The sequence below is a fragment of the Coffea eugenioides genome, chromosome 3 (assembly GCF_003713205.1).
Source record: "Coffea eugenioides isolate CCC68of chromosome 3, Ceug_1.0, whole genome shotgun sequence".
Classification (NCBI taxonomy): domain Eukaryota; kingdom Viridiplantae; phylum Streptophyta; class Magnoliopsida; order Gentianales; family Rubiaceae; genus Coffea; species Coffea eugenioides.
The window spans coordinates 43,858,424-43,911,913 of NC_040037.1; the positions used below are offsets into that span (position 1 = coordinate 43,858,424).

The 53,490-nt window shown below is 32.4% G+C and overlaps 3 protein-coding genes across 3 annotated transcripts; 2 read left to right on the forward strand and 1 right to left on the reverse strand.

Moving 5' to 3' along the window:
• Window positions 1-6,400: 6,400 nt before the first annotated feature.
• On the reverse strand, window positions 6,401-8,055 carry LOC113767056 (peroxidase 44-like). The gene is made up of 2 exons (XM_027311224.1): window positions 7,858-8,055; window positions 6,401-7,214 (listed from the first exon to the last, which is right to left on the reverse strand). Exons 1-2 carry the CDS (start codon window positions 8,053-8,055, stop codon window positions 6,432-6,434), a joined length of 981 nt encoding a protein of 326 aa, XP_027167025.1. The 3' UTR covers window positions 6,401-6,431.
• A 22,289-nt stretch (window positions 8,056-30,344) lies between these two features.
• LOC113766711 (peroxidase 44-like) lies at window positions 30,345-31,973 on the forward strand. The gene is made up of 2 exons (XM_027310875.1): window positions 30,345-30,542; window positions 31,191-31,973. The coding sequence occupies exons 1-2, from the start codon at window positions 30,345-30,347 to the stop codon at window positions 31,971-31,973; spliced, it is 981 nt and encodes a 326-aa protein (XP_027166676.1).
• A 6,649-nt stretch (window positions 31,974-38,622) lies between these two features.
• LOC113766712 (peroxidase 44-like) lies at window positions 38,623-40,108 on the forward strand. The gene is made up of 2 exons (XM_027310876.1): window positions 38,623-38,817; window positions 39,317-40,108. Exons 1-2 carry the CDS (start codon window positions 38,623-38,625, stop codon window positions 40,106-40,108), a joined length of 987 nt encoding a protein of 328 aa, XP_027166677.1.
• The last annotated feature ends 13,382 nt before the right edge of the window (window positions 40,109-53,490 follow it).

The following is a 53,490-nucleotide window of genomic DNA, read 5'->3' on the forward strand; positions in this document are numbered from 1 at the left end:
ATCAGTCGAGTGCCAGAAGTAGTGATTAATACTGATGATTGTAAGAGGAATCCAAGTAGTGGAAACTTTACCAGTAGGGGTGAAACTGACTCCACTCGACAAACAGGGATTGTAGTTTTACCTTAGTATAGACTAGAACTTTTGTAAGACAGTAATCGTTTGTGTAGGGGATGCTATCCTTTTGTTGGGTATTGCGACTTTGCATATCTTGATCTTGTTGCTTCCCATTTTCTTTTGAAACGATTTGATGAACTTATTATAACTTAGTGTAACTATTATGATCTTTTATGGCATATGAAAATTTACCTTACTTTTAATTGATTTTATAGTTTATATGTATATGTAATCTATTGCTACAAACCCCTAGACCTGTAATAAGGTCATGAATGGCACATGAGAATAGTTAAGTTCAATAAGCGTGAGTTTTGAAAGGGAGAATTAAAAGTGGTGAAAATTGGTCACGGGAGGAGAAAGTATTTGGGATTATTTATAAATCAAGATATGAATTTCGAGGACGAAATTCTTTTTAAGGAGGGGAGGATGTGAGGACTCGTAAAATTCTTATTTTAAAACCCTATTTCTGGATCATTTAATTATTTATTTGGATATTTGCCCCGAATATTATTTTCTATCCTTATTAGACCTAAATATATGGAATTATAGTTTCATTATATTTTTAAAGTGACTTGTTTCAAAAATTAATTTTTGGAAACTCGTTTAATGAAAATAGTGAAAACGTGTTTGAAAATTTTAACCGATTGAGGGTATAATAAGTTTGGAAAAATTAGAGACTTGTATAATGGTCCTAAATTAGGTAATTTTATGTTTAAATACTCAAGTGATAGTTATTAGTATTATCGTTATAAGAATTTCTTGAAAGTTTCGCGTTATCGAGCTTAAATTGGAAATACGCGTTTTCACACGCGCGATTTAATTAAGAGACTTTAGACCCTTATTTTGGGACAATAAAGAGTGGATAATATTTATATGAATATAAGTGTATTAGAGGTTTAGTGCACTAGCGAAATAAACTCGAGAGAAATCGAGCACGAAACGCGCGCGTACGCGCATTATTGGAGAGTTGACTTTTGCTTCATTTTGCACCACACATTTAAGCTTCCTTGAAAAGCTTTATTAGCAGCAAAAACTCCTTCTTTCAGCTTCATTTCCAGCGTGCAACCCACAAGGAAGAACACCCAAGAGTTCTTCAATTTTCATCACCAAAATCTCACTCAAATCTCCTCTAATTCACTTCAAATTTCACACACACGTAGCTTAGCACTTGGAGATCACATTAAGCTACAAAGGAGAGCTGCAATCCACAGTTTTCTTGGACAAGGAGAGGGCCGAAATTCTGCCTTTGATTCATCACACAAGTAGGTGATGATTAACCTCTCAATTCTTGGCTTATGGAAGTAATATAGCATTTATAAACCCTTGCATGCTTATGGGTAGCTTGTTTATGATGGAAATTTGGTTGTGTGGGCTCTATGAACTCCCACTTTGGTTGATGGACTGATTTGGTGGTTGATGATGATAATTATATTGGTTTAGTGCTTAAATTAGTGGTATAATGTTGGGTTATTGTTAGAAACTCCAAGATGGTGCAATGGCCAAAAGTGACCATTTTACCCCTGCCTTGTCCGACCACTTTTGTGCAAAATTTTAATGGCTTGTTTATATTGTTTACATGTTATATTGGTTGTGTAAAAAGTTTCATTGAAAAATAACTTGATTTGGTCACTCAAATGTTACATGTTATATTGGTTGTGTAAAAAGTTTCTTGAAAAATAACTTGATTTGGTCACTCAAATGTTAGACTTTCGAAAGGTTAGAAAACTGGAATTTTAATCCCGTCACTGCCCAGGCAGTCTTCTTGTTTCGGCCATAACTCATTGCTCCGATGTCGGAATCGAGTGCCGTTTATGGCACTGGAAACTAGACATTCCTATATTTCCGTTGGTATAAAATGCATGTCCTGGTTCCACTTGAGCTAGCCAAACCATTCATTTGAAATCCACTGTCCTGTTTCGTTGCTTCCTGGAAGGCAGCTCATGAGCTGCAACTTAATGCTCACGAACGAGCTGGTTATGGACAGATTTTAAAAATGGTTTCTTCTGAGAAAATGTAGCCTTATGAGTCTATTTTCCAAATCCACCAACCACGCTCAATTCCGAGTTGAATTGAGTGATTTATGATCAAAACTCGAATCTGGTCTGGTGAAGGAATACCTTACATTTGGACAGATTTGAACTAGCAATGATTTGGGACTTGTTATCCGAAATTTCTTGGTGTAAATCACCTATCAAATGTACCTTGGACATATTTTAGACATTACCTACTGGAATGAATCATGTTTGAGTCGTTTCTTGGCCAAATGTTTGGAAAACGGCAAACCGGAAGCTCAAAGGCAGCTTAGCCTTAGAACTTCTTGCGATTTCAACGGTTTTGATAACCGACTTCCCGTTCATATTTTTCTATGAAATTTGGCAAGGGAGTGGCCCTTATATGGTAGTATATTCATACCAAATTTGGTGCCGTTCCGAGTCCATTTTGCTACCAAACTAAAGTCCCAAAGTTTGGAACTCAAATCTGGAAACTAGCTTAACAGTTTCGTTTTTCCTCCAACTTTGAGCGATCGTATCTCGGTGCTCAAAACTCCGATTCTTGATCCGCTTGTTCTGTCCTAAACTTTACTTGCAACTCTAATTGAGTTATAAATTTTGGAGGCTGGTTTGCAACGTATGAATTTTACCGAATTTCCAAATTTAGCGAAAAACCAACCCGGCTCAACCCTAAGTAACCTGAAACTGTAACTTTAAGCCCATTTTTGAATGCCTTCCACTTAGATTCATGGAAAAATGTCTTCTAAGAACTTTTAGTACTTTCAAAGAGGTTTCCAACGGTACCAAGTTTTCCAATTTTGGACTTGCAAAGAGTGAGATACGATTTTTCAAAGATTCGTATCAAAACAGAAATTTCCGAATCTTAAGGAAATGGAGTTTTTCAAATTCTCCTTATTCCTTCGATATTACTTGAACGTTTTATACTTGATTTCAAAGACGAAAACTCGATTACTCTTGTGTTTTGAAACCTCGTCTTTGAACCTCGATTTACGAGTGATTGGGGTTCGTTTTTATGAGATTTTCTTAGATTGTGCACTAAGTACAATCTTCTCAATATTTGGGAATTTTTGAGTGATAAATCATTGTTAATTGCTCAGGCACATAAGGGGAACTTCAAGAGGATCCCACGGTGGACACTTGAACTTCGAGTGCTATCTCTTCTTGTCTACTTGGTGAGTGTCAAGTGCATGACTAGTTGCTAAATACTTGAAAAGTATCTAATTCAATACTTGAATTTAACTTGTCGAGACGAGTGTGTGCACTTTATCCCACTCGCTCTCTTTACTTGACGTGTTACTCTACTTACTTGACTTGTTATTCGATTTACTTGACTAGTACTCGACTTACTCATGATTGAAACTATACTTGTACATGACTTGACGTCGATTGGAGCGTTGTCTCATCGACCAATCCTACTCGTTGGGACGTCCTAGTTCCCTCTCTTCTAATTACGTGATACTTGTTACATGAATACATATGATTAGTAATTGTATATGAACATGTTTAACTTGTGAGCCCTGAGCGGAAGCATGTACCACACCGATTTGGGTGGGAGGTGCCTCTCATACCGTCTCAGTGCTAAAATCGATTCCCTGAGCGATAGCATGTACCACACCGATTTGGGTGGGAGGTACCTCTCATGTCGACTCCGAATCATAAACAAAGCCTAAGTCGATTGGAGCGATGTCTTATCGACCACTGAGCGATAGTATGTACCACACCAATTTGGGTGGAAGGTACCTCTCATTCGACTCAGAACTATAAGCAAAGCATAAGTCGATTGGAGCGATGTCTCATCGACCACTGAGCGATAGTATGTACCACACCGATTCGGGTGGGAGGTACCTCTCATGTCAACTCAGAACTATAAACGTACAATCGACCACTGAGCGATAGTATGTACCACACCGATTCGGGTGGGAGGTACCTCTCATTCGACTCAGACTCATAAATGGAATAAGTAAAGTTCTACGGACTATTAGATGGAACTTTGGTAAAACAAATGGAAGTGAGCTCCTAAGAGCTCCCGTATCCTTCTGGAATGTGTCTTGTGAATATTCGAGATTTACTTGAATGTTATTGCTTTATCTCTCATGTCAGCTTTATTGTTACTTGAATTACTTGCTTGCATGATTTTTTTTTCTTTTTTTCTTGGCCTCACGAGCATCCGCTCACCCCGTTAGACTTGCTTTCTTTAACAGGAACTGAAATGGAAGGAATTATGGAGAGGTCAACTTGATGGCCTCTGATTAGAAGTTTGAATGTATTCATTTAGATAATTTTTGGAAGCTGTATATTTTGGGATGGTACAATATTTTGGTAACTTATGATGTAAGACTTGAACAATTATTAAGGAATTGACCTTCCTTTGTATCTTTGATTTTTAGTATCGATTGGTTATTCATAAGTTTGAATTGAAATCGCACCGAGTCCTGGGGAGAGCTGGGCAGGCGTCCCACAGATACCCTCGGGTTCGCCCTTGGGAGAAATGAGGGTGTCACAGTTAGTGTATACACTATCATCATTAGATATATGACACATGTGTAAATTTGAAATTCAAAATTTGCTAATGTGTCATCCATCCAACCGTGATAGTGTATATATTGACAGTGTATATAAAATTTACTCATAAAAAAAGCTTATCATAGCAAAATATTTATTGTTATAGTTGATTATTAAATAACAAATATTGGCATGAAAAACTTGAGAATCCTTTTTTTAATAATTGTGTCAAATTACTTTACAATTGTTTAGAAGAATGAATTGAACATTATAAGATAAGGGCATTTTAGGGTATTCATTAAATTTTTGACCTTATTTTAAGATTTGGTTACCAAAGTGTCAAATCAAGGGAAGTAGGTGTAACTTTTAAAATTTCAAGAGAACTAAATGAAATAGTCAAAAACCTTAGGGGAGGTTTCTGAAATTATCCCTTATTACATTCTAGCACATACGAATGATGACTAATATTTACACCATCAAATTGTTAAATCAATGCTTGAATTACTTGTAGTATACATACATACTACATACACCATATGTTTTTGTTTTTTTTCTAATAACCTTTATTAGAAGCAAACCAAAAATGTTAAGTAAAGAAGGGTTACAACAAACAAAATTATATAGACATATACATACACAGAGATATATATGTGTGTATGTGCGCGCGCGCGTGTGTGTATGTAAATATATGTATGTATGTATGCATGTATGTATATATCTATATAATTTTGTTTTTTGTAACCCTTATTTACTTAACTTTTTGTTTTGCTTCTAATAAAGGTTATTAGAAACAAAACAAAAACATATGGTGTTTGGCTAGATTCCATCATAAAAAGGATAAATGATTATTTACCCCCTGTGATTTTGCATTTTACCACTTCATCCCCTTATTTTTCACTATTATCCACTAAATCACCCTATAATAGATGAAAAGCACAACCAATTACATTGTTAGTTGATATGCTAGTTATGCTTTCTTTAGTACTAAATAGAACAAAAAATCTAAATACTTTACATGCACTACAAATAGATTATATAGTCGAAAGCAAAATTACAATGAAGGTAAGTAGATATTATGATTTTAACATATGCTACATTTCATAATGCAACATATTTTCATCATATTTATAACTTATTTATACCATATTCTAACTTATATTCTAACTCAATTATACCCAAGAGTAAACTTGTTTAAAACGGAACTTGTGAGGAGGTGCCATGCACCTCTTTACTAGTTTCCATGTGCTCCTGTCTGATGACTACTTTTGCACAAGTGGAGTGTCCGTTGGATACTTCAATTTTAGCACTAGGGTATGTTCGTTCAAACCCATGATTTACTATAAGCGGATGTTTTTCACTCCAAACTATTAACACTCAAAGCAAAGTGACCTTGGCAATATATTAACATGCATGGATAGCAATAAAATTCAATTTACATATTGACTTTCAGAAAGCAAAGTACTTCCTTCTATTTATTCATTTCTTTTTGCCCTATTAACCCTGACTCGCGTAAGACGTATATAATTTCTGCAAAATGATTGTCGTAGATTATGTACGAGATCGATAATTTTCTGGAACAGAGGCAGGATGATAACCATAATCAATTAGGCAATGAGATTACACAGCAAGGAAGATGAACTTTTTATTGCAAAAATTAAATTTGCATTTTTTTTGTACACAAAAGAATTAATAATTATTCATCATTCAAACATCAAGTGTGTCAAAATCTATGGAAGAGCAAGAATTTAAGAGAAAAGGGGTAAATATATTCCAATATACCCTACTTTAGGGAGATTGGAACTATTAGGCTCGACCAACAGGTTTGTTAAAGACTCTACAATTTTTCCTAATTTCTCCAGCATTTCCGACAAGAACTTCCACGCTTCCCATTTTCATCATAGCATTGGCAAAACCCTGCTGAAAGAGGTTATTGTTGGCAGCCAACCTTGAGGCTAGAGGAGCACTCAAGCTGTCCAAAGCTAGTTCCTGATCAATCTGCAAGATCCCTCTTTTAGACCTTATCTGATTGTAGAACTGATTATCAAGTATGAAGGATGTGTTTTGATCCAAAAACACAGTTGGGTCTCTACTCAACGGCCTGGATTGTGTACCACAGGTTTTCAAGAGTGTAGCAGCCAATGCTGGTTCCATTGTGGGATCAGGCTTCCCGGTGCCCTGAAAGTTAGAAAGCCGATCCTGGAAGAAACCACAATGTGCAACTCCAACAGTGTGTGCACCCAAAAGGACCACCATGTCATTCAGTGTTAGCCCTTTGGCAGTGAAGAATCGAGCTGCATCCGATATGGAAAGACTTGGTCCTGGCAAATTTACTTCGGAAGAGTCCGAAACCAGCCCATCTCGCCTACCTGTCGATACATTATATCCAGGTCCGCCGGCTAATGCTACCGCATCACGGGTTGCCAATGCTATTATATCAGCACAGGAGACAGTAGATGGACAAGCAGCCTCAAGATTTCTCTTGGCATCATCAATTAGCTCAAATCCTCTTACTGTTAAGTTTGGTCCGGCATCTTTCTCCGATGACTTGGACTTGGTGGAGTCTATCAATATTGATGCATCACAACCCTGAAAATTTTTGCCATGTATGTCAAATTTTGTTAACAGAACTTGATAAATCCCTCCCAAGTATATAATAAATCCAGGTTTTGTATTTTTTTAATGTAACTTCTCAATATGTTGGACCACATGTACTGCATGCATCTGATATAATTTTTTAGATATCTTCACGGTACTAATTTTTTATAATTTTTTTGATGCAATTAATAAATTTTTACACAGACCAAAATTTGTAACCACTTCTGTAGGACAAAACAAATACAAACCACAAAAGTGACTCTATTATATTATATTATAGGTCCCATTTAATTCGATTAGCCCGTGAACCTTACATCATCCAAGAATTTTTTGGATCACTAACGTCACAAGTTTCATTTTAAACTAGTTGAGTTTTGAACGATCATTTTCAATTTCTACAATACATTCTCACTCTTTTTTTTTTTTTTTTGGTAAGAACAGTCTCCCTCGTTTACACCTTACCTCCACTTAATTATACTGGACCTTCACTTGTACGTGCCAGCGATCAACTAGTTTAAATTGGAACTTGTGAGACTCTGCTCCAATTTTTTGATACTACAAGTCTTATAGTTTCTTTAACTGCTTAACCACTTAAACAAGTATAAATTAGTTAAGAACAAGATTAATTACTTACTCGGACAAAGCAGTCGTGAAAATGCATGCGAAGCAAAGCAGCTGTTATTGAGCGATCAGTGCTGAATTTCTTTTGTACAACTTGTTGAACAATTGATTCAGCTTGTGGACATGAATTGCTGTAAAACCCACTCCGAAGTTGAGCTGAGGCAAGGTGGAGGATGCAACAAAGGAAAATGACTTTTAGCTTCACTTCCATTTTGCTTAAGCTTTTCTAGGCTTTCGGGTAATCGAGGTTAAGTATGTGAATAGTTCAGCTTCTTATGTTATGAAGAATCACAATCCAATTGTGGGTATATATAGGTGAAAAAAGTCGTGCAGGAAAGGATGGAAATTTGCATGGTCAAAATTTGTTGACCAAAACGTGTTTATTGACAAATCTTTTGGCTGCTTTCCCTTATAATAGTATGACAAACACATGGACGCGTTAGGGAACTCAGGACGTGAATACAAATCCTTTCAGACCGAATTCTTTAAGCAATGGAATCAATTTTAATCATTTTGAAGCTGTGGCATATAAGATAGTCACTATCAATCGTAGTTGGTAGGAGACCAAAAACAAAAATCGTAGTTGGGAGGAAAGAGAGTATTGTTTTATTGGGAACTAGTCATAGGAATTTTAATTAATGAACCGTCCAAACCAAAGAACCATCCACTTTTCCTTACTGGGTGCGGTTAATGAATCATTTGAAGTATGCTACCATTTTTAATTGTGTGTTTTTGCTTAGAGAGCAATTTGTGTTTTCAAATTAGGGGAAAAAAATGAAAAACAGTCGTTAAATCTCTTGTTGTAAAATTACATATATAGTTACTTTTTTGTCAAAAATTATATATATATACACACATATATGTATATATAGTTACGTAGTTGTGGTTATATACAAAGTACTGTGCACCATTGGAATTGCCCAATGGTTAGGGAAGACTCTTAGAGTCTTTTCTATTGTTAGGTCTATGACTCTAATCCTATGCTTGAAAGTTGAGGGTGAGAAGAGTGTAAGGAGTGATGGGAGGATTAAAAAAAATGTGGTTTATCTCCAAGAAAGAAAAAGAAAGAAAATCAATTTGAAATTGAGAATGAGCGCTAGTGAATTTTTTACGCAATACATAGACATATATATATATATATATATATATATATATATATATATTTGTGTGTGTGCTGAAGTTGATCAAAATCTCTCAGAATTTTTCCTTAAGGATTTATTTATGAAAAGTAGATCTCTAAGTATTCAAACTTTCAAATGCTTTTCTTCGTTTGTTTATTTTTCTTTTTCAGTGTTCAATACGGTGCTTGAAAAGAAGTGGCAAGATTTATTAGGATGCCATTCCATTTTATTTTGTATAATTCGTTCATCTTTTAGCCCAAAGTGCTATCTTGGCTTCAATAGCTCTTCATTTCAAACTAAGTTTCACAAACAAGTACTGTAGGCACTTGTTAAGACATTTAAATTACTCATAATCTGCTATATAAATACACATTCTCATATTTATTATTTTCTCCATATTTAGATACTCTTTTGAATTGATTTCACTCTTACCGAAAAATTAATACCTGAAACCCATCTTAAAGAGTGTTTCGAAGCACTCGTTTGCCAAACCCTGAAAAGGATAATTGAAAAAGAAGTATCGTTTGTCCAACTGGTTTGTGACTAAAAAAGAAAAATCCTCAAGCAATGATATCAAATTCAATCATTTTGAAGTCATGGCATATAGGACAGTGATTATGAACGTGTTTCCGAAAGTAGTGGGTTTGTTTGGATAGAGTATTATTTGATATATTAGCACTTTTCATGATGTGATGTATGTGAGATAAAAAGGTAATTGAAAATATAAAAAGGTGGATTGAAAAATGTGTTTATGATACAAGCGAAATATTATATGAAAAAATTTGATATCCAAAAACCCAGTATTATTTAAATGGCCATGAGCCATATAAGTTTTAGACTTTTAATCAATGAACCATCAATTGCAAAGAACCTTCCACTTCTTCTCACTGGGCAAAAGCAATTCACACAATTTTATATGGCACACTTATCCTAATTCCTAAATGAAACTCCTAAGTCGAGAAGGGATGATTTCTGCATAGATGAAAAATCCCTTGTCATCCATTCAGCTAATTACAAATAAGTACAACCTTAATTTCTGGCCCCACAGGAACAAGAATATCTAGACTTATTGGGTTAGTTTTAGTTATTCTCGACAAACCCTACCATGTTTCCTTTTTTGACCGAAACACTTAGCATCAAACATGCAAGACTGGGAAACTATTTCGCGTTTTGTTGAAGGCAAAGATTTGACTTCAGGGTAAAGAAACCTGTTTCCAGCTGTTTCCAGCTGAGCAAAATAGTCTTTCGAAGAATAACAAATGTTAATCCACTTGCAGGTTGACTCATATTGCCCACACACGGGTCATTACCTACTTTCCAAATACTTATAGATTACATATAAACACAATTCTCATGTGAATAGCAAAATTTGAATACAATAACCGCCAATTGTATGCTCTTATAAGTAAGTGTATGCTCTTATCAATTAAATCAACATCTTGCTATATATAAAGAGAGAGAGAAGCATGGGCTAAACTTTTTTTAATCACTTTTTGTTTTTCTTTATTTATCCTCTCACTAAAATGCTAAATAGTAGAAATCTCCAATAACCGCCAATAACTTCTTTTTCTTTATTTTTAACAACATAAAAAAAAATCACATAACATAATCTAATAAAACTCTTTAATACTTGCATATTACTTTTTATAATTTTTTCTTTTAATTTACACACACATAAGGTGTACATTTTCCGCTAGTGTGTTGTAATGCCTCATATGTACTCAGATAAAATAAATAAATCTCCGGATACTGAATGGCTCACTAGTGGATGGTGGACCCCGCTTGTAAAGCTGAATCCACAGTTTCTCGTGCAAGTACGCGGTTTATGTTGTATTCCCTGCTTACCTACATCGCGTGGGTGTCAATGTTTTAAAAATCAGACCGTTAATTGAACTGGTGAAGTGAAAGGGTCGAGATTCAATCGGTCGGACCGGTTTAATCTCGGTTCAATGAATTTTTTTAAAAATAATTTATATAAATATATATATGTGCAAAATAAGACATGTAATGGACTAATTTAATATTTTATATGATTAAAAGTTTACTATTTTTTAATAACTTGGATTTTTAAAAATAAATTTTTTAAATTATAAGTTAAAACAAATAAATTTCATCTCAATTTCAATTATATCTAAATCCAACCCCAAAATATCACAATATTTTGAAATTATACAAAATTCATGTCTCTGAGAATTTAGATATTATGAACTTAAATTTTAATTTACGTTTTGGGATTTAGAGATTGCAATTTAAAAAAGAAAATTTGGAGTTCGAAGGAAGTCAAGAAAATCGAAAATAGAAATGTAAACTTGATAAGAAACAAAAAATAAGATAAAAGTGAGTGGTTGTGGCATTAAATAATTTGGGTTAAAAAAAATTCTTTTTTAACTTTTTTCAATTTAATGGACAAAAACAAAATTAAAAGATGGAAGAAAATATCAATAAATTAAAAATAAAGAGGTTTGATTAAAAAGGGAGTGACAAAAGAAAAGAGGATAGAGAGAGAGAGAGAGTTGAAAATTAAAAAGAAAGAGCCATGAAGGGATGAGATTTTGTAAGAAAAATGGAAAAAAGAAATATGAGTGTTTGCTTTATATAAATAAGTTATAAAAAAAAACTAATAAGATGTGATGGTGCAACGGTTAATACATTGGTCTTTTATTACAAAGGTCGAATCTTGATAGCTGCATTTTACAAAACTTAAAAAAAAAAAAAGGCTGAAAACCGAAAAACCGCCGATTCAATCCGGTTCGACGGTTTTCACGGTTCAACCGGTCACCGGTTGAACCGGAACCGGTGCCATGGCCGGTTTGCGGTTCAACCGGTCGAACCGGCCGTCCGGTCCGGTTTTCAAAACATTGGTGGGTGTCCGAAACAAACATACAGAACCACTGGGCCAATGGCTCTGTAGCCACCAGGGAGGGGTTTAAGTCCCTCGTTGGGCTGTAGGTGAGGGTTCAAATCTCACCTGCAACGAAAAAAAATTTAAGAGTTGTGACAAAATATTCCCTTGATCTAGTTGGGTCTGTATACCCACTAGTCTCCTACCACAGCCTTCTTATGCTCCCCCTCCTCCTAAATTAGGATAGAGTAGATTATACAAATATGTCGTTGCTGAGAAAAAAAAAAAAGAAACAAACATAAATTGAAATATGCAAATTGAAAATTATATATATTATATATTATATAAATATTTATATACATTAATATTATACATTAATAATGTATCTATTATAATATAATGTACATAATATATTATGTATATATTATTGTGTATAATAATGTATAATAATGTTAGGTATAATATATAATATACATAATATGTAATAATGTATATTATTTATTACATATTATGTATAATATATTATATTATGTATATTATATTATATATATACAATATTATGTATATTATACAAATTGAAAATTATATATTACATATTTATATATTATATATTATATGAATATTTATATAATGAAATATACAATAAATATTACAAATTGAAATATTATATAAACACCATATTTATAAAATTATAATATTTATAATAATATTAATGTATATTATATAGATTATATATTTATTTATTTATTTATACATATTATAACTATTTTATTTTATTTGAAATTTTTTTATATATTTATAATATATTTATTTGAATATTAAATATTATATAAATTATATATAATATAATATATAATATATATTACATATATTATACATTTATGTTAATGTACATTTATACATGATATATATTAATGTATATTTATAATATACATTTATAATATGTATTATATATAATATAATACATTTATACATTTATATTAATATACATAATATTAATTTTACATTTATACATAATATTAATATATTTGTACATTTATATTAATTATATTAATACATTTATACATAATATTAATATATATTAATAAAATTATAATTTATACATTTATATAATATTCATTTGTAATTTATACATTTATAATAATATACACTTATACATTTATAAATATATTTATATTATGTATTATATGTAATATAATACATTTATAATACATTTATATATTTATATATACATATAATACATTTATAATACATTTATATATTTTTATATACATATAATACATTTATATATTTTTATATAAATACATAAATATATTTATTTATAAATGTATTATAAATGCATAAATGTATATTTATATAAAAATATAAAATTTATAATTTATAATTTATACATTTATACATTTATATAATATTCATTTATAATTTATAAATTTACAATAATATACACTTATACATTTATAAATATATTTGTATTATGTATTATATATAATATAATAAATTTATATATTTTTATATAAATATATTTATTTATAAATATTTATAAATGCATAAATGTATATTTATATAAAAATATAAAAATTATAACTTATAATTTATACATTTATATAATATTCATTTATAATTTATACATTTATCATAATATACACTTATACATTTATAAATATATTTATATTATGTATTATATATAATATAATACATTTATATATTTTTTAGCGAATATGTAAATATTTTTATTTATAAATATTTATAAATGTATTATAAATGCATAAATGTATATAAAAATAAAATTATATAAATTATAAATTTTAAAAATACCCAAAATATGTTTTAAAAATATCTCTAAAAATAATCCAAAAAACATCTACAGTAAAAGTTTTTCATATAGTTTTTGAAAAACAATCTCAAAGACAACTAATCCAAACGGACTTATATTTTAAAAACGAAATGCTACAGTGCTGTTTTTGAAAAACAACCCCAAAAATAGCTAATCCAAGCGGAGCTAGGTTTTTTTTTCGGTTTTTTTTTTTCGATGATAAACATGCAGGTTCAAGAAAACCTAAAGATGTAGCATTAAGAGCCTCGTAACGTTTGAGGTGATTAGCACTTTGCCACCCTCATTCAGTCCAAACCATTTTCGACTATTATAAATTATGTCTGAGTTTCTAAAATTCTAGTTTTGTCAACCTTAAGAAAACGTTAATCTGCAATTTACTCTGATGAGCTATGATTTTAGTTGCACTTTGCCCAATGTATAATTTTAAAGGCAGTTCAACTGTTGCTGTTTTAAGTATTATTGCTTTTCCTTTTTCTTCCTCTATTCTTCTCTATTATTATTTTCTCTGTTTATTTTTACTATAATTTTTATTTTTCCCGTTGCCTCTTGTCACTTCGCAGCTACTACATCACTATTTAATCAGTCATTAATCAAATTAAAAGCTCTAAATTTAATCTCTGTGTCTACATTTTTTTTAATTTCTAAATTGCATATATGTTCTGAAATAGAAGTAATAAACTAACTACAACCAACAACAAAATTATGCTTGGAGTTTGCAACCAATTATCAATAAGGAAATATGAAACAACAACCTTCAACACAATAAAAGAATGAGGCGTCGAAAATTAAAACAACCAAACGTCATATAATAATAATAAAAAATATGTTCCTAGTGTTAGAAATCATATTTAAATTATTTGGACAAATATATATAAACTAAAATTAGTGATTAATCAACTATTCATGGCAATATATTGCTCAGCCGCAAGAGGGAGTGGAAGAAAAATTAAGAGATATACTAAGAAAAGGAAAGAGAAATGAAATAAAAGGAAACAAATAAAAAATGAAAATTATTAAAATATCAAGGACAAAGTTATCCTTAAACATAGTTTAGAAGATAAATTGAGTATAAAATTCTTTGGGAGACAATGTGCAACTAAAGTCATTGTTGATTAGGTATACAATAACCTCTAACCTAGGAGAGGGGAGGGATGGATTAGTGTAAGCCCCGATGCAACCAAATACAACCAAAATACTCAACCAAACAAGTAGTCAAGTAAATACAATGACAAAGAATATAAGCAATTTTAAAGCACAAAAATAGAGTAACAATAAAGTAAAAGAAATTCAAACCAATCAAACTCCCAAGCTTCTTCAAAACTTGGAGTTGAATCCACCAAATAGTTTCTTCAATTGATGGTAGTGCTGACCAACTTGTACAAGTGAAGGCTCACTCCTTCCTCACCCCAAACATACTTTGATTGAGCAAAGGAATTTTACTACTCTCCAAGTAAACCCTCAACTAGCTACAATTGAAAGCTTACCCATTCAATTAAGAACTACTTTATACAAGTGAGGCAACCTTTATCAAGGTTTTACCACTCCAAGTGATAGGTTCACCTTCACCAAGGTTTTACTCCTCCTAGAGAGTAACCTTCACTTGAGCAACCTCACAACCCAACTTTCCCAACCCCTTATACAACCAACAAAGAATATTTCTACTCAAAGATCTTACTTGTAAGCTTGTATTTAGTGTTGGTCAAAAGTCTGTGTCTTCTTGTGCTTTGGGGTATTTATAGAAGGTGAGAAATGGCTCCAAAAGGCTCTCCAACGGTGAAATATTAAATGCTGTCGAAACTAGCCGTTGGCCTGTCGGACATTCGAACCATTTGCTCTGCGTCCGAACCATGCGTCCGATAGAAGTCAGAATGTTCAACGTTCATTCTTTTTGTGTCGGACGGCCGAAGCAATGAATGAGCGTCCGATCCAAGCGTCCGAAGAGTATCGTCGTCAGTCGGACGACCGATCCTCTATCGAGCGTCCGATCCTCTACGTCCGAACCTTCATATTTCTTAACTTCTCTTTGATTCAAATTTTTTCGATTCTCTTTTGGATCAATGACCTGTTCTAACAAATTTCTCACATAAAAACATTAGTCCAAATCTACATTTTGGTTTGTTAATCATCAAAATCAAGGACTGATCAACCAAGGTCAACAATCTCCCCCTTTTTTATGATGACAAACAAAATGAAGATTTCTTTGATCAAATAAGTTCAAATAAAACTCCCCCTTAGAAAATGCCAACATACAAAGAAATTTCAATAAATCCTACTCCCCCTTTTGGCATCAATCAAAAAGCAAACTCCCCCTTTATTTTTCAAATCAAGACCATATAGAATGTCAAAACTTTCAAAATACCAATTGTAATTTTTTATAGGGTCCTTGGGAGTTAGTACAACATGATCTAGCAATCCACATGAATTTCATACCTTTACTCATATTTTTCTTTACATAGCAATCATTTTGCATATGTCCAAATTGGCAACAAAAGTGACACATGATAGAAGTATTTTGCACATAAGTGGATTTAATGCAACTAATTTTCTTACTTCTTATCATAGCAAACTTATTTGTGCCTTGAAAAGATTTGCTTTCTTTTGTTTGAGAAAACTTTTGTTTTTCATTTTGGAGAAACTCGTTCAAGTCATTAATTCTTTTCTTTAACAAATTTTGTTCCTCCAACATTTTTTCATAAAACTTTGTTTTCTCTTCCAACTTCATTTTCAAATTATTTTTGCAATCAAAAACACCTTTTTGATTTTTTAAATCATCATTTTCCATTCTCAAACATTTGTTTTCTTGAAAAAGTTTGGAGTTTTCTTCCAACAAATCATTTATTTTTGTTTTCAAATCTTTATTTTTTGCATAAGATTCTCTCAAACTTTTATGCATTTTAATCATAAGAATTTGCACATCATCATCTTCATTATCTTCATCACTAGAAGAGTGATAAGAATTTATCTCATCTTCTCCAAAGATCATTAGTGCCATTTGGGCCAACTCTTCTTTTTCTCTTTTTGAATTGCATTCATCCCATGTAATTTTGCAATCTCTTCTTGAACTTCTCTTGTTGAAGATCTTCTTGAAACATTTGATGTGAGGAGTTATATCATTATCCACTTCCATGTTTTCATTACCCATGAAGGATGGGTTATCCCCCACTTGAGATGCTTTAAAAGCTATGCCTCTCTTATACATTCTTGCATTTTCTTCCTCTTGCACTTTGAATTTCAGCTTTAATTCATAAGAGGTTAGGGAATTCACAAGAGATTCAATGGACATAGAATTTAAATCCTTTGCCTCTTCTATAGCATTTATTTTGTTTTCCCATTCTTTTGACAAGGCATTCAAAATCTTTCTATTTTTCTCACCCAAAGAATATTCTTTTCCAAGCAATTTAAGATCTTGAATAATGTCACAAAATCTACTACACATCTTATCAACATTTTCAAGAGGATGCATTTTGAAAAATTCATATTGAGAAACAAGCAAAGATTTCTTTTGTTCTTTAATATCTTGGTTACCTTCATGAAATTCACAGAATTTATCCCAAATATCTTTAACCGATTTACAACCTTTAATCCTACTAGATTCATTTACATCTAATGCATTGTACAATATATACATGGCCTTGGCATTCAAAGAAAGGTATCTCTTGTCTTTTTCATTCAATTCTTGTCTAGTCTTTAATCTACTCAAATTAGTGGTAGAGTCAACTATTCTAACTTCATAAGGACCATCTTCTACCACATACCATAATTCAATATAAACGGATTGTAAGAAAATCATCATTCTTTGTTTCCACATGCTAAAATGAGAACCATTAAACATAGGTGGTCTATCAATAGATTGCCCTTCTAAAAAGGAAACTTTTATGGTTGCTATGATCTTTACTCTAAGCGGTTAAGCTTAATCTCTAGGAGACCAAGCTCTGATACCAATTGTAAGCCCCGATGCAACCAAATACAACCAAAATACTCAACCAGACAAGTAGTCAAGTAAATACAATGACAAAGAATATAAGCAATTTTAAAGCACAAAAATAGAGTAACAATAAAGTAAAAGAAATTCAAACCAATCAAACTACCAAGCTTCTTCCAAACTTGGAGTTGAATCCACCAAATAGTTTCTTCAATTGATGGTAGTGCTAACCAACTTGTACAAGTGAAGGCTCACTCCTTCCTCACCCCAAATATACTTTGGTTGAGCAAAGGAATTTTACTACTCTCCAAGTAAACCCTCAACTAGCTACAATTGAAAGCTTACCCATTCAATTAAGAACTACTTTATACAAGTGAGGCAACCTTTATCAAGGTTTTACCACTCCAAGTGATAGGTTCATCTTCACCAAGGTTTTACTCCTCCTAGAGAGTAACCTTCACTTGAGCAACCTCACAACCCAACTTTCCCAACCCCTTATATAACCAACAAAGAATATTTCTACTCAAAGATCTCAGTTGTAAGCTTGTATTTAGTGTTGGCCAAAAGTCTATGTCTTCTTGTGCTTTGGGGTATTTATAGAAGGTGAGAAATGGCTCCAAAAGGCTATCCAATGGTCAAATATCAAATGCTGTCGAAACTAGCCGTTGGCCTGTCGGACGTCCGAACCATTTGCTCTGCGTCTGAACCATGCGTCCGAACCACCTATCGGACGTCCGAACCATTTGTTCTGCGTCCGAACCCTGCGTCCGATAGAAGTCAGAATGTTCAACGTTCATTCTTTTTGTGTCGGACGGCCGAAGCAATGAATGAGCGTCCGATCCAAGCGTCCGAAGAGTATCGTCGTCAGTCGGACGACCGATCCTCTATCGAGCGTCCGATCCTCTACGTCCGAACCTTCATATTTCTTAACTTCTCTTTGATTCAAATCTTTTCGATTCTCTTTTGGATCAATAACCTGTTCTAACAAATTTCTCACATAAAAACATTAGTCCAAATCTACATTTTGGTTTGTTAATCATCAAAACCAAGGACTGATCAACCAAGGTCAACAATTAGGTAGTTTGGCAGGAGAAAGTGTAAGTAAAAGGTCTCAAGTCGAATCCTCCTACTTACATTAAAAAAAAAAAATTCTCTAACCTAAGGATATTAATTTTCTCTTACCAATTAGTTAACTTTGAGTATTAATTCAAAGGGCCAAGTGTTGAAAAAAAAAAGGAAATTCAAAGGGTAAAATGCTTCAAACATGCTATTAGCGGGCAAAGTGCAAATCACCCCAAACATCAAACGGGTTTACTAGAAATTAATCCGAAAATAAATTGGAGGGTTATTAAGTTTTGCATCCGAACTGCACATGATAAAATGCGTTAGATGTTATCCTTCGTACAAAACTTCAGATTTTTACACTAGGTATTTGCAATTCAAGCTATGAATGATACTATAAGGGTTTATAATATGCTCGCCTTCTCATTATAGTTTACATAGGGGAACCATAGTTGAATACCCACAAGCTTAAAATTTAGGTATGCAGAGCAGTATTTTCTGTGCCATTCAGGAAAAATACTGAAGAAAGGGGTGGATCCGTTAGCATCCGTTTGCAGAAAAAGTGATATTGAACGCAATTTTATCTTATCCCTTCCAGAAAATAAAGTACCCAATAAAAAATAATGAGATTCTTGCCCTGGAATTGTACATCTTCAAATATATAATCAACATGCCATAGGTAGGATAACTTACAACTTCAAATTTGTTAAGCTAGTTTTTTCTTTGAAAGTCTACGTGTTTGCAAGGGTAAACGATGTATAAATTCAAAACTTTGTCGGGTAAGACAAATCTAATTTTCTATCATGTATTTATGTGTTTGAAAATCTTATACTTATGTATTGTACAAATAAATATTGACAGAAAATAAACCTAAAGAAAACTTTTGTTAAAAACAAAAAGAATCAACTACTTATGAAAAAAATACTTGTGGAAGCACAAGATATTAAGGATAAAGGAATGCAAGAGTCCATGAGCTTTTACTAAACTTCCTATTTGGTACCCCAGGTTAGAAAAGTGTCTGTGAGATCCTCCCTATTTGGTACCCCAAGATATTTGGTTTTGATGGTCCCTAAGGCCAAATCCAAGTAGGATATTTTCATTTTGTCCCTCTTAAGTTTAGCATAATGTTAGTTTACGCCATCCCAAATTTTAAAAATTGAGGTATCTCTCACTGTACCACTTCTAGGTAAATAACTACAAACTAGATTAATTTAGAAAATCTAATTTAAATACCCTTTCAACAAATTCTATTCAAGCATATATTATGTTCTAATATTCTGATGGAGAGATGGGTTGGATGGTAGGAAGAAAAGAAGTGTAAGTGAGAGGTCCCGAATTCGAGACCTCCTACTTATACTAAAAAAAAAATTATGATATTATAAGTTCATCAAATTATATGGATTCAGTTTATCAAAATTTAGTGAAAAAGAAGTGCCTATGTTTATTTCAATAGCCAAATATAAATAAACAAAGAAAAGGAAATTTGAAAAATGAGATTAACAAATTATTTCTATCTTTTTTCATCTTTTATTTCAAAGTTTATCATCTTCTCAATAAAGTTAAATATGCAACAACAAAAAAGAGATAACATTATATTTTAATTATTTTTCTTTAAGTTTTGAATTAATCACATTGGATTTAGTGTTTATCTTTTTTTGATATTTTTCTTTTGCTCTTTTCATTAACTTTAAAGGCAATGACTGTAAGAGGAACGGGTGCTAGTATTCAGCAAATTTTTCTGTTGGGGCTTCAAAGTTGAATGCTATATGGTTATGCTAATGGAAACTAAAGAAGAATACATAAAAAAGCTGAGAATAAAAGGTTAACGTGAATAGGAATTTTTTTTGTACGTGCTCTATGGCATACACGAAAATGCTTTAAGAATAGTTTTATTAGGATTGAATGGAAGGAAGTTTTGGTGGATAAAAAAAAAAAAAAAGAAGAAAAGCTTACATCACTTCACATCTTCAATTTTTTACCGCTTTTTCATTTGCACCATAAATTTTAACTTTAAATAGTTTATACCGTGAACTCTCAATTTTAAATACTTTCCATCCTAAACTCCAAGTTTGTCATATTTAAACCCATTCAATGACAACATTAGCAAAATTAGTGGCACAAGAGACCCCCAAATTAATGATAGTATGCTAAAAATGGTCAAAATGAGCCAAGATATTGTAGTTAGAATAAAATTATATATTGTCATTTATCTTGTTAATTTTGCTAATAATATTAGTAATTGGGACTATAAAAATTAATGATAATATACTAAAAGTGATCAAAAAGAGTCAAAGGATCGCAACTAGAATAAAATGCTACTTATCATTAATTTTTATCTCGTTAATTTTACTAATGTTCTCATTGATCAAGCTTGAGAGTTTAGGATGTAAAATATCCAAAATTTGATGTTCAATCTCGTGTTCAAGTGTTAAAAACTTGAATAATTTTAACCTCGAAGTCTAATTCAATTATGTCAATCATAAATTTCATCCGCAGCAATCGAGTTTCATATTCATCTTTCTTCGTGGAGAAAAACTGACATAGGGAAATTATATTCACATACTTCTATCTACGAAAATATGGGATACAAGGTCTGTTAATTCCATGTGTGTCCACCAGTTCTTGCAACTTTAAAAGTTGGACATCCATTTTTAAGGAAAAATACTTTATATATGCACGTAATAAGCAGATTATGTTTTCCTAATTTTAGATGTTCTTAAAATCTTTTTCTTGTAATAAGCACGAAGTTAGGTTTTTGTCCCCTCCTTATATTGTTTTCTTATATCAATAAAATTCGGAAATTTCTCCCCTATATACGAGGTTTGCCTTTCAAAAAGAAAAGAAAAAAACATGCACATAAAAGTATCACAATTTAATGTACCCTGCAGGCTGCAGATACACAATTAATCCATACGTTGTTACTGATTATATATGGTCTTTGGGGCTACATAAGTAATAATGATACTAGTTTTTTTTTTAAAGAAATATTTGATGTTCGATCCCTGTGGAATAGATCTAATTTGGCTAAAATTTATTTGGAAATGGTTTTGGAATTCTATTTAGGAACTGAACCAAAACTTTCTTGGTATTGCTTTAAAATCAAACAAAAGTAGGGAAGAAAAGGACGTTTTCAAGAATAATTCTTATTATTTTGGTTTTTTAATCTTTATGAAATCGCTTAGGTGGGAATGGTTAACATAACTTTCTAGTAGTTTGTAGCAATATAAAAGTCCCTTGTGGTTTGGCAAACATTCAACTTACCGGCCTATAATTTAGAAACCTACAATCTAGCCTGTGATCGCTTAAAGTATTCTATAATTTGGATGGAAAATGTCAAAACTAACCATGTTTATGAGTAAGCACGTCTCTTGCATATTGTGCTAGTAAAAACTAATATTTAATACCAATTATGACTTGGTATGTCCTTTTTATCCCTTATACCAAAAATCTCTATGCTTTAGTGAATGTTCAACTAACCCCCTTATAGTTTCAAAACGTATAGTATTACCCCTCATTATTTTGAATTCATAATATTACCCTCTTATGGTTTCAAAACTAATTTGGCTTGTAGGTTAAGAGCGTCTGGTGAGTCTTTGTCTAGTAAAAGTTATTTTTAAAACAGAAGTATAACTTAATTTGTCCATTAGATTCATCTACATAAAATAAAAATATTGAAGCATAGCCCATAATTGTCAAAACTTGAAGAAGAGGAAGCAATGAATTTGCAGAGAGATAGATTTTTTGGAATAACTCATTTATTGGCTAATATTTTCATTTGCATCATAGACATGTTTTTTAATTACCTTTTTATCTTACATAATTACATGACAAAAACTGCTACCAAAGTATTCCAAAAAAAATTCAAATAAATTTCTTTTCCAGGCATACTAGTTTTGGTTGTTCACTTTGGGTATGTGTGTGAATTGGACAAAGACATAAAAGACGTATAGTTCACATTTGAATATTGTTTGTTAGTTTACAGTGACTTAATATAAATCATCTATTTTGTTGTTGTAGGAAAGGGGAAAATACAAAGTGTTTCCTTATGTCTTGTGATTATTTTCTTCAAGTTATCGATGAGCTGGCAAAACTAGGAATTTGAAATATCATTACAAAATTTGTGAAGTCTATATTTGAAGATTGTTGATTTGAAAAGCCATCAGTGTTAATTTCAAAAACTTATAAACTATGGGGGGCTAAACTGTGCAGGTTTCTAAACCATAGGGAAGTAACCTAAACATTGACTAAACTACAGGACAATTTTTGGCCACCTACTCATTTATTTGTATGGCGCAATAATGATATTTTGCTCGCCGACAATTTCCATCACCATCTCAAAAACTTACAAACAATGAGGGGCTAAATTATAAATTTGTAAACTATAGAAAAATAAGTTGACTATTCACTAAGCCACATGGAGATTTTTTGTATTTAACCCTAATATAATACACTCTAAATTATTGGTAGCACCTATGTAACTACTCATTCAACATTAGGATTACTGTTTCCGACATTGTAGTGACAGGTAGCACCTTACGTTTTAGGGTTTTGGCGCGAGTAAGTTGTATTATAAATTTAATAGGCATGAAGAAATCTATTCAATATTACAGAAAAAAAAAATGTCTAGAGCTTGTTGTTTATTACGTGCAATAGTAAATTAAAAAAAGTATACTTTATTCTTGCACGAGACTCTCAACGAAGAATTTCAAATTTTGGATTCAAATTTCACTATCTATGAGTTTTTCAAACTACATGTTAGTCTTCATTCCATCTTTTATGGATTAATTTATAGTATTATTGAGTTATAATTTGTATTACTCTTACTATAGTAACTTCCTAGCAAAAGAATTATTCAGGAAAAAATTGCATTCTTATTAGAAAGCATGCCTAACTTTTAATCCGTTATCTTAATTAAGATTGGAACCGTATCCCGCCATTGTGGATAGTTCCAGAAGAATTAAAAGCTAGGCCTACCAACTATCTCAACTTTTACGTACTGGAAACAAACCTTTTTTTTTAAAACCCAAACAGCAAAACTTATACCAATGTTCTAAACTTCAATTCAAACTTCCTGGTTGAACTGGTTGAATCGTTAACCTAGTTGTCTTTCAAGCTGGATTAAGGTTCAAACCCAAAGTGATTTAAAAGCAGGTATGAATTATGAAAACTAGTTGGCTCATCTAAGTTGGACCGGCAAATTGCCAAACCGGAACGGTTCTTGCTAAATAGGTTAGGTCCCGCTTTTCATTTAAAACTAGTGAGACGGGTGAGACGGTCTGCGCTTAGGAAATTATCATTTTTCTTAAAGGTTAAGAATTATGAAATATATAGAATGCATGAGGACAATAATATATAGAATGCATAAGGGTAAATTAGAAAATTGTATAAGGTTATTTTGCATTTGAATCAGGATAATTAGAAAATTGTAAAGTGAATCATACCCAAAAGAGCATTAATCATTGTTGACACAAAAAAGAGGGACCTTGCAAATCAATTGAGCACTTAAACCATAGAACTTGACATTGTTAAAAATTAATCACCACATGTCACAATATTAAAACCCATTTTTTAAAGTTACTAAAGCCAACAATAATTTATTAATTGTTTCCTCAATTATTGTGCATTTACGGAACACTTAACAATTTTATTTCGTGTCAAGCCAACAATAATTTATTAATTGTTTCCTCAATAATTGTGCATTTACAGAATAGCTAACAATATTTTATTTCATGTCATAGTAATAAAGGCAATTTTTAAAGTCACTAAAGCCAACAATAATTTATCAATTCTTTTCTAGGTAATTTTGCATTTACAGAACACTTCAAAAATAAATAATTAACCACAAAAAACCAACTTTCATAGGCTTCACTTTTTATACCATCAATTACCAATTCAGTCAACATGTCCGGTAAATGCACCAAAACTATACCAGCTGCTAACAAACAGAACAGGCAATTGACGAAAATATCTTGGACATCCAATAACAATTGCAGGATAACCTTTTGACAAAAAAGCTTTGTTCATAGGGCAACTCTCTCTTTTACAGTATTAGATATAGAACGAAAAATATATAATAAAAAAATAAGGGCATTAAAAATTTTCTAATAATTATATAGACTAAATATTGGATATATAGACTAATATATATCCTTATGATTGTACGTTTTAAAAGTAGTAGGATTAAAAACCATTTTTAGTCGGAACCTATGACACCTCAACCGATTTTGTTTACTTGTGATGACAATGTTGGACTTGTTATATTTTCCCTCTGTCTCAATTTTTGAGAATTGTGCAGTCAGAAGGTATCACTGAACATGCTAGACAACCACTGCATCCACTTATGTGTTGATTTTTTTTGGCCAACAAAACAAGATAATTGACGAAAAAAACCCAGATATCCATTAAGAATTATAGAGTAACCTTGACAGAAAATTAACTGTTGATTGGGCAACTCTTCCTTTTATATTGTTAGATATTAGATTTTTTAACCCATGAATTAGTGTGCATTATTAACTTATTTTGTCATACAATTTTTTCTTCAAGACAATCCAAGGATTAAATGCCACAGGAAGCACGTGGCTTGGTGTTGGAGATGATCCCACGGCAAGGCGGTGACGGCTGTCCAACCAGGAAAGTAAATTTGCTTTGAGCCATTTTGTCTATGGCTAAAGAGGTAAAGCAAAGAATTTACGATTTTTAGTTGACGAAAATATCCTCCACATCCAACAATAATTGCAGCATAACCGCTTAATCAAAAAACACTATTCAGAAGCCAACTCTCCATCTTGTATATTGTTAGATTTGTAAGTCGCGACATCACCTGACTAACAGATGCAACACATACTATACTTTTGGACCATTAGCTATTTAACTCTTATGCAATATGCTTTCTTTTAAGTTTCAAAGCTACACAATATTTCTGCAATATTAGTTGTGCGTTATTTCTTCTTTTAAAAGTTATAGTTTATCATTAAATTGCTTTAGAAATTCCAAAACTTCTTAATTACTGAATTTCATAATTTTTGTCGACTAATCTATTCCCAAAATTGTATTCTTCTTGACTCCAAAAAATTACTATTTTCTTAAGGTTGACAATGATAGAATTTTAGAAACTTTTTTTTTTTCAATAAGTGTGAGATTTTGAATCTAGAACCTCCTATTTACAATTTCTCTTACCTTGTCACCCAACCCAATCCTCCCTCATCAAACTTAACTTTAATTTAATAGCTGATTTTGACTAAATGAGGGTGGCAAATTGTTAATCACTCCAAACTTCAAGAGGGTTCGATGCTACAAGTTGAGGTTTATTTGAATTGAAAATTGCATAAATAGTTCCTTACATGTCACATTTGTACCTTTTCCATCCACCACTTCCAAATTGAAGCAAATTTGTCCTTCACATTAAAAAAAATGCATGTTTTTTTGTCCGTACACCCATTTCAAGCACTTTTTTCTAGAAAAAAAAAATGTCACATGCCAACACACTCACACACACACACACACATATATATTTATATTTATATTTCATTTTTTTTATTACAACGTTTAGTTTTCCAAATATTGTTTCTTTTTTTGTTAGATTTCTTCTTTGGATTTTAGGATTTTCCCATTTCAAAAGTACTCTAGATATTTCAAAATAGCTGTTAGACCCTTTTTTTAGTTGTTAGTTTTTTTTTAGAACTGGTGTATCTGGATAGGAATTGGGTACTTTTGATGCTCATTTTACGCCTAAAACTATTATCACATGGCGGCATGTGACTTTTTCAGTCGCATAAAATGGATATGGGGACCAAAATGACATGTTTTGTACATTTGAAGGACAAATTTGCATCAATTTAAAAGTCAGGAACCAGAAAATATACAAATTTGATATGTGATGGACTATTTGCAACATTTTCCCATTCTTGAACCTACACATTGTTTTGGACGCCCACTTGAAGAAGGTAAGAAAGGAATAAAACATATACCGCGTTGTTTAGATAAGAAACGGATGCATCAGCTTGAAAAGCGGAGTCCGTTGTCCACTTGCGAGCCAGTGACTTTGTTGGGAGACTTGTCATTTTATCCAGCCGGATAAGAGGCAATAGAAATCAACAGCTTGTAAGTGGATTACCATTTCTTCTGCTGTCCTTCTTCAAGCTTGTAATATTTTGCTTAACTGGAAACAGGCTTGCAAGTTGAACTTGAACGAGAAACGGCTATTTTTATTCTGAAGTCAATCTTTGGCTACAAAGAGGGAAAAAAAGAGTGAAAAGATAGTTGCTTAATCTTACACGTTTGACACGTCACATTTTGGTCAAAGAAATTTCGTAGGGTTTGTTGAATATAACAAAAACCGACCAGGTATAGTCTAGATACTTGTGCCTGGGATGCTAGATGTTAAGGTTGTACTTATTTGTTTTGGTTGAATAGAATACAAGGGATGTTTCACTAATGCTGAAATCATCCCTTGTCGACTTAGAGTTTCATGTAGGATAAGTGTCCCATTTAAAATTGTATGCTTTGCTTTTGCACATATTTCTGCTAATATTGGATGATTGATAGTTCTGTTTTTAATTATTTGTTGTACCATAAACAAATTTTGGAACCATGGTCGTTGGAAAGATTAGCACTTCCAGAGTAATTGAACTCAAGATTTACTAGTATTTCAACCAGTGTGTCAACATGGGACGTTCTCTATTTTAAATAATTGTGAACCTATGGAACACATGAATTATTCAATAGAGAGATATAGAGAATTTTCTTACAAATGATTTATATTTATTTCAAAAAATTATTATGTTCTAAATGTTAAACTACTATACCAATTTTTACAAACTTTTATATGTAAACTTATTAAATTGCACTGCCAAAAAAAAAGAGAGAAATAACATTTAATCTTTGAAATAGGTATTTAAATGGTACAATGATTTTTTTATAAAAATAAATTGCATTAACGAATTATTGAAAATCGTCTAGCACAATTTGATTTACATTACTGCCCTAATGGCAGGTTAAAATGCATTAAAAATAACAGATCTACAGTTTAATAGATATAATAGATTTGAAAAATTATGAACAGACTTGAAAAGTGTAAAATGTTTCAAAATATTTTTCTAATGAAATAAATCGCTATAGCTCCTTTAGTGCGTATTGCAATCACCAAACCTATTAATCAACAATTTCAAACTTGAATAATGATGATGAAATCTATCGAGATATATCCAAGATCTAAAAAAATTCTAAATCTGATAATCAGATGTGAAATAAATTTAGATCTAACAATAAAATAAGTAATAAAACACAAAAATCTCACTAGGAACTCGTAGGAGATATAGAAAATTCTCATTAGGAACCCTTAAGAGAAACAAAAGTCTCCTTCCCAATGAAGAAGGCCTTTTGGAGTGAAGAAATAGAGAGAAATTGGAGAGGAGAAGAGGTTAATTCTTAAGTAAAATGGCGCAATGATGATACACCTAAATTATGTATTTGTTTTCAATTGAGTAGAAAAAATTAACAACCCATTTTCACAAGAAAGAATTTTCAGTTTGTGGCAAAGTTAAAAAATTTATGGATGCCAAAGATTTGTTTAATACTCTCATTCTTTCCAAATCAAAGTTTCTTCATCTTTTCTCTAATTAGCCTTCCAAAAAGCTTTTCTTCTTCCATGGGAGGGAAATGTTGGTCTAAAGTTAAGGTCCTTCCTCTCTCTCCATTTATTTTTTGTATTCAATAAAGTCTCTCCTAAGGTTTTCTATTAAGAGTCTTCTTCTCTCCTATATGGGTTGTTTGGCAAATTAGTTTTTTCCCAAGTTTTTTTCTACAAGTTTTTTAACAATTTTAAATATAGTAACTCAAAAATTTTGAGAAAAAATTTTAAAATACACACATCAAAATACCCAAAAACATACAAAAAAATTTTTCTTCTTTCTTTTCTTCTTCTTCCTCCCCCCACCTCAACCCACCACCACCTCTACCATCAGCTAGCACCAACTACCATCTCTACCAGCCCCGTAGCTGGCCGCCTCTTTTTTTTTTTCCTTTCTTCTCTCCTCTCTCTCCTCTCCTCCTTTCTCCTCCCTACCACTCTTTCTCCCTTCCTCTTTCCCCTGTTACCTCCTCCCCCCTTTCCCTCCCCAAGCCACCCCTCCTTTTCGCCCTTGCGTAATCTGGTCAGGTGGGAAGGAGAGAGGGAGGATGGCGCAGGGAGGGAGGGATCTGGTCATGTGGGAGGGGAAGGGAGAGGGGGGAAAGGAGGTGGCAGGAGAGAGGGAGAGGAAAGGGGAGGAGGAGAGGGAGGGAGGAGGAAGGAGGAGAAGAGGAGGGAGAGGAGAGAAGGGAGAAGGAAGAAGACGAGAGGGAGAGAGGAAAAAATAAAAACAAAAGAAACCTCCACTTGTTGTTTGGCAGAGGTTCCGGTGCCAATGACCGACGGTAAGGAGAGAGTAAGATCAATAGTGGGGTGAGGGAGAAGAAGAGGAGAGGAAAGAAAAGGAAAATGAAAGAAAGAAAAAAAGAAAAGAAAAAGACAAAGAAAAAATGTTTTACCCACCCTAAAATGTTTTTCTATAAATTCTATAGGAAGTTACAATAAAATTTTGAACAAATATCTAAAAAACTCATTTACCAAATGGGGTTATAGTTTCCAAGTGAAAGTTTTCTCCTCCCAAAAAATATCCTAGTTGGAGCTCTTTCCCCCTTTTGGCTCTATTTGGCACTTGTTTTAGGGGTGTTTATCGCAGAAATTTTTTTCTAAAACTCCATCTATAGTAAAATAATATTGTAACGTTGCTATCTAATTGTCAAGATTAACCCAGTTTAAAAAATAAAATGACTAAAGTAGCCAATATATATAAATGTAGTATGCATGACATTTTAACCAACTATGTTTAAAAAATTTTTGCCACAACTCTCTTATGATTTTCAAAATATATATTTAATGTCCGTGTGATTGAATTATTTTCATCTTGACATTGACGTATTTTTTACATTTTAGTCAACTCTATTGTGGAAATCAAATTCCATTACTCTAACACTTCAAATTGTGAGGGGTTATATATTTTTAAAATTATAAGAAAGTTATATAGAAAAGCATAGGAGATACTCTTACCCATGAGAGTAAGGCGTCATCATAACTAAGCAATTATATTTTACAGCAAGGGATTCAATAAATCTATATTTTTTTTTTAGGTTTCCCTAGTTTGAAAACACAAGTTGGTCTTTAAGAAAAAGAATACGAAATTAAAAATGCTGGCATACTTCACAAGATTTGTCAACTGTGCCAGGAAGAAGTGGAAGGTTCTCCGGTTATTGATGGTTCCTAATTAACTAAAGTTCATATGACTCGTTCCCATTTAAATAATACTACTTCTACCAAACACGATTGATAGTCACTATCCTATCTGTATATGCCATAGCTTCAAAATGATTGGATTCGGTGCCATTGTTTATATAAGTTGCTTTTAAAGTCATAAACTAGCTGAATTGACCATTCACGTCTTCAGTTTCCTACGCGTCCATGTGTTGGTAATACTATTCTAAGGGAAAGCAATCAAAAGATACGTCAGAAACCACGTTTTTGACAACAAATTTTGACCATGCAACGTCCGAACCTCTCCTCCATGACTTATTTCACCTATATATATCCACAGCCGGATTGTGATTCTTCATAACATAAGAAAGCTCAACTATTCACATACTTAACCTCGATTACCTGAAAACCTAGAGAAGCTTAAGCAAAATGGAAATGATGCTAAAAGTTATCTTCCTAGGTTGCATTCTGCACCTTGCCTCAGCTCAACTGCAGAGTGGATTTTACAGCACTTCATGTCCACGAGCAGAATCAATTGTGCAACAAGTTGTAGTAAAGAAATTTAGCGCTGATAGTTCAATAACAGCTGCTTTGCTTCGCATGCATTTTCACGATTGCTTTGTCCGAGTAAGTAATTAATCTTTTTTTTAACTAATTTATACTTGTTTAAGCGGTTAAGTAGTCAAAGGAGTTATAAGACATATAGTATTAAAAAATTCTTGGATGGAGCAAGGTTCAGGGGCTAATCATAGTTCATGTGTTCCTATGCATCACCCGTTAACAAATTAAATGGGACTTATAATATAACATAATGGCATAATATAATAATGGCATGTCAATTTTCTGGTTTGGCATAATATAATAATGGCATATCAATTTTGTGGTTTGGCTTTGTTTTGAAGTACTCAAGTCATAACAAATTTTGTGAACTATAGTCCATCTAAAAATCTATCAATTGCCTCAAATTTCTTCCTACTAGAATGTAGTACCCGAAGACATCCAAAATTTATATCAGAAGCGTGCAGTATGTAATCCACTTATTCAGAAGTTACATTAAAAAAGTCGAAAAGGTCTTGGCCTAGTGACTGAAACACAGGATTTAGAGTCTAATCTCTTTTCCTGCTCCACGCTTCATAAAATTCCACCCTCCCATGTAGAAATTTTTTTTAAGAAGTTACATTAAAAAATATAACAAAACCTCGATTTATTATATACGTGAGAGGATTTTATGAAGTTCTTATGACAAAATTTGGCATACTTGGGCAAAAATTTCAGGGTTGTGATGCATCAATATTGATAGACTCCACCAAGACCAGGTCATCGGAGAAAGATGCCGGACCAAACTTAACAGTAAGAGGATTTGAGCTAATTGATGAAGCCAAGAGAAATCTTGAGGCTGCCTGCCCATCCACTGTCTCCTGTGCCGATATAATAACATTGGCAACCCGTGATGCAGTAGCATTAGCCGGAGGACCGAGATATAATGTATCAACTGGTAGGCGAGATGGGCTGGTTTCAGACTCTTCCAAAGTAAATTTGCCAGGACCAAGTCTTTCCATATCGGATGCAGCTCGATTCTTCACTGCCAAAGGGCTAACAATCAATGACATGGTAGTCCTTTTGGGTGCACACACCGTTGGAGTTGCACATTGTGGTTTCTTCCAGGATCGGCTTTCTAACTTTCAGGGCACCGGGAAGCCTGATCCCACAATGGAACCAGCATTGGCTGCTACACTCTTGAAAACCTGTGGTACACAATCCAGGCCGTTGAGTAGAGACCCAACTGTGTTTTTGGATCAAAACACATCCTTCATACTTGATAATCAGTTCTACAATCAGATAAGGTCTAAAAGAGGGATCTTGCAGATTGATCAGGAACTAGCTTTGGACAGCTTAAGTGCTCCTCTAGCCTCAAGATTGGCTGCCAACAATAACCTCTTTCAGCAGAGTTTTGTCAATGCTATGATGAAAATGGGAAGCGTGGAAGTTCTTGTTGGAAATGCTGGAGAAATCAGGAAAAATTGTAGAGTCTTTAACAAACCTGGTGGTCGAGCCTAATACTTCTAATCTCCCTAAAGTGACACACTTGATGTTTGATTGATGAATAATTATTAATTCTTTGTGTACAAAAAAATACAAATTTTTTTTAACAATAAAACGTTGATGTTCCATGCAGTGTTTTGGTTCATTACGTAATTGAATATAGTTATCATCCTGCCTCTATTCTACAAAAATTTGAATCTCGTACATACCCTATGACAATCATTTTGCAGACAATTACGTGTATTGTGGGAGTCAGAGAATCAAGCACAACTCTTACAACTTTAAATATTGTTTAAATAATTGAAAAAATTGAGAGAGAGGCAAAAAGATCCTAAATAGGGCAAAAAAAATGAAAAAATGGAAAGTACTTTCTTATCTCAACGTCAATATGTAAATTAACTTTTATTGCTATCCATGCATGTTAATATATTCCAAAGACACTTTGCTTCCAGTGTAAATATTTTGGAGTGAAATACATCCGCTTATAGTAAGAAATAGGTTTGAAAGAACATGCCCCCAATGCTAAAATTGAAGCACTTCACTTGTCCAAAAGCATTCGTCGGACGGGAGCATGTGGTAACAGTTTAAGAGGTGGATGGGGTCTAACAGCTCCAGTTCCATTTGGATTAGTTATTTTTTAAACTGTTTTTCAAAAATTTTATTATAGTTGTGTATGTAAAAAAATTTTACTGTAGATGATTAAATGTTTTTTAGAGTATTTTTAGGATGTTTTTGAGAATATATTTTGATTTTTTTTGAAATTTACAAATTTAATGTGATATTTTTAAAATAAAAGAAACTTACTCCCCTCCTCCACTACCACCGCAACCATACCATCACCATCACCATCTTAAGGGTGGTTGCTTCTCTCCGTAGAGCCCATGATTTTCTTTTCCAGTCCCGCCACGATACCAACAGCCGAGCATACTCCAACGGAAATACTAGCTAGTACGATCATTTTGCTTTCACATATTTTGACATCAATGTCTGTCGTCTTTCTGTTTTGATTCTGTATATTTAACCTTGAGGATTAATGCACTACACCTACCAAGAAACGAAAAAGGGTATTGAATTTGAGGCCGTGATGATTGATGATTTGTCTGAGCACTGAATTTTGGGGCATTGAGAAAAAGTGGCCCAAAGCTTGATAGGGCAACCGGAAGGCAGAATTGGGAAAAAGCTAATATGGATTTTCCCTTCCTTCATGCAACCAGATTTTGCAGCCATGGCGGTGCACTTTCTCCTTGTCCATCTATTATGACAGATCTGAGCCTCATACTTTCTTTTGCTTCTACTTTTGTGCGTGAATTTGTGGAAATTGAGGGGAGGGGAGGGGCAGCGGGGGAGGGAGGAAGAGGAATGAGGAAGGAGGAAGGAGAGGGAGAGGCAGGAAGAGGGAGAAAATGGGAAGAGAGAAGAGAGGAGGGATGGCAGTGCGGTGGCGGCGGTGACGGAGGTGGAGGGAGGAGGGAGGAGGGGAGAAGTGGTGGCGTTGGTGGGTGGCGGTGGGTGGTGGGTGGTGGGTGGTGGGTGGAGGTGATGGGTGAAAAAAGAACGATGATATAAATTTGTTGTTTATTTTATTTATTTATTTTTAAATGTATTTGAAATTATGTGTGTTTTTAAAGTTGTATTTGAAGTGTTACTGTATACTTCAAATACAAAAACATTTTTTGAAAAATTTGCTCATCCAAACAGAGCCTCCATTTCATATAAGCTTGCTCTCGAATGTACATGGGTTGAAATATGGTGTAAACAAGTTACAAGTGCGATGGAAGTATGTAGCACTTTAGTGTAAAAAAGTTTAAAATGAGCCTTTTATCTAGAAATGGAGTGAAATGGGAACTAGTGCGACCCCGGATGGGGTGTAGGTGTTTTAAGGTTTCTAATAGAATGCAACTACTGTTAGTGTGTATGCCCTAAAATTAGGGTTTATCATTGTAGTTTAACAATTTATATTTTCATAAATGGTATTTTTATCTTACTAATTGTTTTTTTATGTGATTAATTATACAAAGTCCTTAAAGTAAATAATACCTAACTTAATGCAGTCATAAAATGTTACAATAATGAGAAACATTAACTAGGATTTATTCTTAATAATCTCTAATCGTAGTATTAATAGATAAGATACTATTAATACTGATAGCATAGCACATACTTTGTTTCTTCTTTTTAAAGGAAATAGTTGCTCTTACTTACCAATGTTATAGAGATATCAAATTTAGTTGTGTGAGTTCTTGATATTATAATCAAGTTTACTGGATAGATCTACTAAGAGATTATCACATGGATAACTATTTGTATGTCAATAATAAATCTCAATATAGCGTATGTATAGGTGATCCTCTTACTTAAAATTATCATAATATGTTGAATATGAATTGTTATACTTTAATTTTCTGTATAAATGGGTAATCATGTCATTAGATATTGGATATAACATGCAACATGGAAAGAAAGTAAATAATTTACAAGGATTCATCACCTCTAATAGTAGAAGAGTTATCTTATTAATCACCATTTGTTGAAATATAACTCCAGAAATCTTAATATATACTAAGTGGAAAGATCTTAAATTGGTGTATCAAATATTTATTCATTGAGCGGGAAAAAAATATTTATTCATTAAGAGTTACATTTCAATAATAAGAAAAATAATTAATTACTTTAGAGTTGACACGTATTTCATACTCTAAAATAAGTGAGAGAAAAATATGGTAAAACAATATTAATTATGCAATGCACATGCATAGAATAGCACCCCAGAGGTTCCAAAGGAGGAGCAAGCACCTAAAGCAGTTGCTCCTACACAAGAACAAATTTTAGCTATTAAGGCCGCAATTGTGAATTCCCAAACTCTGGAAGAGGTGGCAAGGCTTGAACAGGCACTGAAAACTGGCGAACTTCCTGCTGATTTAAACATTGGAGAGATTGATGATGCAGGTAAAAGTGAAAATGCCAGAGAGGACAAAATGGTTACTGATAGTGAAGAAAAAACCAATGATCAACCTGGAAAGGCTAAATCTGAAAATAAGAATGATGGTCCTGAAGAAATGGAGCAGGAGTAAAGAGTGGGCTTTGCTTCATTTGCAAGTTTTCTGGAGTACTGAAAAGAGGTTGACAATTTGAGGATTATGGCCTGCAGCTCTTTTTTTTTTTTTTTTTGTGGTTGGTCAGATACTAGTTATGTCCAAATAGAGATACACTTATGTACTCCTAACCATGTTTTCGTAACCATTGAACTGGAAGCATATTAGTCATCGTCAGGATAAGTTGTATCTTTCATAATTACCTTTTGACAATTTTGGATTCACCAAAAGGCAATGAAGGTAGAATTATAGCAGTAAAAAAAAAAAAAAAAATCATTCACTTGACTCTTTTCTTACACATGATTGCATGGTTAAGTGGTATGTATATTTTTCATATTTGTATGTGTGCACATACCCAGAACCAATTGGCGCATGGTTACATCAATATTACATCTTGTGCATATGATTAAATGGATTCTTAGAAGTGTCTGTCCCATAATTTGGAGTAAAGGATTTCATATTAAATCATACCCTACACATGACGGTGAAATTTTACTTAATGAACCTTGGGTAATTTGAGATATAAATTGTGGAAGTCAATAAATTTATACATGATAACGCTGGATTCTTGCATGCTGTCATTGAAAGATGCCATGGATGATTGTGGAAGCCATTAGATAGTAGATATAACGCTGGATTCATCTGTGTGCTCTCCAAAGAGATACTGCTAGGATGGTAGTGATTGTGCGTGATGATTTTCATATCATATCTTCACCCTCTCCAAATCTCAGGATATGCACAGTAAACTTTAGATGACGGCATCGGAGATTAGAGATTTAGCTGCGACGTTTGGAGATTTACGTGTGGGATTTGGGAATTCATATTTAGGGGTTTTCGGATTTGGCGAAGGTGGTGGGAGATAAAGGGAAGATTTTTGACTCTTTATATAGGGATAATTTGGAAGGTTTCTGAAAATTTCACTGAACTCCCCTAAAATTCGGAAAAATACACCTGCCTTCTTTAATTTGATAGTTTTAGTAACAAAATCTTAAAATAATATTGACTTGGTCAAATTTTTAAATGAATATCCAAAAATGCCCTTGTATAATGAGTTTTAATTTACTTTCTCATACAATTATAAGATTATCTAGTATAATTATAAGAAAAATGTGCCAAATTCTTCATGTCCATACATACTATTTGATAAATGACTATAATAATAATTTTATCACTATGATAAGATACTTTTAATGGTGTTTTATTATAGATTTGGATTTATAAGGTAAAAAAGAAAATATTGAAATAATTCATTTTAGAGTTTATGAATTTTTCAAGTAGTGGGATTATCATAATTTAGTAGTGGTTTCGGGCTATTTCTTTTTTATTTATTATTAATTGTAATAACAAAAAATAGAAAAAAAGATTAGCAAAAATATTTGATTGCATATAAAGTTAACTCATCAACAAAATCACTAGTTTGACATTTGTTTACAATATTTGATTGCATATAAAGTTTACAATAATTTTTAAAATTTCGAGAGAGCTAAATGAAATTGTCAAAAACCTCAAGGGAGGTTTCTGAAATTATCCCCTTAATATATCCTACTTCATTTGGTGGTGAAGCAAATATTCTCATATATTCTTTCACTTTGTATGGGCTGACTTGCACATGCATCCATATTTAGCAACAAATATAATGTAAATCTAACTCCATAAAGAGTGCCTATTTCCCATTTATGAATTTTGCCAAACTTGGACCTTGCTTATAAATTCCGAAACCTCCTTTACAATTTGTCTAACTTTGCCTAGAAATTACATATATGAGAGATTGACAAATTTAAAATAGTATCAAAGAACCTTTACTTATATTATGCCTTGAACCACTTATGGAATCCACCATCTCAGTTTGGTAGAAGAAGTGATTTGTCAGTTTATTCTTTACGTAATTCCAAGTTGAACAATCTAACACATCCTCTGGGTGGATTATTCTGTTGTTTGACGAAGTGGATAACTATATAAAGACAAAAAAAAACAAGTACCAATTCTGAAACCGAATAAAATAAGAGGGTCAACCGAAACAGTTGGCGCAAGCTCAACTACGGTACGATGGGATAATTAATTTGCAAGCTTGTTCCTGCATTTTTTATCGGGTCAATCATTTCCAATATGCAAATTTAGAACATTGAAAGTACAGAAGACTATTCAAGTTTCATTTGCTTGAACATTTTGTAAGCTTATTCACAGAAGGAAGTTGCGAAGAAGTTCTTAAAAGGATAAAAAGGAAAGTCATAGTTGTGAGTTATTTTTTGATGAATAACAATTGATTTAAATTTAATTTTAAAATTTAATTTTTACACATATATCATGTATCTAATCGTGTGATAGTGTATATACAATGTTATTAACAAATCATAGCTTGTAGCAAAACATTATTGTACAAGTGAAAAAGCAAAACATAGCTTGTAGCAAATCTATTTAGAAGGTCAATAAGATGACACACGAAACAGGGTAGACAAATTCAATAATATGTTTTACACTACAAAAAACTAAAGTAACCTTTTGTCGGGTAAAAAAGTACACGTCCAGCTTTGGTCTCATGGTTGCACAATTAACGTTGTCATCTAAAGTTGGACCAAATCAATTATCGAATACAGCTGAGAAATCAGATACCCAAAATCCTTTTGATTGATGATTCTGTCTCTAATTTGATAAATTATATATCACAACTACGAAGTGGTACTCGAGTGCCTTTTTGTTTAAATTAAAACCTCCTACCGGATTATTCCTTTATAATCAACCTACTTTATTCCTGGTTTGAAGATTATTGGCAAATGTGATTGATTGAAGGCTGATGATCTTTGCAAGTGTGAATTTGTTCATGTAATTAGATGGAAAAAGCAAAATAATTGTGTCTCATATCACACAATCTTCAAACAGCTGGGAAGTGTCTCTGTTTTGCTCTGTGTGTGTGTGTACGCACACAAATATATTGGGTGATTACCTTCATTTTATATATCAGAGACGGAGTTTTATTCTAAAAACAATCAAGACTTGCTTTTTTTAGCTGGCCATTCCACAATATTCCAGGATAGTTCAACACATTTTTCTTAGTGTCTTGGGAAATATTCACTATGGACTGTGTAAAAAGTTAAAAGGAAATCAACTTCTATAACTAAAGAATCAGGGAAATCTATTTCAGACCATCACCAATTAACTTTAGGAATTAACTCAGCCAGATCATGATTTGATGGCCACAACGAATTTGGCAAGCTGTTCTTGACCAAATGCACTTATAATATTGATCGGCTCCATATCATCGCCAAAACAACTAGTAGTATTTTATAAGAAGTCAGCAATTTGCTTTCACAGACTACAATTTGGTTATATGAAGTATTGTAAAAATTCTGTCCTTACGCGTTTGTGAGGTAAGTATCCTTTAGAAAAGTAAGCAGCTAAACTATGCTTGAAAATCAACGATCCTTCACGTAGTTTGACAATATGCATTGGTGGCTAACGTCTACCCATGTCTATTTTCTCAATCCATATGCACTATATATACCCCTCAATGGATTTGGACATTTTGCATCCTCAAAATTGGCTAAGCTTGTTCAGTTTGGTTAAACGTAATGGAGATGAAGATCATCTTTTTTTTACTCTCTTTTACTATTTTTGAGCTCTCCTCTGCCCAGCTTCGAGTTGGTTTCTATAGTTCTTCATGTCCACGAGCAGAGTCGATTGTTAAACAAGTTGTGCAAAAACGGTTTCGCACGGATCGTTCAATAACAGCTGCTTTGCTCCGAATGCACTTTCATGACTGCTTTGTTAGGGTAAGTAGCATACATTTATGGTTAATCTTTTCTATTATGTTAGCATATAGAATATATTGACGGGTCTAAATGTAAGACACATTAGTTTAATAAATTTTACATATGTGACATGCATTTATACCAGTTAGAATCTACACTGCCAAAGTATAAAAAATTTATCCATACGTTTAGCCCCTTTTTTTTGGTTATTTATACAAGATATAACAAATGGAACTTGAGGGATTTCCAACTATTTCAAGAGGAATTTCCTTGGACCCTTTTCGGATATAGTCATTTTGCATGGTAATCTTTTCTTCTTTTTTTTTTGGTTAGGCAACTGGAATTTTATCCATCAAAATCTATTTTTATTATTATTTTCTTTTTTGCAACTTTATGCCACAATGAAGTTTTTACAAGGTTTTTGATGGGCACACAATTAAAGGAAATTAAGTAATAGATGGCAGGTAGCTGTACATGCAGGACATTTTCAACGCGAATTCACATTTCATATTGGATGCAGGGTTGTGATGCATCAATATTGATAGATTCCACCAAGTCCAAGTCATCGGAGAAAGATGCCGGACCAAACCTAACCGTAAGAGGATTTGAGCTAATTGACGAAGCCAAGAGAAATCTAGAGGCTGCTTGCCCTTCATCTGTCTCCTGTGCCGATATCATAACATTAGCAACCCGCGATGCAGTCGCATTAGCCGGTGGCCCTGCTTATAATGTGCCAACAGGCAGGCGAGACGGGCAAGTTTCCGACTCCTCCGAAGTAAATCTGCCAGGACCTAGCCTTTCCATATCAGATGCAGCACAATTCTTCACCGCCAAAGGGCTAACACTCAATGACATGGTGGTCCTTTTGGGTGCACATACAGTTGGAGTTGCACATTGCGGTTTCTTCCGAGACCGGCTCTTTGATTTTCAGGGCAGAGGGAAACCTGATCCTACTATGGACCCTGCATTGGCTGCTAGACTCCTGAGGATCTGCGGTACACAATCCAGGCCATTGAATAGGGATCCAACAATTTTTTTGGACCAGAATACATCCTTCATTGTTGATAAGCAGTTCTATAATCAAATAAAGTCTGGGAAAGGGATCATGCAGATCGATCAAGAACTTGCCTTGGATAAGCTAAGTGCTCCTCTGGTCTCAAGATTGGCTGCCAATGACGCCCTATTTCAACAAAGTTTTGCAAATGCTATGATCAAGATGGGACGCGTTGAAGTCCTTGTTGGAAGAGCTGGAGAAATTAGGAAAAATTGTAGAGTTTTTAACCCAACAAAGCCTAAGGGCAGAACTGGCTAAAATCGTTGGCAGTTATTTGGATTTTCAAGGTTCCAAAAGGTGGTATCCCTTTGTTTTTTTTTTGTGAATTGGATTAGTTCTTTTATTCCTAGCTTTCTTTGTTAAGATGTCGTTTGTACATGAAATTTATATCTTGTAAAAGCTATACTAATTCAAATAAAGTGGTTTTCTTATGGTTTTTTATTTTAAATTTTTGCGTGTTCTTAAGGTTTTTATTTTGGGATTTTTGTGTTATTTTTTTGGGTGTCACTGTAGACGTGTACATAAACTACACGTGTTTAAAAGAAACTCGAATTTATATGCACCTATAGTTTCTTTAGAAACGTTAAGCATGTATAACTTTATTCCAAAATGGACAATGAATTTCATTTCATAGTCGTGTATACCATAGAACTTTCCATTTTATTCTCCTCTTCAATACAAATGAACCGATCCTTCATAATGATGGTCCCATCATCAGCTGAATTTCACTTATAGCACATAGTATGTCAATGAATAATTATAGGAATAATTTCACAAAGTCCCGTGGAGGCTTCTGCTAATTTCAACTAGCACCTTTTTAATTTCGAATATTTCTCTTACTTCATAGTTTTTGGAAACAAATTTACCCCCTGTGAGAAAAAGTGAATGAAAAAATTTGAAAGGAAAATCTAAAACCAAACGTCATTCTGAAATTACCCTTGAAGCTCTCAAAATTATGAAATGTAATACACTTTAAAAATGGAATAAAAAAAGAAGAACAAGAAGAAATTGGTCCAACATTCTTAATACAAAACAAGAATAAATAAGTCTCATATCTGTTGACCGGTAAGCCAATATAACTATTACCAGTGCAACGTTGTTTCCCGTGAGGAACTGATTAAAAAAAAAAGAAGCTCTTAATGCAACAAAAATTAGCATGCCATTTCCTATTGAATTAAGTGGTAATAAGTTCTTAGCTTTTAAGTGGAGCGAGCAAAGAAACTTAAGTCCTAGGCACTGTTCTCCAAAGCACAAGGATGGCAAGCTATATGAGAGAACTCCTTGCAATTAGCAACATACTTGAGGATCAACAATCGAATTTGTAGTTTTGGTCATAAAGCAGTAATAAGAGATTCCAGGAGCCATAACAATGTATACTTTTTTGTTCAAAACAATGTATATGAGTTACACTTTTGCTGTATAAAATGCTACTTCTTCCATTGGAAATTTTAGTAAAATGATCATTTGAGTAAAATCAACAAGTACTAATTTTTTGTAAACTCACTTTGATTTGAAGAAGTTGTTACACTAAGGGTATTATAGACAATTTGGACCTTCTAATCATGATACTGACAAGGGAGGATGGTGTAATATTTAAAATTAGAAAGGTGAAATTGTCGAAAAACTTCAAGGGAGATTTCTGAAATTATCCCATAAGTGAACAAATTAATTACTCAATAAGACTAGGTAAATTATAAAAATGGTAAGCTTATAATTTATTAATAAAACATCCTTGAATTCCGGGTCGTATCTTTCTTTAACTTGTGACTTGTCCGATCAGTTGAGGTATATAATGATATGATAATTCTATTAGGTTTTCCCCTTTATGATCGTTATATTCAAGATTAATTATAAAATAACTATAGAAATAATATCTTTCAAATACCTTTTTATCTCAAATATATTATATCACAAAAAATGTCATAATAATTGTTCCAAATAATATTTCAAACAATCTCCTATCCACAAAATTATTAGTATTCAAGGTCAAATAGAGAAAAATATACATAAGGCAGTAAGCGAAAACTTATACGGCACAACAATTAGATTTTCATTGCCTTATGTAGAATCAAAAAAATGTATCTTTTCCATTATCATTTCTATCTATCAATAATTTCGCGTTTTTCTCATCTTTGAAAGCCTTCAACCCCAAGATACACTCTAACAACTTTCGGACTAATTAGTATTGTTTGTTCCTAGGTTGCATGTTTTACTAAAAATCAATCTCATGAAATTGTAAATGTCAACACCTTATGCATTAAGTTATCCCCATGGTTTTTAATGTAAACTAGATATGTGAATTAAACCTTCTACTTACAATTTCTTGTATTTTATCATCCAACCCAACTCCAAGCCCCAACCAAACATAGAGATTATTGTTTGAATAAAATTAGGGTTAATTTCAAAAACCTTTCCTGAAGTTTTTGACAATTTTACTTGGCACCCTCAAATTTTAAAAAACTCACTTGGCTCCCCCATTTTAAACTTTTTGTAACATTGGAAACCTATTTCAAAATATAATATTAAAAAACTCATTATGGGAGGGAGAATACAATTTTATTCCAAATTTGCCCTTTTTGTGATTTCTTAATTATCATTACACACCAAATTTATCTCTTCACTTTTGTAAATTGATCAATGTAGTTCTTTAATGAAAATTTAAAAGTTGATAACAAAATCAAAAAACTCTTTAATAGTTTTTGTGTCATTGCGTTGAACAAGAAATGTTAAATTATTTAAAATAATGTTAAAAATAATTTGAAATAATTTACAACCATGAGAATACATTTGTGTTCCAACTTAACAAAAAAATAGAAAATTCAAAAATATGTGAAAGATTTATAAAACTTCTTAAATTTACTCAAACGCTTTATAGTAAACAAATATTAATTTTGTAACTTGCAAAAATTTTAAATAAACTTTCAAATATTAATTCTTGTTATTTAAAATACACACTAGATTTTGTCCAATCAGAATAAACCTTCATACCTTTTTTTTTTATTTTTTATTTGTTATTAATATCCTCACTACTTTGGTAATAAAAGTAAGGCAACAAAAGGGCAAATTTGCAAAGACATTATATTTACTCTCACAAAATGAATTTTTTAATATTATATTTTAAAATGAGTTGCATGTGAGATTTTTTAAAATTTGGGGGTGCTAAGTGAAATTATTAGAAACTTCAAGAGAGTTTCTGAAATTATCTCACAAAATTATTCACATTTATCGTGCATGCCCATTAGTTTTGAATGCTTTTCAGATTAACTTCACTTTTTTAAAAATTTAAATCTTGAGATTTTGTTAGTGAATGACGGACTAGACTAAACTTTGTGTTTCGTTGCTATTTTTGCAGTTAAATTGTTTACAAATTTTAATTTTTTTGGGTTAAACCTTTAGATTACTTATCAATTATCATAGACTACATTTGAATCTTTTGTATTTTATTTTATTCTCCCTAACCATTCCGTAATATTCCCGGATGGTTCGACACAGTTCTACTTATTGTCTAGGAACATTCAATATGAACTATGAAAGAAAAAATCGAAACAAGTTTTATAGCTAAAGAATCTTGGAAATCTATTTCAGTCTATCTCAACTAACTCTGGCAGATTATAACTTAATGGCCACAACAAATTTGGTAAAATTGCAGGACCAAAGTACTCCTTCAACTAATTGACACCAAATCTTCGCCCAAACTACTGGCAGTAGCTATCCAAAGCCAGAAATATTTCAGAGACTATAATCTCAATCAATTGTTTGATTTTTTTTTTTTTTTTAACTTTCAAGTTGGCATATTGTTACTTATGCGTGCATGTATGTGATGTGGTTATGCACAAGATTGCATGGTTAAGTGGTGTACACATTTTTCGTATTTTCCTGTGCACACTTCTAGAACCAATTCGCACATAGTTACAACAATATTATACAACAAAGTGTACACTATCCTAGATGTTCTAGTTAGCCACGCATGTGATCCCTAGCAGTGACTATCTCACAAGTAACTTATTTCTCCGAGAGGTTGTCAAGGTGAAAAGACTCTTGAATCCAAGAGTCTTTGATAAAGATGATTTCATCTGGGCAATAGTTCAGAAAATGAAGGCCGAATTCGATAAATATTAGGGTGAATGCAACTTATTAATGGCAATTGGTGCCATTTTGGATCTAAGGCAGAAAATGTGCCTTATAGAGTTTTCCTTCCCCAAGATTTATTCGTCTTAGAGTCGGAAGAAAACCTAACTAAGGTTCAAAAAGCACTCTTTGACTTGTATGAGACATATGTTGTTGTAGCTGGTAGTTCAAGTGAGAGTAAAATTGAATGCAATGGCGATGCATTTGATGGCTAGAATTCAAGACAACAAAAGTCTTCAAATTGGGATGATTTTGCTAAATATATTGTAGAAGTACAAACTTTTGGCCCCCACAAATCCGAATTGTTAGATTATCTAGATAAGCCTTGCCATCCAATTGACTCATATCCTAATTCATTTGACTGCTTAGAATGGTGGAAAGTCAACAACATCGCATGCTCGATTTTATCTAGATGCCCTCCAATATCTTGGTTGTTCTGATGACCACAGTAGCATCTGAACCCACATTCAGTGCCATAACTACAGTGACTAATTTATATCAAGCTGCATTGGCTCTAGAAACGATCCAAGTGTTGTTGTGCGCTGGAGATTGGTGTAGAAAAATGTAAGGGATCAAAATGAAGATGAAGGTGAGTTTTAGATGACTAAGTTTTACCATTTGTTGATAAGTTTACTACTTCATTTCTAGATTCATATTAATTAAGTTATATATATCATATGTGTATATTGCTTTGGTGTACGCAGCAAATGAGGACAATAAGGAAAATGACCTCCAAAGATTTGATTGCCGATTCAAATGTGACTCATATTTATTTATTGATCTAATTTGGTCTTACTTGAATGCTTAAAATTTGATATTATTTTGTCTTTGCCGTTAGGACTTGCTAGCGGTGCCAATGGATGGCTTGGATTATTGGAGAATGGAGAACTTTGTTGCTGTCTTATTGCATGCATTTTCCTCTGTTTGATTTGTAAATGTGGATTGGTGATTGTTCATTGAACTAGTTGTATTTGGTTAGTCAACTAGTAGTTGGACTAGTGAGCTAGTTTGAAGCCCAGTGAACCTCTAATAGTGATTTGCTCATTGCTATTGTTCTGGACTTGGGCTCATTGCTGTTGTTCTAGACTTGGACTAGATTAATTTGGCAACCTGACAGTACTTTTAGCTTCTTAGGTATATAATTGTACTCATCACATCACATTTCCGTTTCTATTATGGTATATACGTTAATTCACTTTGCTTGGTGGTTGTTGGACTAGACAACAAGGACATATTTGCAGCTCTGAACTAGAAATTGTAGCAGGCCACAAGATCGAGCTCGAGCATTATTCGAGCTCAGTAAGGCTCGCATTGATTCGATCTCTATGTGAGTCAAGTGCGAGTTCTATGAGCAATGCATTGAATTCGAATTTGACCTCTAATAATGCTACTTACTCGAGTTCAAGTATTCTTTTTGCATGTCCAGTCATGTCAAGTCAAGTTCAAGTATGATGATATACTTGATTTCAACTTGACTCGACTCAATTATAGCCCTACAAAGGCCGAAGAAGTATATGTTCCTTATCTCAAAGCACCATTAACACATCAGTATTCCTGTTCTTTTCTCTTCCCTTCTCATAAAACCTTGAATAACAAAATGTTTTCTTATGGTAGCACATTCCAGTGATTGATAGTTATGCAGATGGGATAAATTATCTTGAACCATCTTAAGATTTGGTGCTTTACCACATGACTCCCTTATGGTTTAATAACTTATACATAAATCCCTCATAATTTGCATTAAAGTATCACAATTAGTTTTTTGTTAAAACTAATTGTCAATATTAAAAAACCAATTAAGAAGTAGTGAAAATATGAATTTATCAGTTTATTAGTTTGACAGTTCGACTTTGACTTTTCAATATTTACCATTAGTTTTAACGATAAAACTAATGAAAACTAATGGTGACACTTTTGTCAAAAATTATGAAAGGTTTATGTATAGATTATTAAATTATAAAAGAGTGATGTGATAAAGCACCAAATTATAAGAGAGTACCCTATGCAATATGATTGATGAATACTACATTACCGACGCTTTTTCAACGCAAAACCACGGGTTTAGGCTATTCTGGAATTTTGTGGTAGGGGCGCAAAGCGTGCACCAACCTTTTGACAATTTTTGCTATTTGATGTCAATTTGATAGAGAAATGTGTTTGCTCTTGTCAAGGTAAAAAGGTCTTAAAATTGTCAACATTCCCTTGAGAGAAAAAGGGTTAGTAAAAAAAAAAAAACACAAAAAAAGTAGTTATTGTTGATGATGCATTGATGCACCCTTTTCAACAATGACTGCTTTTCATGTCCTTTTATGTTGCAAAAGGGACAGACCTAACTAATCCGCTGTGCCCTTTTTCGACATACCACCGGCATTTACCAAATATGCACGTTTTGTATACATTGTTTGTATTGCAGCTAAAAAGTAAAATTGATTGTGGCAATCAAAGTACGTGACTTTGTGAGCATCTGATTATTTTATTTCGTTGATCTTTTAGTTATTCCTATGATCAACTCATTGGTTTGATCTTTTAGTTATTCCTATGATCAATTCATTCGTTTAGTTGGGAGGTGCTTCAAGAAGAGGAAAAGACTGCCATGGGAACTCAAGAAATATATGTTAATTGGAGGTATAGTTTTAGATCAATTAGGAAAAACAAATTGGGAGTTTTCAGTAAATGTGAAGAGTTCCTCTGGTCTCTAGGTGAATTTCAGCACGGATGTGGTTGATTTTTTCTTGTTTTTTTGTTTGGTACGGATGTGGTTTATTTGTTCCAATGTGATTCCTTGGCACACTAGTGAATGTCATTCAAATGAATTTTTTTTTTTTGAAAAAAAAAAGAAAGAGAAGAAAAGAAATTAAGAATGGACGCTTGGAATGCATTGAAAAATTAGATTTACATTTTTCAAGTTTCACCTTTTTTGGCTTAAAAAAAATAAAGGATTTGGAGGACGGTAAATTAAACCCATAACACGGTCCAATCAAGTGATCACCAACTTGGAAAAAGGCTTTATTGCGGTTTTATAGATCATTTACCAATAAGAGATTATTGATCTACTTACCCCAAAAAAAAAAAGGAAGAGATTATTGAACGCGAAAGTAAATAACCATGGTAAAAGGGAAAACCACAAAAATAAAACCTAATACGGATCCTGTTGACAAACGATATTTGCATTAACAGCCTCGGATCTTTGATGATTGACACAAGTTTGAGCAATGAAATTCCTATATGAACCTCTCTAATTCCTGTGGGTGCAAACTTCTTGATATTATCTCAACCTACAACTTAACGAGTTAGCAAACCAAAGTTTGCTAGAACAGCGTCATAATCAAGTGCGTTTCTTAATTAATAAGCTAATGTTGAATACTTAAGAGAAACCTCTAAAGTATTCAAATGAGCTCACCAAATGCAGGAGATAGACTCAATTTTGCTGGAAAATTTGACTTGTTCCTAATGAAAAACATTTAACCCTTATTTATAGGGTCTACAAGATATGAAACTGACTCAAACTAGGAAATTGAATGACAATCTCGGCCCATAAGTTTTCTTAAGCTGGCCGACACTTAAAAACTCTTAAAGTAACTAGGAAAAAGTCACTAAAAATAACACAAATAACTACTAACTAATTCGATGCACAACTTGAGACAAAACTAATGAAACAAATGCTGAAAATTTCGGTCCTTATGCGTTTTTTTACAAACAACTTCAGCAGTCTCTTTAGTGAAGAAATAGCTCCATACTTTGAAACTCCGTGCTCACGTCAAAACCACACTAAGGCCTTCACGTAAAAAAAAAAAAGAAAAAAAAAGAATCATGTTTCTCAATCATGTATGCACACAGCAAAAGAATCATTACACAACCAAAAAAGGGAAAAAAGGCTAAATAACGTCAATAAATCATGCTAATTTGACTGGCACTCATTTTATTTTCCATATTTGAAAAGAAAATGAGGAATTTCGGTTTTCAACTCGATTTTCATTCTATTTCCCTCAAAAGTGCAAGGACATGTCGTGTGACTGATATTTCAAAGTCAAAAAAAGAAAAAAATAGAGTTTAATATCTGACACATGGGCCACAGCCCATGACCACATTTTCTTTTAAATATGCTATTGATAGGAGCATAATTTTTGAATGCGGGAGTGCCCATTGTGGCATAATACAACGGAGAAAAGATTTTAGTCCCTATTTCGCGTTAATTTCTCAACTTTTGGAGGAACAAAACTCTTTTCGGGAGCGGCTGAATTTCGAAAGAAAATTTTATATATCTATATAACAAGAAAGCTTTTATGATGTCTGTCATTGTTCTTCCGGATGAACACAAAGAAATTGGTACCAGTCTCTTTAAAATACATGGCCTACAACTTGACCATTGGTTTCACATTTACAGCGATTGAAGGGTTTTCCTTTTTCTTTTTCTTTTCCTTTTCTCAAATTTCATGATAGTACTTGTTTACATGTCTAATTGCTTGGTGCCAGTAGGGATGTTCATGGACCGGTTACTTTGCAGGCCAAGTCCATTAACATAGCTGCTCTACCGGTTCACCGAAATGGTAAACCATATTCATCCAAGTTAATATTAAAGGGACCCTAAGCTTCCTAGTGCTTAATGCCTCGGTTTAGACTAAGGTCGCAAATATGTTGAGTCGAGTTCAATTTTGGTTTAATCGAATAGTTTTATAAGGGTCGAACTCAATGAGCTCTCAATATAAAGTTCGAATTCAAGCTTGAGCTGCTTAAAAAAAATTTATTTTATTTTAAAAAATAAATAAAATAATAATTTTTCTTAACAAATAATAAAATATTAGGAATATATATATATGTAATTTTATTGTTAAAATAAAAAATAATATATATAAATATATATAATCGAGTCAACTCACAAGATAACGAATTGAGTATCTTTGATCTCGAATTCGACTCGACCGAAGTCAAGTTGAGTTTTGACTCCAATTGTTCGTAAGCGGTTTGATTCGTTTGTAACCTAATTCGGACTTGCACAAGGAAAGCCATATGATTTATTAAGAGGTTGTTTGTTTGTTTGTTCAAAAAGATTATACTCCTTCCGTCCCACTTTGATAGTCTTGTTTTCCTTTTTTGTCTGTCCCAAATTGTAGTCCACTTTCTAATTGAAGAATGTAGTTGTATTTTAATTTTCCTAAAATACTCTTATTCAATGTAAGTTGTTGTTACTATAAACCTACCCCATTTAATGAGAGTTGATTCTTTTTTTACCATCAATTCAAGTTCCCATAAAGTTGTACCATATTTAATGTAAGGGTATTTTAGGAAAATAGCAATCTAAATTTATTTTTTCAATAAAGTTAACTACTTTTTTTAAGGGATAATTGCAGAAACCTCCCCTGAGATTTCTGACATTTACACTGACCTCCCCTCTAGGTTTAGAAATTGCATTCACCTCCCTTGAACAGTAACAATTCGTTGCAGAAACCTCCTTGACAGCTTTTGTAGAAGTGAGATAAGAATTTTCTTCCAATTTTGCCCTTACTTGCTTAACAATTATTATTTGTTTGACAATTGCTTAACTAATTATCTAATTAGTTAATAGTTAAACTAATTAACTATTAACTAATTATCTAATTAACTATTAACTAATTATCTAATTAATTAATTAATTAATTAACTAAAGCTGTTGTCTGTCCGAAACTAACAAACTATTTGCATGTTAAAGTAATTAACTAATTAACTAACTAACTAATTAACAAACTATTTGCATGTTAAACTATATGCAGTACGCATTACCTATTTAAAGTATCGGCTCTTTATAGGTATTTTACTTTCAAACATTTAATTTATGATAAAAATATCAATGTTTGTAAGTAAAATTCAAAAACTGTTACAGTAATATTCTTACAAAAAGGGAGGGGCATAGGACCATAAATTAAATGTTTGAAAGTAAAAATATTGATATTACTGTAACACTTTTTGAATTTTACTTACAAACATTGATGTTTTTATCATAAATTAAATGTTTGAAAGTAAAATACCCATAAAGAGCCGATACTTTAAATAGATAATGCGTACTGCATATAGTTTAACATGCAAATAATTTGTTAATTAGTTAGTTATTTAATTAGTTAATTAGTTTAACATGCAAATAGTTTGTTAGTTTCGGATAGACAACAGTTTTAGTTAATTAATTAATTAGATAATTAGTTAATTAGATAAACAGAAATTAGTTAATTAGTTAATTAATTAATTAGACAATTAGTTAGTTAATTAGTTAAGCAGTTAATTAGTTAATTAGTTTAACATGCAAATAGTTTATTAGTTTCGGATAGACAACAGCTTTAGTTAATTAGTTAATTAGTTTAACATGCAAATAGTTTGTTAGTTTCGGATAGACAACAACTTTAGTTAATTAGTTAATTAGATAAACAAAAATTAGTTAATTAATTAATTAGATAATTAGGTAGTTAATTAGTTAAGCAGTTAATTAGTTAATTAGTTTAACATGCAAATAGTTTGTTAGTTTCGGACAGACAACAGCTTTAGTTAATTAGATAATTAGTTAATTAGTTAATTAGATAAATAGAAATTAGTTAATTAATTAATTAGATAATTAGTTAATTAGTTAATAGTTAATTAAATAATTAGTTAATAGTTAATTAGTTTAACTATGCAAAAATAGTTTGATTAGTTAATAACTATTAACAATTAGATAATTAGTTAATTAGTTAATAGTTAATTAGATAATTAGTTATTAATTAATTAGATTATTAGTTATTTAGTTATTTAGTTAATTAGTTAAACTATGCAGAAATAGTTAATTTAGTGTAATTTTTATTAACAAATGTTTTGTTGGGTTTGATGAAAGTACTCATCACATTCATTTGGTAAAATTAAATCATGTCAGGGGTACTTTAGTAAATTGACCCACTTTTGCCTATTAAATTGCCTCCAACTTTTGATAGGGGAGGTCAGTGCTATTTCAAAATTGATAGGGGAGGTCCATGCTATTACTATAAAAGTCAGGGGAGGTTTCTGCAATTATCCCTTTTTTTAAACTGTGTGAAAAAGAAATAGAACTATCAAAGTGGGACGGAGGGAGTATTACACAAATCCAAGTATTGCGCATGGTCTAAGGAACAACATACTTCTTCAAGACCAGCAAAATCAAAACAGTATCTTTCCTCCAAACAATAATTTAACAGTTTAATTAACACCATAACATGTAACTTCATCGACAAATTCATTCCTGAATATATCCCAAAAAATGGAAACTCAAAATCTTTTTTTTTTTTTGACATCTTGAATCCGAATTGACGCTACAACTAAAACAAATTTGAATCCGGTTGAGACTAGTAATCGAACCATATCCGAGTCAACCAGCTTTCCAGCTGTTTCCAAATACCCCTAGCTAGGTGAGATTACACACGTGTGTCTCAGCGTTTGACTAACTTGTTGCAAAATCTTTGTTTGCACAAATCCTCCAAAATTTCATCCTTTTCTTTCCAAGCAAGAAATTTTACTAGCCTTTTTCCAAGAGCGATTGTATAAATGACACTTGAATTTGCTGCTAAACTCGCAATTACTTCAATAATAATTGCATAGAGCTTTGGATGAATACATGCTCAAGTTGATGATGGTTACATTCAAGGACGACCTTTTTTTTATTAATTTTGTGAGTATGAATATAGTGGACTGACTATTTTTTAAGCACATAAACCACACTATTTATTTGAAATTTTGTGACTTTGAACATAGTTGAATGATATACTGATTTACTCCAATCTGAGTTGCGTGAATAGCCCGATTGATTTGCCTAAAAATTGCAGAATTGGAACTACGGATTTACGTACTTGTGCAATTTCTCAAACTTAGGTTTGTAATGTACTCGGGTCAGAAATTGTTTAATTTTGATTATAACGAGGTATAAACTACTGGTTTTTTCATTCAAGGTTATGTGTATGCTGAACGTATTTTGGAATGGGAAGAAAAATTTTTGGACTGTAATCCGGGGCACTAAATATTAAGAGCAAGGGTGGCAATCGAGTCCAAATCGGGTTGGCGTGTCGAGTTGAGACCCGAGTATAACAGAAAATTCGCTGACTAGCCAACCCGAAACTTGACCCGAACCCGAACATTTCGGGTTAGCGGGTCGACCCAAAACTTAATTTTAATTTATTAATTTACCACTGTAAGACTAATTACATAATCAAGTAATACAATTTTAAATAAATAATCCCAAACCAAATCTAAAATAAATTAAAACACCGTAAAAGTGTTTTATCCCAAACAAAATATAAAATAAATTAAAACACTATAAAAGTAAAAAATAATATAATACATTATTTGTCCAAATATATAATAATTTCAAGTTCACACAAGTTAAATAAATTCATTTAGGATTAAGTAATTAATGCCTTTGGAAAAAAAAGAATAACTTAGTTTAGATAGATAAAATAATTTTTATAAATAATTTTTTATTCGTAAACAGGTTATCGGGTCAACCTATGCTTTCTTTTTGGGTTCATCGGGTTCGACCCGATTCTAACCCAAACCCGCGAAACTTCAACCCAAACCCATTAATTTCATGTTACGTTCGTATCGTGTTTTCAACTCGTGTCAGAAATTGCTACCCCTAATTAAGACCAACGCCTAATAGGTTATAGGCATATATCCAATGATTTGAAAATTGGATCGGACTAATCGTTTTGACTAGTTGAATCTTGAACAAGCCATGGCTAATATTTAGTTCTATTTTAATTAAAAAGTCAAATGAACATGTTAAACCCTATCAAGAACCGTTCGGATTGGTCAAAATCAGTAAAAAATGGGCCTTGAACCAATTTTTCATTAAATATTATCTTTTCTTTTTATATTAATTTAATATTAAAATAACTAAAAATTTATAAATTATTGAAATGAGGTTGAATCGATTGAACCAGTTGGATCGTGAACCGAAAGCTCATCTAGCACACTTGTTGATCCAGGTTTCAAAACATTGTATGTATGGTGGGTTTTGGAGCAAGCACCTCTCCATTACCCCTTCTTTCCAATTTCCTTCGCTACATATTTGGACGCAAGACACATATTTGGCGTAATTATCAAGGGTTAAGATTAATTTTCTTTAACCATGTTTGCTTAACCTTGGTTGAAGATGAAGTTTAACATCATTCACTTATTGTTTATCTATTTACAAAAATTTCCATTAGCTAGCATTCAATTATAGTTATCACATGGAGGTTATGCCTTTTTTAATTTTTTGATAAAAGGAACTGATGCTTGATTGCCCAACATTTGGAAAAATAACCCATTTGAAAAAAATACAAAGTATTTATTCTTAGTAAACATTTTATATTTCTCTCTTTTCTTTTTCTTTTAACTTTGACAAAGAAAAAGACACTATGATTTGACGATAGAAAATATCATTATATTCTAAGAAACATCTACATTAATAATAAAAAAATTCGTATGTCTCATATAACAAATTACATAGCTAAATCTACCATCTTTATTAGAAGCATGCAACATTTGGCACGGAAATAAAAGTA

What these genes read in the sequence shown, in the direction of transcription:
- LOC113767056 (XM_027311224.1), bottom strand. Translation starts at nt 8,055, where the DNA reads ATGGAAGTGAAGCTAAAAGTCATTTTCCTTTGTTGCATCCTCCACCTT. An exon ending in TTCACGACTGCTTTGTCCGA is followed by an intron (nt 7,215 to 7,857) that starts GTAAGTAATTAA and finishes AAAAATTTTCAG; the next exon opens with GGTTGTGATGCATCAATATT.
- LOC113766711 (XM_027310875.1), top strand. Translation starts at nt 30,345, where the DNA reads ATGGAAATGATGCTAAAAGTTATCTTCCTAGGTTGCATTCTGCACCTT. An exon ending in TTCACGATTGCTTTGTCCGA is followed by an intron (nt 30,543 to 31,190) that starts GTAAGTAATTAA and finishes CAAAAATTTCAG; the next exon opens with GGTTGTGATGCATCAATATT.
- LOC113766712 (XM_027310876.1), top strand. Translation starts at nt 38,623, where the DNA reads ATGAAGATCATCTTTTTTTTACTCTCTTTTACTATTTTTGAGCTCTCC. An exon ending in TTCATGACTGCTTTGTTAGG is followed by an intron (nt 38,818 to 39,316) that starts GTAAGTAGCATA and finishes TATTGGATGCAG; the next exon opens with GGTTGTGATGCATCAATATT.